The sequence below is a fragment of the Mus caroli genome, unplaced genomic scaffold (assembly GCF_978045245.1).
Source record: "Mus caroli unplaced genomic scaffold, Mus_caroli_1 scaffold_11, whole genome shotgun sequence".
NCBI lineage: Eukaryota > Metazoa > Chordata > Mammalia > Rodentia > Muridae > Mus > Mus caroli.
Window position 1 is genome coordinate 55,603,147 of NW_028227266.1, and position 71,524 is coordinate 55,674,670.

At 47.6% G+C, this 71,524-nt stretch overlaps 1 protein-coding gene and 1 long non-coding RNA gene across 4 annotated transcripts in view; both read right to left on the reverse strand.

Annotated features, from left to right (window-relative positions):
* The window catches only part of Prmt2ip (PRMT2 interacting protein), a 12,227-nt gene extending 3,142 nt beyond the window's left edge, over positions 1 to 9,085 (reverse strand). The window contains exons 1-2 of one of the 3 annotated variants that reach the window (XM_021172347.2): positions 9,016 to 9,085; positions 158 to 2,915 (exon numbers count right to left, since the gene is read on the reverse strand). In XM_021172347.2, the coding sequence (XP_021028006.1) occupies positions 158 to 2,864 (2,707 nt within the window). In that variant the 5' untranslated portion in view covers positions 2,865 to 2,915; positions 9,016 to 9,085. Of the gene's footprint in view, positions 1 to 157; positions 2,916 to 4,898; positions 5,769 to 6,107; positions 6,276 to 9,015 lie in introns of those variants that run through there. The other 2 variants (XM_021172348.2, XM_021172349.3) reach the window with 2 other exon arrangements.
* Positions 9,086 to 41,743: 32,658 nt separating this feature from the next.
* LOC147002031 (uncharacterized) lies at positions 41,744 to 52,843 on the reverse strand. Its single transcript, XR_015044536.1, has 3 exons — positions 52,605 to 52,843; positions 42,478 to 42,659; positions 41,744 to 42,254 (listed from the first exon to the last, which is right to left on the reverse strand). It is a non-coding gene; the product is annotated as an uncharacterized LOC147002031 (long non-coding RNA).
* Between the last annotated feature and the right edge of the window lie 18,681 nt (positions 52,844 to 71,524).

Sequence of the window (71,524 nt, forward strand, 5' to 3'; positions counted from 1 at the left end):
GAGCAAGGCAAACCTGAGAGCTCTAGAGTCCCTCCCGGTGCCCCACCAGAACCTCCTGGAACTATTCAGCCCCTCTGCCCACCGTCTATACAAGCAGTCCACACAGCGGCCACGTGTTCACACAGCTCCAGTGGCTACAGAGCTGCCCCATGCTCACCCAGCTGGCGGCGGACACAGTCATGCCACTGTAGGCCCAGCAGGTCAGGGTAGATGTCAGGCAGCTGACGCAGTGCCAGCAGCTTCAGCATGCGCGAGGTGCAGCCGTGTAGGGCACGTTCACGCAGCGCACGCTCCTCCGACAGAGTGGTTGGCCGTAGTTCCACTCGGTGGTCCTGCAGCACGTGGTCCACAGAGGCCGGTGGCAACTTTGGAAAGAGACGCTCCTTCACCAGATGGATGGGCACAAAGATGGCACCAGCCCGAACTACATGAGGGAAGGGGCACCGCTGTGTGCACACGAACTTCTGCAGCTGGGACAGCAGTTTGCCTAGTAGCCCCTGAACACCCTGGCAGTCCTGCCACGCAGCCTGGCCCCATGGCCCAGTTGTCTCAAGCCACTCCCGCAGTTTCTCTGGTGGAGAATGGGCCACAGAGCCCGAGATGGCATCGCAGAGGGATGTGTGCAGCCCTGTGAAGTGCTGTTCTGGGGAGTCCGCCGGGGCTGCAGTGGGAACTTGAGCAGATGCTAGACCAGGACCCGAGGCTGGAGCAGGAGCAGGAGCTGGTGATGGAGGTGGAGCAGAGGCTGGGGCCGGGGAGGCCACTATGGCTGGTGGGCTAGGCAGGGCCAGGTTGAAGCATGCCACCGGCAAAGGCTGAGTGAGGATCTGCAGTCCCACTGGCACAGACGGAGGGTTGGGTGCAGGCTGTGCAGGGGCAGGCGCAGGGACAGGAGCCGGGGTAGGGGGAGATGAGACAATAGCTGCAGGTACGGGCGCAGTACGGAGTATCTTGAATTTTCGGAACATGAAGGCCACAGAGCTATGGAAGTTGGTCCTTGGTGTGGCTTCTGCAGTTACTTCAGGGATTTCTGTGACCATCTTTTTTAGGCCAGGCAGACCTGACACTGTGTTTTCTATACCTGGCCCATCCACAGCTTCGGTGGGCTTTTCATGCACCTCAGGACTGGAGACCTTGACAGGGACACCCTCTGCCATCGTCTTTTTCACACTCAAGTCCAAAGCCACCTCCTCACGAAGAGAGCAGTGAGACCTGGAGGCTCCATCCTGAGCAGCCAGGTTCCCCTTGCAATCTTTGTCTTGGCTCTTACTGGTGGCTGGAGCCGAGTCCCGCTCAGCCCTGGGCTCTGGTGTCTGCACATCCAGGTAGTCACGGTAAGGGGCCAGACTAAAAACGTTGTCAATCACAGGCATTGGTGGGGAGCTGGGAGGCCTGGCATCCTTCTGTGGGAGAGACTGCCGCTCCTTGGCACAGGGGTGCAGTGCTGGTGAGGTGCGGGGAACTGGACTGTCCCGGATAACAATAGGCACTCCAGGACGCTCGTTTGGCCTGGGCTGAAGTTGTTCTTTCCTGCAGCTGGGCAGCCACATCTTCTCTTGAGCTTCTGGAGTTGGCTTCTCTGCAGGTCTCTCAGGCTCGGAGCAGGGTTGGCTGGCCGGCAAAGGCTGGTATGCTCGCTGGAAGGCACCGGGCTGTGGCACAGGCTGCACACTGTTCTGGGAATGGGAAGGCGGTGTTCCCCCAAGCCCTGGGGATGCCCCGTAGAGAGAGAGGTCATCCCTGGCATAAGGAAAACCCAGAGTTTGGGGAACAAAGTCCAGTGGGCACCTTGGAGCAAGAGGGGGCTCCAATTTGAGCCCTGGTGATGGTGCTGGGAGGGGTGCAGAGGAATAGGAATAACTGTCTATCCCAAGAGGGGGCATGTACGGAGCCTGGGGTGCCTGTTGCCTCAGGTAAGGGCTGCCCAGCCCCCCAGCTTGGTACGCAGCCCCCTTGTGGGCTCCTAGAGGTGGCAGTGGGAGCAACGAGCCATAGTTTCCCTGCTTTTCTGGATGACGACAAGATGGAGGGCAAGGCAGGGCCTGTGGCGGTGGGGGCAGCGGATAGTGGGCTGCCACTGCATCCTGGCAAGGTGGCCCTAGGGGCTGCGCAAGCTGAGTCCAAGGACTGGAGGGCCCCTCTGACATTGCTTGCTTGGCATCCCCAGGATAAGGACTGGTGTACTTGGAAGCCAGAAAACCTGTGCTTTGGATAGTTCGATACTTCTCCAAGAATGCCTGGCATGGGGAAAAAGGCAGGGAAGAGTCCTTGCCAGGTCCCCCAGATGGTAGCCCACGCAAGAAAGTCCCATCCAGGGGCTGGCCCTTGCCAGGAGCTGTAGCTAGAGGACAGGGTGGGTCAGCAGAAGGCAGCAGGGGCCCCGTCACCAGGGTCCAGTCACCGTCCAATGATCTCTTTGTTCCCCCATCTCCGAGGCAAGTGGAGAGTCCGTAACACAAAGGGTTGCGGTAGACAGGTTTTGGCGCGGCCAGGGGTGGGCCTGGGTACGCATGAGCCTGGGGACCGAAGGGCAGCAGCTCACTTGAGTCTTGTATCTTTTCAGAGCCTTCTGTCGGGGGACGGTAGAGCAGGCAGTTTGTCAGTAGATTGTCACCCCGGAGTGGGGATCCTGCCACACCAGTGGGGTACAAAGATGGATATGGGGTCCAGGATGCCAACCGCTCAGATCCTGCCTTGGAAGTACCCCCTATGGGGCAGGAGAAATATGCACCTTTGTAATTGCAGGAGTCCTGGCTGCCAGCAGAAAGGGGCAAGCCGTGTCCTGGCCCTGGGTCTGGCTCCAGGCGAGGCAGCTTGCCATACATCATAGGCCCCAGAGGCCCTAGTGGCCGCTTCTCTGCCATTTCTGTGAAGGTGTCAAGCTCTCCTGAACCCCTGCTACTTGACTTGCTGACCTGGAAGAGAGGAGAGGCCAAGATAGTTAGAACACAGGCCACTCTGACTTGTTGTCATCCGAGACCCTGGCTCTTAGTAACACTCAGCTGAGACTACGTGCAGAAGTCACACTTGCACAGGTTTCTGACCCTACTTTTTGTTTCTGGTTGTAGGTTTGTTGTTGTTGTTATTATTGTTGTTGTATAAGGCTGGCCTCAAAAACTCGCAAAAGATCCATCTGCCTCTGCTTCCGGAGTGCTGGGATTAAAGGCGTTCACCACCACCTAGTTCTAGCTGTAGTTTTTAAGGTATAGGACCCAAGTGAACAAGTATGTGTGCTGTGGCCGTACATACAAGTCTACACTCCACCATAAGAACCACGTACAGGGCCCTTGGGGTTCTGGGCAGTGCTGGAGTGTCAGCTGCCTTGGCTTTCCCAAGAAAGAGGAAGCTATCCCAAAGTCACTAATGAAAGGGATAGGACAAGAAGTTCCTGCTCCAAGATGTCACAGGTCTTTAAAAAAACAAAACTAAAAAATAAAGCTGCCAAGACATGAACTCCCAGCACTGCCTACAAATTCTAGTTTCTTCTAATACTTTATTGATCTGCTTGTCTTACCCAAATCCAGAACCTCAAAGCCAGGTCCCCAGAACCAAACTAGTCTTGATTGGACAGGGCAGTCCCTCTTAAGAGGTGTCTGGGTAACGCAAGTAAGGTCAGCTCAGCAGCCGGATCAAAGCTGACCACCAGATGGCGCTGAGATGCCAACAGGAAGGTCCTTGGCTCAAGGAAGGAGTGTCATCGCCAGGCCTTGTGAACATGATAAATGTATGTGTATACCAGGGGAGGTGGAAGGCAAGAATCCTAGCTGGCAACTACCTCCACAGTGCTTTAGTGATGGGCAGACTAAGTGCTGGGAGAAACACACACACACACACTCTCTCACTCTCTCTCTCTCCCTGGTGCCGTTCCCATTTCTTTCTTTTCTTTTCTTTCCTTCCCTTCCCCTTCCTCCCTCCCTTCCTTCCTTCCTTTCTCATGTTTCCTTAATAAATCTAGGTTCTATTTGAAAGAAAAGAATACAGCACAGAGGGAAGTGCAAAGAAGGGTAAGGACCAATGTCCAGTTATCACAGGCACTTTAAGAAACAGGCATCCCCAATGGCTTATGGGTAGCTCCCTCTGAGGTTTCTCATTTGGGGTTATCAATGGCCCTCCTCTCCCTCCCCCAGTGAGCACTCCTACCCCCTAAAACTCCCAGTGGCTTAGAAAAGGGTAAACGGGATCAATATTCCTATGAGTAGGTCACAGGTCAAGTGTCACACACTTCTGTCACCAGCAAGCAGGGACCACCTTTCTCCTCCTTTCTGAACAGTGGTCATGACCAGAGGGGCTCAGCTAGACCAGCAAGGTGACAAGAAAACATAAAGGGTGGTCTAGGGAAGGCCCCATCCTGCACTGCATATGGTTGGTTTTGCTTTATTTTATTTTCTCACTGGGTCTCCCTGTTTCTCTATCTGGAACCCACTATGCAGACCAAAATGGCCTTGAAAGAGATCTACCCGACTCTGCACCACAAAGACTCACATGGCTCAGAAGGTACCAAGCCCACTCTATCCTTGGGGAGGTCTGGGTTAATTAAGGGCTGGCTTTGGTCCTCACCTCCACCAATGCTCCTTGGGACCTGCTCTAACCACCCCTCTCAAGAGTCCATCTCTCCAGGGCTCAGCCCAACCCGTGCCCTTTGGCCCTGGAGACTTCCTGAGAACCAGCCCCCTGGGACCCTCAGGAGTCTTTGTAGGAGGAGTGAGGGCGCCAAAAAGCCAACCTAAGACTGAAAGGTGAGGCGGTGACGGTGACGTAATGCACGGCCAGTAGGATGGAAAGCTCCCTCCGTAGAGGCCACCCCCACCGAGAGAGTAGCCAAAAAGAAGGTGCCTTGTTTCCGGATACCAAAGTAGCCTCAGGCGCTTGGGGAAGGTAGGGCCAACAGGTGATCCTACCGTGAAGATGTCCAAGTTCTGCCAGTTCTTAGAGGAGTTCTAACCTCAGCCAGAACCCAGGGCAGGGTCAAGCGCCTACACTCCTGCTTTTCCACGAGGGAGACAGACAACTCCGTGGGTCCATTTCCACGTCATATCCTTGGGGCCTCATGAAGAGCGCGATCCCAGCCAAGTTGAGGCCCGCATCAGTATTCTCTCCGCTCTAACAGACAACGGTCTTCTAAAAACTTTGCCTACGGAGGTTCTGAGCACTCACTCAACGTGGAGCAGCCCACACTTCCCAGTTTGAGAGAAAGGGTCTCCCCGGATGCTCCGCTACTAATTTCCCTCTCCCGGCCCCGCCCGTGACCCTCGTGCCAGTGGCTCACAGCCAGCCGGCTTCAGTAGGGAACTGGCGCCCCACCGCCACACCAGGCTTCCGGGTGTCCCCAAGCCTCTCTCTCCGCGCCTCTGCAACACACGTGCACCCCAGCAGGCTGACACACAGACTGCCGTGGGCCACGCATGCAAAGCTGTTCCTGCACGTACGTGCATGGCCCGAATCTGCACACATGCCCCCCACCGCCCAACGGTGCCCTTCCTTAGCTCAGGCACACGTGTGAAAAAGCCAGGAGATTCGCACTGGGAACCCCACGGATCGACGCCCGCAGACTGCACTGAGGTCCAGAAGGCTGGGGGGCTGGGGGGGGGGGCAGCCGCAAAGTCCGGGCAGCCACCTCCTTCGGGGCGATCCCGCCAGCCTGGGCTGCGGCCAGAGAGTGAGTCAAGCAGTGGCTAGGAAACCGCAGGCGGTCCTGTTCCAACAGGGTTCGTCCACGGCCCCGCGACACCTCAGCGCCCTCCGCCACCAATCCCAACCCCCCACCGCCACCCCGAATCGGCGCCCGGCAATCCGCGTGAGCCTGGCCCCGCGAGAGGCCCGAGGGATCCGCCTGACTCTTCGCCAGCCCTTACGCCCAGGCAGTGCTGGGGCTCCGGAGCTCTACCAGGCCCAGGGAGCATCCAAGTCCTGGCAAAGTCTGGGCAGCGGTACGACTGGGCCCCGCAGTCTGACCGCCCGAAGCCTCAGCACCTGGGCCCGGGTCCCCGCGCTCCGTCCTGGGGCTGGCCGGTAGGGGCGCCCTGGGGCAGGGCCACCCGCCCCTTGCCCACGCGCCGCCCGCAAACTCGGCCCAAGTTTCCGCGCCCGCCGGGTAGGCGAGCTCCTACCTTCAGAGCACCAGGCTTCTAGCGGCCGCCACCAGGAGCAGCCGCGGCATCCTTCACCGCCGCCTAGGCTGCGGGTCCCTGTCCGGCCGGCCTTGCGCGGGAAGTCGCGGCAGGCAGCTAGCCCAGAGCGATGGTCCGCGCGGCCGTTCGCGCTGCCGCCGGGCGCCGTTTGTGGTCCCGAGCGGGGCGGGCCGGGGGCGGAGCGGGGGCGGGGCGGGCCGTTGGGTGAGGGCAGAACCCGGCTGTGCCTCTGGGAGCCTGCGCTCCCCTGGGCCCTCCCGTGCCGAAGGCCTGAGTGGAACCAACTTTCCCGCGACCCGGCCTCTGGCTTTGTGCACAGCCTTCGCTCGCCGCGCTCCTCAAACCTCTGCCCCGAGGGCGATCGTAAGCCCTCATTCATTCATTCCGTTAGATCATTCATTCCTTGCTACTTTCTAGCCATGTGACCTTGGACCTGCCACTTAACCTCTATGAGCTTCAGTTTCCTCATTTGTAAAAGTGATATTCTGCCTCTTAGAAATAGGGCCATCAGGCTTCGAAAAGATGTGTAGCACATAAATTGGGGTATGGGAGGCTGAGGCAGGGGAATTGCTGAGAGTTTGAGCTGAGCCTGGGCTATCTAGCAGTCCTTTTTTGGTTTTGCTTTTGCTTTGTTTTGTTTGAGACGGTCACACTATATAGCTGTGGCTGTCTGGGAACATACTATGTAGACCAGGCTGGCCTTGAACTCAACAGAGACACACCAGCCTCAGCCTTCTGAGTGCTGCAGTCAAAAGCATGGACCACCACACTCAGTTCCTAGCAAGACAATAAAAATGCTAACGGATATCTCAAGGTAGCCCCAACTTCCTCAACAAACAAGTTGCATTAGGAAATTAAGAAGGACTTATGAGGTAAAGTACAGACGAGTGTATATCAGCTCCTAGTGACCTGGAGTGGACCAGAAATGAGACTCTGGAGGTATTGCCAAGCAGCCTTGGTGGGCATCTTGAGCCTTTCTGGCAAATGTGTCCCACCAGAACTGGTCTGAGCATGAGCAACCTGGAAAGCTGATGGGATGAAGCATCCCTAGCCAAGTTGATGTGTTGCAGAAAGGGGCTGGGAAACCCGCTGCCTCTGTTCACTTGAACTCTAGCCCATCTGGTTGTGGGGCCTTGCCCAGCTCAGCGCTAGTACTTCTTTCTTGGAAGGAATCTGATCCTTGCAGTTCCAGGACTGCCCAAATGCCAAGGCAAGGTCGCACGGTGAAGAATAGTTGAACACCGTACAGATCAAAATGAGTTTATGGGGCAAAACCACTTGGGACACCCATCTTGACCCAAAGGTCAGGACTGCCTGAGTCAGAGCAGAGCTGAGGGCACAGGTGTGGGAGAAGCTGGAGCTGGGGAGGAGGGGCTCGGCTCCAGGTAGGACTAGGAAGAGGAAGTGAGGTCACTCAAGGAGAAGGGGAGGGTGTCTCTTGGATTAGAGCTGGAAGATTTTTTTTTACAAATAGAGGCTAGACAAATAGAGGAGAGACTCTGAGGTTTGGGGCTTTCCCAATCACGCTGCAGGCTGGGACAGAAGCCCAGGTTGCCTGGGTTTTGTATCTAACTAACGCGCTTTAACACTAGAAAGGTGCATCTGTGCCCTGCCAGCTCTGGGTCATGCCAAATCTGACAGGCTCAGCCTTCTCTCAAGGAGATATTGTTTCCTACTCTTACACACCACTAACTCTGCCCTCTCCTCCCTTGTGCGTAGCATCTGCTTCCACTCCTGATGTCAGGAGTGACTTGGGAGGAAGACAGTGAGTGACCTTGGCTCCTGTGGTCTAGAACTCTCAGGCTGTAGACCCAAGGAGGACCCCCCCCCCCCATTATGCCATGATGAACCTGCAAGACCCTAGGGCCCAGCTAAGACTACAGCTCCATTATTTTTTCTCAATTCATTAACATTTCATATAGACAGCTGTCCCTATAATCAGCTTATCTATTCCTTGTTGACATCATGTAAACACATAGATGAAAGGGCATAGAATAGAGGACTTGAGAGCCACTTTGCAACTCTCAGGGCTTTAACTTGCTCAGCACAAAAGAGAACCAGGTAGCCTCCTGCCTTATAGACTACAGTATCCGTACCCAGAATACTGCAGAGTGCCAGGCAACTATGAACTCCCGAAGTCTCTAGCCCTGGCCTTTCCTTCTCTGCCTTGAGGGTCCTGCGCAGGGTCTCAGGCAGATGAAGGTAGGCCTTTCGAGGTGACTTGGAGAGGCCCCATGAGTCTTTCTTAACACTGTGGCCTTGGAGAGATAGTGATGTTTTGTCTGGAAGGTGAACAATCACTGAGTGGGAGCAGAAAGGGGAAGAGTTTAACTGTGGGCACAGGATGGGGGTGGGTGGGTAGAAAAGTCGAGGTTCAGCACATGGAATCTGAACACTCAGAAGGCTAAAATTCAGGTGGGGATTTACTGAATAGAAGGTAGGTCTACACAGGGTTACACAGTGGGTTCCAAGCCAGTCTGGGCTACAGTGTTACAGTCTCTCTAAAACACACACACACACACACACACACACACACACACACACACACACATGCACACGTGCACACACACATATTCCAAGCCAGCCTGGGCTACAGTGTGACAGTCTCTCTAAAACACACGCACGCACGCACGCACGCACGCACACCAATGCAAAAATAGAAAAGTTGTAAGAGGGCTCCACTTTGCACCATCCCGGCTCTACACAGGCTTGAACCGGGCGCATGCTCTTCCCCCATACCTCCCCCCACTCCCCTCCAACTCCCAACACAGACTCCTCTGTAGAAAGGTGAGGTAAAAGGTCAGCTTCCTGAATGGCAGCATGTCATGTTATAGTTATTAATAGTGTCCCTCCCACTAATGAGGTCATGCCTGCTATTTACAAATACCTTTCCTTCCTTAGAGGAGAGGTAGTGATGGAAGCCACCCTACCAGGCAGCACCGAAAACACAGGCAATGCTTCCCGCCATCTTCTGAGTACCAGCTCTAGAAACGGTCTCCTCCAGGGAGGCCCTCTCATCTTCATCCCTCCTCCTTCCCCTGCCAAGAGAGGAAGATGTCAGCGTGGGTAGGTGGTGGAGCCAAGAGCTCCGGCACGGAGCAGGCTCTATGCCAGGCACTTAATAGTGTCTCACTTAAGCCTTCCAACCCAATAAAGTAAGAATCTGCGAAAGAAGTAAACTCACCAGGTATGACCATACATGGTGACAGATGGCTGTAATCCCAGCACTTGGGGGGCTCTTCCTTGATCAGGGGTTCAAGGAAGACCCCCTTCTCTCCCTCCACCCCTAAAAGTCAAGTGAACTGGGTTTGCCCTTCTGAATTGTGTGACTTAAGCAACACCTTCACTTGAGTTTGCACATCAGCCTAAGGGGTGGAATTATGACATGTCACTGCTCTGATGACTTCACTCCTGAGTTCACAGTGAGCCTGGAGCTGCTTGCCAACAAATGGGGGAGTAGGATCTCCCCTCTTAGAATCACTACAGTACTCCAAACCCTCATGAGAGAAGGCTCAGATGCATCTGGTGGCCCAAAACCCTCTGCGAAAAAAACAGCCTGAAGTTGTGTTGTGCTGGCACCATTAGCCTGAGCTCAGAGCACCTTGGGGAGGGCAGCAGCACAGAGCTTCGGAGGCTTAGGGCCAGGGGTTTCAACTGAGTGAGGTAAACTGTTTTCCAGAGGTGTGCTGGCAAACAGAGTCTTCCTCCTCCAGGAAGCAGGGGGGCAATCTCTTGTCAGTCTCAGTGTCTCCTGTGACCCCCCCCCCATCTCGATCTGCCTGTCCCCTCCATTGTTCCTCTCTGACTGCCTGACGCAGCAGACCCAGAGAGCCAACCGAAATTCATTGCAATCCTACATGCCTTCTTGTCAGTCTTTGTTAACCCGCTCCAGAATGCCTTCCCTGATCTCCAGGCTGATTTAGATTATCTTTCTTTTGGGGAGGGGGGCGGCTGGGTCCCTGTCCTCAAATGGCTTGGTTTCTAGCTCCCCCAGTGAAACAGGGAAGGGACCTCCTCCAGGACAAGTATGAGTCTGTCTGAGCGCTGGGATGCAGTTCGGGCACAGGATTAACCCGGGCCATGGCTATGGAGTCGCAATTTAATACAGAAGCGTTCTGCATGTCATCAAGCAAAGAAAGCCAGAAGAGCTCAGGCCTGTTCATTCCAGCACTTGGAGGACTGAAGGAGGGTCACTGTGAATTGAAAGCCAGCCTGGATATCTAATAAGTTCCAGGAGACCCTGGACTACAGAGCGAGCTCCTGTCTTACAGGAGAAAAACCCACCTGGTCACACTTTGCTGAAATCTGCACACCACCCCCTCCAGCCTCTAAGATACTAACAAGCTTCAGGCTAATACAGGGCAACTGAGACCCAGAGACCCAGTTCTGTGCCAGGGCATCAGGCAGGAGGGCTTACAACCCACATCTTCTGAGGCTAATGGTTTACACAAGTTTCCTTCCCGTTCTGACCCCCCACCCCTCTCTCCTTTCTGCCTAGACCCAGGATGACAAAAATAAAATAAAATAAAATAAAAATTGACTGTGAGTTCCACCTGCCTCCTGTGCCCTGCATTCCAAACCCCATGGAGAGGCTACACCCTTCCCCATTATTGTTGTGGGAGCTCTCCCTCTTCAGGTCCTACCCCTGCCCCCCACCCATCACTTTCTTTCCTGTCCCAAGTCTTTCTCCAGGGATCCTCTCTCCCAGCCCAGGTGCCCCTGGCAAGAACAGACAGCTATGTCCAGGATGGTGGTTTGGGCAGAAAGCTTTTCCCCACCTCCCAGTCCTGAGTGTAGCCCGGTGACTGCCCCCTCGATGTCAAGCTTCGTCTTTCTGAAGGGATCACCTTCTTCCCAGCACCCCAACCCCCAGTACAAAGGTTTGAAGGGGGCTGCCAACCCAGTTCCTTCTCAGCTCAACATGCACCTTGCCCCAGTGCTAACGCACCTCCCCTCCTACCATGGGCAAGCCAGGGGGACTGTCTTCCAAGTCTTCCTAAGGCTGGCTGCTGTCCCCTCATTAGTGGCCTGCTGGGGTTTCTGTCACTTAGGGCTGGTTACTAAGCAACCAGATCCAAGAAGAGCTCCGGACTGGCAGAACAGAGTGGCTGCTGAGGGGCGAGGGGTAACTGGGAGAGGTCAGCAGGCCCGTGACCTGGGTCATGGTCAAAAGGTTTCAGAATGGGGCCTCGGAAACGCCCTGTCAATACGTCAGCTTAGAAACTCACAACCCTGGACCAAGAAGATGGTCTCTGAGCCCTTAACCAAAACATCACACTCAGAATTTAAGGGGGCACTTCTCCCCACGTCTGGACTGTGTCTTTATGAACCACAACCCTGTGGCCTGAGCTAAGAGACACAAAGAATCTTGTCTCCCAGCATATCCACCTTGCTTTTTAAACACTTGTATGGTCTTAGCATGCCTTTGCTTAATTTGTTTTTTTTTGAGACAGGGTCTCACTATATAATCCGTGCTGGAACTTGGCAATCCTCCTGTCTCAGCCTGAGTGTTTGGATGACAGGCATGCACTGCTTTTCCTGGCTGATTTTAGAAATTCTGGTGGCCACTCAGCCCCATGGCCGCCTCCACTCATGGGTTGTTAGCCCTGTCCCAGTTTTCAGGCAGCATTGTTACACAGCTTGGTCCCTATTCATTGCTCAACACCGGTCTTCCACATCGTAGGGAGGAGGGGAGCAAGGCTGGTGACATCTAACCACGTGCCTTCCATGTGCCAGGTGACCAAGGAATGTGTCATCTGCATGCCCCTCTCCACTTCCTGACCGGGTTGTTTTGTTTTTCTAATTTGACAAGGAGATTGCCTTTCCTATGGGGTGGGGAGCTTGAGGGGTGGGGTGGGGGGAGTAGAGTTAATTTTCTAAAAAATAGTAACATGTTTATTTGATCTGATTAATGGATTAGGTCATTTAATCCATTTAATTAATCCATTTGCTAGATTAAACATAACAATTTTGAGGTGGTAGGACGGTGGACCAAACCACCCTTCCTACCTAGCACTTCAGCTGTGTCCCTAAAAGCAGCCTGGGTTGGTATAGCCACAGGCAGGTCAGAGTTTAGGAAGAGCAGTGACAGCTAATTAAAATTTTAGCTCAGGAAGGCCCCCTAGGGGCAGGGATTGCTTCAGTCGGCCTCCTTGGAGGAGTCCCCTAATTGGACCCCTGGGTCGAAGTAATGATGCAAACTCACCAGGCAGAAGATAACAGGCGGGGAGGGAGGGAACAAGGGGAAGGAAATGGGTTGACAAAAAAATAATAACAACCCCTCCCCACACCATTGTGAGTAGTGGCTTTGAAGTCCCCAGACTGTCACTTATGAGCTGTGTGACAAGAGATGCATTGCCTGGCCCTCTCAGAGTCTCTGTTTCCTTCCTGGGAAATGGAGATAAGAAAACTTCTAGCCCTAGAGGCATGCTGGGAAGAAGTACTCGTGGAAATGGCAAAGTGTGATGCCAGGCTCAGAATTAGGGACCCATAAAGCTTGAGCTGTTAGCATCACACAGTTACCAAACCCTGATTACCACTCAAGCCTTCCTACCCATAACGTCATTAGCCCTTAGTGCCTCTTCAAAGGAACGAGAAAGGAGCTGGCATTGGTGGAGTAGCTGCCCAGCTTCCTCTATGGTTGGTAGGCATGGCAGAACGTGGTTGCAGGGCTGCGGGAACTCAAGCAGGGAGCCAAACAATCTGAGATGCACACAAAGATCCACAGCCTGCAGAGTCTGACAGAAAGGGACCAAAGGACAGAGAGGCTGTTAAGAACGAGAAGAGTGCAGAGTGTGTGGTCAGGTACCCTGGAGAGTCAACAGGGCTACCAGAGCAGGGCAGGGGCCAATTGAATGGCAGCCCAGGCTGCTCTGCCTAGGAGCTGAAGCCTAGTCCAAGTAGCCAAGCGCCTCCCTCGGCCCAGAGCACTGTGACTTATTTGTGCCAAAATAGAGGGCTATGGGGCATCTGGGGGTGAGAGGAGGATACTAGCCCTACCCTTTCAAGCAGTAGGAAGATGACTTCAGAGTCCCCCACCTGTGTCTAGAGAGCAGCCAATCTAATCTTCCCAGCCTGAAGCCTCCATAGTCACAGCTCAGGTCCATGCCCCTGGTAGTCTTAAAGGAACAGGACCCAGCCCTGGCCAGGGTTAACATAGGCATCTCTGTCTCAGTCCCAGTCTCAGTCTGTCTGTCTGTCAGTCTCTCTCTTACACACACACACACACACACGCACGCACGCATGCACACCCGCACCAGAAACATCCCAGTTCAGTGGTGTCACCCATGGTGGTTCTGTTTTCACTGCTGTCTGTCAAATCTATTCTTTCAAATGTTGGAGGCTTAATCTCCAAATGTATGTATTGAAGAAAGGATCTTAAGGTTTGGGGTGGTTGGGTCTGGAAGGCTCTGCCCTCATGAGTGGATTGCTCGACTCACAGACAAATGGCTCTTGACAGAGAGCTGCTCTCAGGGCAGCAGCCTTGGACAAGCTTGCTTATGGCACCATGTGATGTCCTTCACGACTGGTACCCCAGGATGTAAGACTCTTCTATCCAGCGCCCAGCAGCTGCCTGCACCAGCTTGAACTTCCCACTTCCTAGAGCCACGAGCTAGCTAGAATAGAATAGACTGCAGTCCCAACCCAGCACTGTGCCTGCCTGGGCCTGGGCTCCATCCTTCTTCTTGGTTCCTTCCCTGTCCTGCAGCGTACTGTTCCCCCAAAGCTCCATGAATCCATTTCAATCAGCAGTGGCCACAGAACACAAATAACTTTCACAAAGAGAAAACCCGAGCCAGGACAGAGGTTTGGAATCTCAAAGAGACAAGGATGAATCTCAAAGTGGCTGGTCACCTCTAAACAACGTTCCCTGAACGAACAGTCCTGGGCTTGGCCCTCCTCCCTGTTTCCAGCAGCCTCATCCTGTCTCCTCGTGCAGCCCCCAGCTCCTGTGATCCAAGCCATCTGTAGTTCGGCTCTGGCTCCAATTAGCTCAGCAATTAGCACCTCCTCAAGGCCTGTCTGCCTCTGACAGCTCCCCTGGGAAGGGGCTTCAGGAGGTCTCTGTGACCTCCGGGCCCAGAGCCGTACAAGTCTAGGCCCGCATGGCCCCAGTCAGTCTCCCTGCCTCCTCAGGTGCCTCTTAGCATATAGCAAGGGACAGAAAATCTCCCTGAGGAAGTGGGACCAGGGCTAGGAGAGAGATGATCCCCACTCAAGCAGCCCTACCCCCAACCCCAAGACCCTGAAAAAGCACCCCAACGTTTTCCTCAGCCATTGCTGCTAATTTATCTGGGGACCCCAGATAGCTGGGGTGTCAAGAAGATGGCAGACTGGGGGTTAGCCTAAACGCAGTGGGGACAAATCACCAAGTGGTAGGCAGATACTCTTCAAAAGTCCCCAGGTCTATATACAGCTCAGGGTTTAGAAGTTAGTTTGGCCAGACAGGCAATAACTACTTGAGTCATTGCTCTCTGCCCTCGACTCTCTCACCCTTTTGGTGACCCCTCATTCCCTTGAATCACAGCCTTTCACCACACAGTCCCTTGAAGGAATGGGCTGAGTGCCCCCACCCCAGCTTTACAGTCAGGCTAAAGAGACACAAGGAATGGGGGGGCGGGGGCGGACAGGGTGCTCGCACAAGCAATTCCAGCAGACTTAGGAGGCTATGGCAGATGGTGGAGAGTTCCAGGCCTGCCAAGGCTGAAAGACTTTGCTGCCAGAGATAGTGTAGGCATGACACAGAGCATGGGTCTGAGGGAAAGGGCTGACTGAAACGTGTCCTTTCTAAGCCCAGTTTTCCTCTCTCAAACAGAGGAACACAAACAGTAACAGCTTTGGCCTGGGGATGTAGTTCATTTACTTAAGTGATCACCCTAACATACGCAAAGCCCTTGGTTCGATACCTAGCATTATATAAATCAGATGTGGTAACATGTGCCTAAAATCCCAGAATTTTGGAGATGGAGGCAGAGGGATTAAGAATTTCAGAATCATCTTTAGCTACACAGTGAACTCAAGGCTAGCCTGAGCTACATGAGACCCAGACTCAAAAAAAAAAAAAAAAAGAGGTAAAGCAATGGCCCTGTGCCCCATAGAGAGTCACAAAAGGAGGACAGGTGTCTGAGAGAAGCACCCGGCCCCTCCCTCTCTCCTTCCTCCTCCCTCCCTCCCTCTCTCTCCTCCCTCCCTCCCTCTCTCTCCTCCCTCCCCCTCTCTCTCTCTCTCTCTCTCTTAGATACAGGGCAGGTAGGGAGAGAAATCACATGGGGTAGTTGGGGAGCCACTGGGTATTGTTCAGATTCAAGGGATGATGGGCCATGCCAGGACTAAATGACCACTCTGAACCTCTCAGGAGGGCGAGAGGTACAGGGGACCCAGCTGAACAGGAAGTCACTCCCACCCCAGGCTAAGGCCCACGGACTGAGAGGCAGCCTTTGCTGACCCTGAGCCTAGAGCCCCAGTAGCAGGAGCCAGGCAGCTCTCCCACAGCTGCAAAGCTCAGTCAGGAAAGTCCCAGTGAATGGAAATTGCCACACTTGCCACCACTAGGAACCAAAGCCACTGGTGTTGCCCATGGGGAAGCAGGGGCCTTCTCAGGGATACCTGGGTACAAATGGGACTCCTGAGCCCAAACCAGGCTCAAATCCTAAGTCTCCACTCAGCTGTGAAATTTGGCGTTCCTTTTTTTTTTTTTTTTTTTAAATCTCAGAACCTGAGCACACCTGTTTGGTTTTTGTTTGTTATAGCACTAGCCAGCCTCACTGTGAACCAGGCTGGCCTCTTGCTATGGCACTGTCCTTGCCCCTGTTTCCAGAGCACTGGGCTCATGGGCATGTGCCGCCATCCTCAGCTCTAAAGAAGCCTTGACTTGGGAAAGTGTGTGGAGGGGAGCCCCGAGATCAGAATTCTGACCCACCCAGAATAATAGGGCAGACGCTAGAGCTAGTCATGTCCTGGGTTTTTCTTTCTGCTGGCATGCTACTAGGGGTGGCTAGATTCAGGAGGTGAGAATTGAAGTCTGCTTTCATTTCTCTGAGAAGAAGTTTTGAATCACAGCAGGAATGCCAGGAAGCCAAAACCACAGTCCCAAACCTTTGCTTTCCCTCCAGAGGCTCAGAACCAAAGGCAGTGGGTACTGATCATTCCAGTCCCTCTGCTTTAGAAACTTCTGCCCAACACCAGCTGAGCGGCCCATCACCCTCTCCATCAGTCAAGCTCATCCCACCTCTGGGTTCCAGCTTGGTCCTCATTCCTGTCTCAGTTCTAATGCACTGACCAGGATACATACTAATCCAATCACAGCAGGTACCAAAGGCCTTGAATTCTTTACCTTCAGTAGGCAGTCAATGCCCCCCCCATAGTCAAGGGTACCTTGGCACAATCCCCTTTGCCCATGCTATATCTTCTAAATGAACCTCCCCTAGAAAGCCACAAGGATTTCCTGTGACCTGCAGCCCTGGACCCTTCATGCTGACAGACTAACCACAACAGATGGGGAGCAGAAGTGTCAGACTCAGGTTAGCCGGACCCCGCCTGTGACTGTGATCCCACGATGGGGCAGGTGCGAAACTCTTGAGGGCAAAAGGCCAATGGAAACATTTGAGGCTGGGTAGATGTGTGCACTGCTCAGCCAAGCAGTGGGGCTATGGGCAGCGCTAGAAAGTGTTGATGAATACAGAAGGGTTTGGATGTGAGAACCTAAGGAGGGTTCTGGGTCCACGGTGCATGCCTTTCCTCAGGCAGACTCCCACCGAACCTTGAGTGTCCACCCTGTTGACTTCCCAGGATCCCTGGCTGTCTGGCCCTTGCATCAGGCTCAGTGGTGACAGAATGATTCCACTGTAGCCTCTAACAGAGCTCTGGCCTGGGGTGTGCTTCCTCAGAACTTGATGAGTCAAGACAAGGCTGCATGAAGCATGCAGGCTCTCCCTGAACTTGAAAACACCTGGAACTGAGCGGCAGGGAGAGGACAGGTTACTCACAATCTATGCTAAGGGGCTGTGAGCTAAGAATAGTGTCTGTCTTCCTGGGTTCGAATCCCACCTCTGCTTGTTATCTGCGCTGCTTGGGAGAGTCACTCCATCACTCAGAGGGTCAATTTACACAAGTATGAGGCTCAGCATGAAGCTGGTGGAAGCTCCCCGTGCTCATATGAAAGTCCCTCAGAACCAAAACAAGCCAAAAATACCTACCTAGCTACCTACCTATCTACCTACCTACCTACCTACCTAGGTGTATTATACCCGTAACCTCACAAATAATTAGGGGCCAGAAATGGGAGAATTGTTCCTAGTCAGCTTGGGTTACAATGTAAGACCCTGTCTCAAAGATACATAAATAAAATAAAAAAAAATCAGTTGATAGGATACCTACTGCTTCCATCATGGAATTGCTAAACAGATGGAGTGAGATCATACAGAGCACAGAGTGGCCACAGCTGTGTTTGGTGTTTTCTGCAGTAAGTGAACTTAGAGGGCAGGGAAGGAGGCCAGCTGGCCCGGCACAGCTTGTGTGCATGTGCATGTTAGGGACCCAGTGACCTAGGACATTCAAAAGAGCCTGTTGGGGAAATTTTCTGCCCCTCTCAAAGATCCCTGTGTGGCCTTCCCAGTCTTCCTGCCTACTCTCACTCCCACCTCCGTGGACCTATGTCTAGGGCTTTTAGATCACAATGAGGGACACATGTCCAAACAGGCCCTTCTTCCCTTTCTTCTCCCCCATCTTCCCTCCTTCCTCTTCTCTTCCCCTCCCCCATTCTGTCCTTTCTTTCCTTCTCCCCTCCCCCATCACAAGCCTCTGCAGGTGTATGAAACTTTTGTGGGTTGTCCACAGGACATATATTAGTTGCTCAAAGCAGAATAGTCCCTAGAAAGGCCCCAGCCCTTCTCCTGCATGAAAATAAGCAGACACTAGGAGAAAGGTGATTGGTGGGGCCGACCAATCAACATTGCCCATCCGCAAAAGTACTCCCCCAGCCTGTTCCTGGCACCCATCGCTTTAGGGGGTCATATTTAAAGCTAGTTTATCTAGTTTGCATTTTGCCTGCACCCCAACCAAGTTTGTGGTCTCAGAAAGCCCTGGATACAGCTGGCCCCAGTTTCTTCTCTACAGTGGAGACATCTTACCCTTTTATTTAGAGGGGGGAAAAACGTTCTTTTTCCAAGTTTTATTTATTTACGTGGGAGTTGGTGCTAGCTTTCCAAAGTCAGTTTCTCCTTCCATTGCACGTCCCAGAATCATATTCCACATGCTTAGATAGCAAGTGCCCCTACCCACTGAGCCATCTCACCAGCCTGCTTCATCTTTCTCATTAGGTATGGAGGGGGAAAGAGCTCCGAAAAACAACTAACTGAGCATATACCTGTCATCCCAGCACTCAGGAAGCAGAGGCAGGAGGATTAGAGTTCGAGGCTAGCCTTGGCTACATAAAAGATTTAGGCTAGCCTGGGCTATATATAAAAGTTTTACATAGACCTGGACTACTTGAGACCCTATCTTTATGATGGAGTGTGTGTGAGAGGATGGGGTGGAGGATCTGGAGGAAACTGACTTACTAGCTTGCTTGTTAGGCCTGGCCCTTGCCCGGGAATCCCCGTAGAGATGGGTGATTACTTAGCTCCCTCACTCTCCTCCACAGGAGAGGGAAGTGTACTGTAAATCAGTGTACTATCCAGCTAGTTCCATCACTTTCTGTGGGGACCCCAGGGTGATGCTGCTAGCCACCTGCCCACCTAGCCTCACCTACTCAGACTCTGGCTTCTGCAAAGCCTAAAGGACATCCTGTGTCCTTCCTATCCCACCCTTGTCCCCAGTTCCCTGCCTTCTCTCCCTCCAAGCTCCCCTCTCCTCTCCCTGAGTGGCTCTCCAGTGCACAGGCACTTCTGTTTACCCATCCCCTCTTCCACTTGAGCGTCCAAACTCAGGCAGCTCTTGTACCAGCCCCAAACTCAAGAACTTTGTCCAGTCTGCATTTATGCCCCAGTCACCCCTTGAGCCTCAGTTTCATCCCCTGTAATATAAAAAATAAAAATACGCCGGGCATGGTGGTGCATGCCTTTAATCCCAGCACTCGGGAGGCAGAGGCAGGCAGATTTCTGAGTTCGAGGCCAGCCTGGTCTACAGAGTGAGTTCCAGGACAGCCAGGGCTATACAGATACAGAGAAACCCTGTCTCAGAAAACAAAACAAAAATAAATAAATAAATATAAATAAATAAATAAATAAAATAAAAATACTTAGAGGTAGGGCTGGTAGAGAGATGGCTCAGAGGTTAAGAGGACATACTACACATGAGGAGAACCCAAATTCAGTTCCCAGCACCCACATCCAGTGGCAACTCCAGTTCAAGGCCACCTGCACCCTGTGCACAATCTCACACATACACATAATTCAAAATAGTAGGGGGCTGGAGAGATGGCTCAGTGCTTAAGAGCACTGGCTGCTCTTCTATAGCAGGTTCAATTCCCATCGCCCACATGGCAGCTCACAACTGTCTGTGCCTCCACACCTCACACAGATATACATGTAGGCAAAAGACCAGTGTAGATGAAAGTTAAAAATCATTTAAAAATTTACTTAAAAAAAAAGAAAGAGAGAGACAGAAAGAGAGAAAGAAAGAAAGGTATCCCCACACTTTTTGGGAGCTGGGGCAGAAGGACTGCTGAAAGTTCCAGGCCAACCTAGGCTTGAGGCTTTTGATCCTGTCTCAAAAACTCATAGAGAAAAGGAAGGTAGAATTTAAGAAATAATAAACAAATGACCCTGATTAGCAAAATCAAGTTCTGTGTGGAAAGTACATGGCCTGGCCCTGTCATGGGTCCATCCCTATGTCTCTGAAGTTCCAGGGACTACATATACAGGCTGAGACTGGCCACCCAGGAAGGATAGGTGTGGCTGGCCCTACCAAGTGGAAGTGAACTCCTGCTTGGAGTCAGGATGAGGCCTTGGGAGGCTGGAAGGGCCCTGACTCAGAGGGGCCTGGCACCACACATTGTATGGGACCCTAGTGCCTGCTGTTTGAGAGTGCAGGGCTTAGCTCTCAGCAAACTCCACCAGGAACCTGTGCCAGCCCACAGAGCTCTTGGCATTGGGTCCCCATCAGGTGCCTGGTGTGGGTGCTGAGCATGCACTGCATCTCAGGGACTGGATGCTACTGTGGTTGGACACACTTGGGCATTGCCCAGACTGTGTCTGGCAGAAGCCCATGTTCTCCCAGTAACTCTGAGGCTGGCAGGATCTCAGCTGTTTCTGCAAATAGCCAACAACTTGCCCTGTACCAATGGCCCACAAACCCACTCTTCTCCACCTGGATTCCCCTGCCAGGCCCTCAGCCCCTTCATCACTGGTACTATAAACCTGTCTTGTACAAAGTTTCATGGGTAGAGAAGGATGTAGCTTAGCACACACCACCCCTCTACTCCTCCTACTATGGTATATATATATATACACACACACATACACACACACACACACATATATATATATATTCCTTTATTCCTTTTATACTTTTTTACATTTTTACTTATTTTATGCATATGTATATGTTGCCTGCATGTATGTGTGTGCACCATGTGCATGTCTTGTACCTGTGGAGTCTGGGACTGGAGTTACAGATGGTTGTGAGCTGCCAAGTGGTGCTGGAAATCAAACTGGGGACCCTGGAAGAGCAGCCAGTGCCCTTAACAGCTGAAAAATCTCTTTAGCCTCCAAATGTGTATATTGCATGTGTGTGTGTGTGCATTTTTTAAAAATACAGGTCTACTATGTAGCCCCAGATAGCCTGCCTCTGTTCCCTACATGTTGAAATAACAAATATGTGCTGCTTCACCTGGAAATCTCCTTCCTCTTTCTTTTTTTCTTTCTCTCTTTTTTTCTCCTCTTCTTGACAGTCTTGAGTATCCTAAGCTGGCCTCCAACTCGCTATGTAGCCAAGGATGACTTTGAACTTTTTCTATTTGTATGTATGTATGAATGTGTGTGTGTGGTTACATGCAAATGTGTATATATGCATGTTTTGCACATGTGTGATTATGTGCATGTCTATGCACTTGGATGTAGAAGGTGGATATTGGGAGCCAGCCTCCATAGCTCTTCCACTTTCTTTATTGTAACCTGGGTCTTCAGTGAAACCCAGAGCTTGTTGATATCACTGGTCTTGCTAACTACCTCACTCTAGGGGTCCCCTGTCTCCACCTTCTGGGGCTGCCATGGCCACCTGGCATTTTCATGGGTCAGGGAGGTCAGAACTGTGATCCTCACACTTGCAGAGGAAGCACTTTACCCACTGAGCTGTCTCCCCAGCTCAGCCTTTTACCCCCTGAATCCTCAGTGCTGGGCTGGAAGACACCACCTGCTGCCCTCTCCTAAGCAAACAGTCTAACAACTGAGTGTCATCCCCAGCGGCCTGCAAGCTCATTTCTTAGGCAGGATTTCCTTGCCTGCCCACATAGACCTATGGATAAAGAATGGCAGAAGTAACACTTGTTTTTAAGATGTTTCTTCTTCCCATGGGTTTAGTCACTGCTATAAGTAACAATTGAAGGGAAGCTACTTATCTCAGCCATTTTGTTTTGCTACTAACAGAATATCTAGAGTGGATCAATTGGGAAGAAAGGGTTTATCTTCACTCATGGTTCTGACACAAGAAGGTGATGGCCTTCTTGTTTGGCAAGATCCAGAGGCAGCACAGGGCATTATATGGAGGGAGGGAGAAAGGAAGAGAGATGGGGGCCCTGGGGCAGAGGGAAAGAGGGGGAGGAGGGAGGGCAAGCTCAGCAAAACAGCTTTTATAGACCTTTTTGAGACAACCCAATGACCTATTTATCTAGTCATCCCAGGAATGGAGTCATACATCCATGAGGCTCTTGAAGGTCCATCTCTTATTGTTCTGTAATGGAGAGGACATTTCTATGCGTGCCTTGGAGAGACAAAACACATTCCGCCTGCAGCCTTATCCTGTGTAAAGAAAGACCCACCATCTGCTTCCTGTCCTGCTGTGCCCCACATCAGCCACAGCTTGCTGACGTCTTCCTGGGTTCCTCTGTCCCCAGACAGTTCTCTGTTTTCCTGTGTGAAGGGCATGCTCTTTCATTCTCACTTCTGGCAAGTCAGCCCACACCCTCCTCCCTCAGCAGCCCAGGTGTCTCCATCTCAGCGTCTGCTTAGGTGACTTGCTAGTCTATGGGTGCCAGTCAATGCCACCTTCTACTGAGGCTCATTTTCAGCAAGCTGCCCCCATGCTCTGCGCCCTGTGACTACCAGAACGGCCAGAGATACAGGATGTTGGTTGTTTTCCCTTCTTCTCTCATGAGTTTGGTCACTTTTGCACCTCATAAATTTTCCGTGTGTTTAGGTTAATCTCTGACACCTTTTGATTGTGAACACATGTCCCGGTTTATCATGAGCTTGTTAGTAAGGGAACAGTTAAGGGAATGAAGCAAAGTGGTTCCTCCAGCATTCCAAGAGCACAGACAGGCGCTGATGCCAGAAGGCTCGGGTTTCAATCTGTTTTACCTGTCTGGCTGTGAGACCTTGCCCAAGTTCAACCGACCTCTCTGTGCTTCAGTTTTGATTCCTTTGTGGACGGCAGTTAGTAATACCTCGTGGGGGTAGTTGTTGAACTGACACATGCCAATTGAATTCACACTAGCACAGTGCCTGGTACACGCCAAGCACACTAGGAGTCCGGGCTGTTTATTGTGAGCGAGTTTATATATGGGAGGAAGAAGGAATGCTAGATAGGGTTGTTTAAATAAGTGCAGCTCTGGCTAGCTTTTCAGGACCGTAAAGCTGTCACACATATCAGCTGCATGGGTTTAAACCCAGGTCAGACCAACCAGGCCCATCTCTCTTAGAAGCCAGGTGTGAGCTGTGAATCAGAAATACCAGCCACAGAAACTGTTGTCTTATTTGTTTTTGCTAGAGACTGAGATAGATTGCTTTCTTAGACCTCAGCCTGCATCTCTGGACGGTTATCAGAACATCTTTTAATCAAGCAGGGCCTGGGAAATATATGGTGACAGAGAGGATAGAGCCAGGGAACCCATTACCGCTCTGACAACCAGCAGTGCTGGCAGGGTTAGCCCGGGGTTTTGCTGCCACTAGGAATCAGCCAAGGAGGGGCTGGGCAGGGAGGCTTGAGTCTGTGTAGATGAAAGGCTCATTTGTAGACCTGGCCATGAAAATCGTTCTCAAGGACCAGTCAGAGTTCCTGGCCATTGGCCACAAGGTCTTCAGAATCCTTGGCCTACATAGAGTTTCTTCTTTCAGCTTCTCGCAGAGCTTTATCAGGCTCCACAGTCCTGCCCAGCCTTCTGTTGTCCTGACTGCCCTGTGAGGAAGGGAGGCCAGACAGCAGGTGGCCAAGAGCAGGGCTTAGCAGCAACCTGTGGATTGGCACCGAGCCTCTCCCTCCTTCACCTGCTGCCATCTAAGCTGCTCAGAACAGGACACAGGGCCCTCAGTTAATACAGACATGCTAACGCTCCTTGGCAAACTCAAGCCCAGAGATACAAGGTCACTTGACATTCAGCAGTTCTAGCCAATAAAAACATAACATGAACCCATATGTTAGTTGAGATTTTCTAGTAAAGACTAAGAGCTTTTCTTTTAAAATGGGAAACTAGCCTCAATAATATACTTAGCCCAATTTACTCAAAAGTTATTATTTCAACACTTATCAAAGTGTTACTGTTTCAATTTATAAAATATCAAAATAATTAGGGAGACATAAATTACATAGCTAACTCACATAGCAATGTGTAGCAGCTACTGTAGGAGAGGGAACCACTCTCCCTCCCCATCTGTGTACTTTGATTAAGACCTGCAAGTTTGGGGCTGGAAAGATGGCTCTGCGATAAAGAGCACTGACTCCTCATCCAGAGGTTCTGAGTTCAATTCCCAGCAGCCACATGGTGGCTCGAAACCATCTGTAATGAGATCTGATGCCCTCTTTTGGTGTGTCTGAAGAGAGTGACAGTGTACTCCTATACATAAATAAAATCTTAAAAAAAAAAAAAAAAGACCTGCAAGTTCAGTAGGCAAAGCAGATGAACAGGGAAATATGTCCTTAAGCACGCAGGGACCAACAAAGGGAATCATTATGTTGTCTTGAGACGGCAGCATGATTTCACTGTATAACTCAGGCTGGCCTCAAACCCATGACAATCCTCCTGCCTCAGATTCCGAGTGCTTGGATACACGTGTGTGTGCCACTTATCTGCTTGAAGCTAACTTTAGCTGTTTAAAGTTAAGGGCTTCTAGTAAAGGGTTGTATATTTGACGTAGTAAAGCGGGGAAGAGAAAAGGGCAACCAATAGGTAAACCACCTTTCTTTAGGATAAACAAATGAGAATGCAAGGGCAGATATCTGATAAGAGAGTTCATGACTACCTTAGATTAATATAAAGGAAGTACTGATCGTGCAGTTTTTGTTGTTGTTGTTGTTGTTGTTTTGGGAGAGAGGGGGCATCAACTGAATCTCAGCCATCTTCAGCATAATACGATTTATATGGACTTTAAGGTCCAGAGTGGGTCCCAGCACCTTTTGAGTGCTCGGCAGTCATACTTGGAAACTGGCTAGACGCCAGCAAGTGTCCCTTGGGGTAGTAGGTCATGCCTTGTTCAGCAGCCTTCGGGAGCCCACCATCTTCTCAGCAGCTTGCTCCCGCAGACAAGCTGATAGTGTGGATGGGAAAGCTCTGTCCAGGGTGTGCAAACCAATACCTCTCCAACTTAACCAATTGTCACAAAACAGCTAGAGGGTTGACGGCCAGAGCAAGTGAGAACAGGTGGATACTAAGACTTAAAGCTGGGGCTGGTGAGATGGCTCAGTGGGTAAGAGCACCCGACTGTTCTTCCGAAGGTCCAGAGTTCAAATCCCAGCAACCACATGGTGGCTCACAACCATCTGTAATGAGATCTGACTCCCTCTTCTGGTGTGTCTGAAGACAGCTACAGTGTACTTACATATAATAAATAAATAAATCTTAAAAAAAAAAAAAAGACTCAAAGCTGTGCTTCCTCTCTGGTGGCTGAGCTCTACACCCCAAGGAGCCTAAAAAGGGGTGCAGCGCCTGGGTACGTCCTAGGACACTTGGTTTTACAAGCACCCCCTCTAAACTGCTCAATAGACAGCACAAAGCTGGCCTCTGGCCACTAGTCACAGCCCATCTCAGCCCTCACCCTGGCTGCTTCCCCCATACTTCAGCTGGGAGACCCAGAAACCTACCATTGCCACCTAGTCTCACAGATGGAGAAACTGAGGTACAGTCCTTGTGCACTCCGGTCTTGGGTCTTCTAAACCTATGTTTCAACAAAGCCCTGAAAGCCTCAAGAGAAAAATTTGCAAAGCTTCGCATCCTGGCACCTTGCCAGCTGCCTGCCCCTCGGACATGGGCAAGCTTGGGCCACAGGGGACTGGCTGCCAGGGCGGCGCCCTCAGGGAACCGTGATGTAACTCCGCGCTCCGCTTGCAGGAGAAGCCCCCAGGCGCAGTGCGCCTTTGTTTACTCCAAGCGCAGCCTGAGCGCGGGCGGAGTCACCGTCGTGGTCCACAGGCTCAGCCTGGCATACACAGCCCAGAGGCCACAGCTGCGAGCTAAGCACCCACACCTAAACAGCTCTGTTTCAGCCTCTGATAACCCAGAGCAGTGACTCTGTGTCAAGATAGACTCTGCAATGTCCCTGAGTCCTGTCTCCCCAGCCCCCAACGCCCCCCTGCCCTCTGTTCTCTGTGGGAGCTGCAGAAGAGTTCAAAGTAACATTCAAACACAAAAGCCTGGAGCTTCCATCCCCAGCAGCCAAGACTAGAGAGCCCTGTGTTCAAACTTTACAATGGCTTACTGCATCATTGGCAAGGCCCCCCGTGGACCCCCCCACAACATGCTGGGTCTGTTTACTTGTGTGTCTAAGGAGCAAGGTTTCTGCAAAGAGACATGGTGGGAAGTCCATCTTTGGATGCCCAGAACCCTCCTTAGTTTGATAGTTGGGGGTAGGGGTTAGCATTTTCCAGGGGCACTTCAATTTCACAGATATGGGGTTTGCTCTAGATGGGGAGAATTTAACACTGGGGAGGGGTGCTGAAAGGCAAAGCTAGCATACTGCAGGTGATCTCCCAATACCCCTCTATGTTCAGTATCCAGGCCTGGAGAACTGCCGCCAGTGTAAGAGAACAAAGTTTACAGTACCCACTGCAGGGGGACTCTGGGGCTAAAGACAAGCTCTACCCTGGGGTGGGGAGAGCAAGAAAAAGCCAAGATGTGTCTAGATGACAATGTGTCTGGACAGATCCCAAGCTTGGACGATGCTGCTGGGCCCTAGCAGCTGTGCCCTGTGCTCAGTAGGACTTCAGTTCCCAGGTGACTGTAGAGGAGGGAACTAAGGCTCAGAGAGAGTAGGGGACCCACAAGTCACCGGGTGAGTTGGTGGCAGCAATAACTAGAAGCCATAATCCTTCCTCCTTCTGGTCCCTCATGCATTCTGAGAGGACAAGAGCCTTATGGATTGGGGTGGGGAGCTGTGCAAAAGAGGCTAGCCCCCCAGCTAGCAGGGGGATGCCCTTTGGAGGCATTATGGGCAGGGGGGCTTCCTGAGGTAGGAGCTGAGGAAGGCCGAGGCTCTTCTGTGAAGAATGACTCTGGGGACTATAAGACGAAAGCTCTGGAAAGACTGGTCACAGCTGGACTAGGGCCAAGGAGGAGCACCCTCTTCCAGGCCAGCCAGGATCAAGGAGAATGTCTACAAGAGTCCACTGGGAGTGGGTGCAGATTTCTACTCCTGCCTCCCCCTTCCTAGCTCTCTTGAGTGCCATTCCCTCTGGGAACTTGTTTCCTCCTCCCTGACCACAGGGAAAAAAATAAAGTGCTTTGTGATTGGCTCCTTCCTACTTGAGACCATGAGACATTTATGTAGCAGTGAGACAAAAAGACTGGGACCAGGGGAGACTCACGGGGCCCTCTCTCCTCCCTGGTCCCGAGAGCACAGCTGAGAGTGCTCTCTCAGCTTGGTGAGTACTTGTACCTCTGATCTACTTGGTGGCTGGCTGCAATATTCTGTCCTACTGTGTGCTCAGGTAGGCTTCTTTGGAAAGAAGATCAAGATGAAACGTTAAGACTTCTAAACCCCTGCCGGGGCCTAGCAAACACAGGAGTGGATGTTCACAGTCAGCTATTGGATGTATCACAGGGCTCCCAATGGAGAAGCTAGAGAAAGTACCCAAGGAGCTAAAGGGATCTGCAACCCTATTGTTGGAACAACATGATGTACTAACCAGAACCCCGGAGCTCTTGTCTCTAGCTGTATATGTATCGAAAGATGGCCTAGTCAGCCATCACTGGAAAGAGAGGCCCATTGGACTTGCAAACTTTATATGCCCCAATATAGGGGAATGCCAGGGCCAAAAGAATGGGAATGGGAGGGTAGGGAAGTGGGGGGCGCTATGGGGGACTTTTGGGATAGCATTGGAAATGTAATTGAGGAAAATATGTAATAAAAATATTAAAAATTAAAAAAAAAGAATTAATAATAAAGGATGCAGTTCAGCCTTTAAAAAAAAAAAAAAAAAAGACTTCTAAACCCCCTCTACCTGCCTACATGGACTGAAAGTTCGGAGCCCTGTGCTGGGCACTGTGCAAGAGACAGGGGATATGCAGCTCCAGTGAGCCCCTTCCTCTCCATACAGAGTGCTGCTGGGACTCCAGGTCCAAATGTCAGCTCAGTGGGCGTGGGTGTGTGGTCTTGGGTGAGCCCCGTTGCCTCTCTTAGCTTGCTTGCTCACCCCTGAGATGATGAAATGGCTGGATCAGTGCCTGTCACAGGCTTTGGAAACTGTTTTCTTCCTTGTCTTCTTTTTATTTCTCTTCCACTGCCCAACGTAAGCAATAAAAACAATTAACCAGTGAGCTCAGGGCTCAGGAGCACATCATGGGGGCGGGGCAGCCTGGGCTATTATGGAGACTGTGTTTCAAAAACTTCACAAACAAAGCAAGCAGACAAACAAACAAACAAACAAACAAAAGAACTGAACCGCAGAGGTAAGGAGCTTTCTCAGACCTGAGTGATCTCCTCGGTGGGAGGCTGGTAAATGATTAACGACCAGTTCCAAAAAACAGGGATTTACAGTGTTTGCTCAAAATCTGGGTTATTAATACAACCAGCGTGGCCATACCAGGCTATTAATGTGATAGCATTGATTGGGAGCCACCGAGAGCTGACTGGCCCCAGCACTGTGTGTGGGGTTAGCTTTATGATTTGCAAAGCCCAGAAAAAAAGAAAGAAAGAAAGAATAAAAGAATAAAAGAAATTAACTGTAGGCCCCTTTGTTTAAAAAGCAGAAAGTGGGCTCTTTCTTTAAGCCATGGGCTCTCTCATGGTGTGATGTAGGGTTTTGCTTTATAATAGCATTTCTCTCTTAGCCCAGGCTGTCCTGGAACTCCCAGTGCAGCTCAGGACTGTACCAAACTCTCACCAATTCTTCTGCCTCAGCTTCCCAAATGTAGGGATTACAGGACATGCATGTTGGGAGTTTTGTTGTCTTGTTTTTAATACTCCATTTTAGCATAGATAAAATGAACACTAGTTATTGGAGCATCTTAAAAGATTCAAGCCCTTAAATACGAGAAAAGAGATATTACATATTTACTCTTTGCTGATTTCCTGAGCTCTTTCAGATGTCGCCTTGTTTGCTTTCGTATCTCTAGTGCCAAGATAAGGCCCAGAATTATGAAGGGCACTCAGAAGAGATATACTGAATAAATACACAAATGGTTTTAAAAAGAAAGCTTCTAGCCGGGCAGTGGTGGCACATGCCTTTAATCTCAGCACTTGGCGTGGGGGGGCAGAGGCAAGCAGATTTCTGAGTTCGAGGACAGCCTGGTCTACAGAGTGAGTTCCAGGATAGTCTCGAAAAACAAACAAGGGCTGGTGAGATGGCTCAGTGGGTAAGAGCACCCGACTGCTCTTCCGAAGGTTTGGAGTTCAAATCCCAGCAACCACATGGTGGCTCACAACCATCTGTTACGAGATCTGACGCCCTCTTCTGGAGTGTCTGAAGACAGCTACAGTGTACTTACATATAATAAATAAATAAATAAATAAATAAATAAATAAATAAATAAATACATCTTTAAAAAAAAGAAAGAAAAACAAACAACCCCCCCCCCAAAAAAAAACAAAAAGAAAGAAAGCTTCTATTTACTGTCTTACTGTCCCTAACTCAGGAATGTCCTGTGGGCACTCACAGGTAGGGGCCCACTCATGTGGGGTCCACCTACTATCAGGATTCGTCCCATCAGCCTTCTGGCAGATGCCCAGAAAACAGGCAGACATCTTCCCTTCTTAAGGGTTTGCATTCTCAATATTTAAGCCAAGATGCATCGGGTGCCTGGGTGGGAACTGGGGACAAGCTTGCCTTGCCTAGACCATCCCATTGAGCACGCCACTCTGCAGCCAGCACAAAGCAAGTCAGCCATCACCTATTCCAATCTAATGCTGTGCAGTCAAGACATTCAACCCTAAGAGCTAAAACTTGATAGTGCTGGAGAGCAGCAGAGCAGGATAGTGAAGAGAGCAGGACCAGAGAATGAGGTAACAGGTTGTCAAAAACTCACCCCAGGGAAGCAGAGATGTGGACAAAACAGAAAATAGAGCATACATACATACATACATACACACACACACTCACACCAGCATGCTCCATGACCCCCTTGCACTTACAAAATATGTTTTTATATTAAGATATAAAATTATTAAGAATTTCCAGGTGACCATTCTAATGCATTTAATGCACCAGGGACCCTTCTGAGTGCAAGACCCTCTCTGGAGTCTGAGTTAGTTACACATCTGTGGTGATTTAAATAGGTATGGCCACCATAGACTCATGTGTGTGAATGCATGGCCCTTAGGAAGTGACACTATTAGGAGGTGTGGCCTTGGAGTGGGTGTGGCCTTGTTGGAGGAAGTATGTCACTGTGAAGGGAATCTTGAGGTCATTTATAAGAGTTGCTTTGGTCATAGTGTTTGTTGACTGCAGCAATGGAAACTAAGATAGTTGGTGAACATGTAATTGGATGGGGGCGGAGTGGGGACAGGGTGGCATGTTCCAGTCCCAGCAAGCAGCAGAACATGGCCATGTGGCTCTGGCTTTAGAGTCAAGACTAGAAAACAGGGGTTATAGAATCCCCTTCTGTGACTAAGGAAAGCCGCTGTGGCCACAGGTGTGTCAGGGTGTCCCTGCATGGAGGCCCAGAGAGACCCCTGTGTGACGCTGTGAAGGTGGAGCCTGGACTGCCTTGGAGACCTCAACATTTTGAGCACAGCAGACTCAGATACCTGCCAGAAGAGCTTCTAAGAGGGAGTGGAACCAGCCCAAGAGAGAGCTGTGTTGCAGTCAACAAAGCTGAAAGGAGTTGGAAATCTTTAGAGCGCTTTGACCATCAGACATGGAGATGCAGAATTTGGAGTTTACCCAGCCTGTTTTGGGTCTGTCTTTGGTCCAGTGTTTCCTCTTTATCCCCTCTTTGCTGCCTTTTGGAATGGTGACATATATCCTGTGCCATTGTATGTTGAAAGTGTGTGATGTGCTTTTTGGCTATGGGGACTTTTGAAGTTGGACTGAATGCACTTATACATTATGATATGAATACAAAGAAGCCTATGGGACCAGGGAGTGGAATGTGGTGGTTTGAATAGGAATGCCCCCCCCCCCATAGGCTCATGTGTGTGAATGCTTGGCCCATAGGGAGTGCCACTGTTAGGAGGTGTGGCCTTGTTGGAGAAAGTGTGTTACTGTGGAGGCTAACTTTGAGGTCTCATATGCTCAACTACACCCACTGTGGCACACAGTAGTCTCCTTCTACGGCCCACAGATCAAGATGCAGTTCCAACACCATAGCTGCCTGCAAACCGCCATGTTTCCTGCCATGACAATAATGGACTGAACCTCTGAACTGTAAGCCAGCTCCAATTAAAGGTTCTTCTTTATAAGAGTTGCCTGGTCATGGTGTCTCTTCACAGCAATGAAACCCTAAGACAGCATCCATGAATGTGGCTCTGTGCACCATGCCAAGTCAATGATATTCAGTATCTCCTCTCCCCACCCCCAACCCCAAGGAACTGTACTGCCCATAACAGAGATATCCTTGGGTTCTTGGAACAGTAAAGGCCACGGGTTTCACAAATCCACCCTCTTCAGAGAGAAATCACTAGTATTTGCTGAGTACTGTAATTTGACAAACACATGGTACACGAATAAATATAGCCTCTGGGCTTGGGGTTTGCTCAGAGGTAGAGCATTTGCTTAGCAAGCATGAGACTGGGTTGGGGAGGGACAAGGGACTATCACACATATATCCTTTTAACATACACAACTGTAATTTTACTTGGGAAATAGAGTCAGAAGGATCACATAGCTAAACTCTGTCTAAATTTAACAAACAAACAAACAAACGGTGCTGAGGCTCAGTGGTAGAGTACTTGCCTAGCACATATGTGTAAGGCACTAGATTTGATCTCCAGCACCATAAACACGCATGCGTGCAACACGCATGTGTGCAAACTCAAACCAAAAACCTGGCGCCAGTAATCTAGCACTTAGAGAGTTGAGGCAAGATTATCAGAAGTTAGAGCCAACTAGGATCACATAGTGAGGCCTTGTCTCAATAACCACCATCACCATCACCACCACCACCATCACCACCACCACAACAATAGTGCCTGAGAAATGACTCAACAAGTAATACTTTTGGTGCCAAGCCTAACAAAATGGACTCCTGTAAATTGTCCTCTCTCTCTCTCTCTCTCTCTCTCTCTCACACACACACACACACACACACACACACACACCACGGCACATACTGCACAGACATTTAATTAACTAGTTTATTAATTTATTAAAATTTAAAAATTACAAACCAAACCATCTTGATTTCAAAGAACATTTCCAAACATCCACCCGGGGGCCCAGATGTCTACCATAGAACTGGTCTCACTCACTGGTCTACAGAGCACCCGTGCGGCACGAGCTTTCTCCATATTGACATTTCTCCGGGGCATAGAAACCAAATATTGATCCAGTTTCAGCAAACTTAGAGCAGTAGCCCTTTGACTTCAAAAACATGTCCACTCATCATGAGTAATTGTTGGCTCCCTAGAGGAGAATGGCTAGGATGCTCCAGGCACTGGCTTCCTGGTGGGAATTTAGAAGGGGCTCTTGTATCGTGCTTATCCTAGACCAGAGGATATAGGTTCCATTTCTCCAGAGTGGCCAGATGCTCTGAACCAGCTGCTGGCAGCAGTCTGAGCACAAACGACATGATGACCTCACAGCCCATTAATAGAAATCCAGGTTGGGACCCACTCTGACTCTGAGCTCTGTTTACTACTGTGAGCCCAGCCTCAGTCTGTGGTTCAGAGGAACCTTAATATTCCAGGGAAGCACTCAACATGAACACACAGAGATAGGAAGCTGCACAAGTAGGTGTTGGTAAACTACACACGGTAGGACGGCAAGCGTATAAAGTCCTCCTGATCAAGGATCAATGGCCTCCTCTAGCCTGTTCTTCAGTAGGTAGTTTTATACATATTCAAACATAGAATCTAAACCAGATCCTCTTGTGTTAGGGTCCTCTAGAGTAACAGAACTTACAGAATGAATCTTGCCCCCTCCCCCTCGTACACACATTGAATTAGAATGACTCACAGGCTGCAGTCCATCTATCCAACAAGGCTTGCTGTGAATGAAACAAATCCAGTAGTTGTTCAGTCCACAAGGCTGTTCCAGATGAGTCTTGTCTTCCTTCATGCATGCTGGCATCCTGAAGAAGTAGGCTCTAATGCCAGTGAAAAAATAGACTTGCTAGCTAGGTGAGAGCAAGTAGGCAAAGAACAAAGGCTTCCTTCTTCCACGTCCTTATATAGGCTGCCAGCAGAAGGTATGGCCCAGATTAAAGGTGTGTCTCCCCGCTTCTAGATCCTGAATAAAAGCATGTCTTTCCCCAAGTCAAACTATCTGAATTAAAGATAGTTTATCTGATTAAAGTGTTTTCTTCCTCAAGAGGTGCGTGTCTTCCTCACCTCCAAGGGCCAAGATTAGATATGGATCTACCTACTTCAAACTAAGCTAAAATTCCCCCACAGGCATGCCTTCTTTTTATCTATTTTGGTTAATCCCAGATGTAATCAGGTTGACAACCAACAATAGCTGTCACACCTTTATATTCTGTGGCCTTGGGGAAGTGCCCGACCATCTCTGACCTCAGTTTCTCCATAAAGTGGAGGCCAGGATATATAACTGAAGATTGTGGTGAGGATTCGAAAAGGTGTATGTGTTTATGCATATAAATTGGACACATAGATAAAAACTGGATGTGGTGGTGCATAAACCAGACACATACATGTTCTAAAAGGTGCATGTGGTGGTGCACACCTTCAGTCCCAGTTCCTGGAGGCTGAGACTGGAGTATCACTACAAGTTCTAGGCTGGCTGGTAGCTCTGTTCATTGACAGCAGCAATGGAAACTCAGACCAAGAGAGCTGGTGAAGATGTAACTGGATGGGGGCAGAGTGGGGACAGGGTGGCATGTTCCAGTCCCAGCAAGCAGCAGAACATGGCAGCTTCTGCCATGTGGCTCTGGCTTTAGAGTCAAGACTAGAAAACAGGGGTCATGGAATCCCCTTCTGTGACTAAGGAAAGCCGCTGTGGCCAGATGTGTGTCAGGGTGTCCCTACATGGAGGCCCAGAGAGACCACTGTGTGACGCTGTGAAGGTGAAGCCTGGACTGCTTTGGAGACCTCAACATTTTGAGCACAGCAGAGTCATGGGTGCCTACCAGAGGAGCTGCTAAGAGGGAGCGTGTTCTACCCAGAGCTTAAAGCAGGGTAGTAGAAACTACACACTACAGGTAAGAGTGCTTGTCACTTGTGTGTGTTCTAAGATTATATGGATTGAGGGTGCACCTCAGTAGCAGAGCATTTGCTTAGCTTTTTTTTTTTTTTTAACCATACACGTTGACATGTTGAGTTATCTTTCTGGCCCATAAGTAATCGGGTTTTTTTTTGGGTTTTGTTTTGTTTTAATTTCTTTATTATTATATCCAAGTACACTGTAGCTGTCTTCAGATGCACCAGGAGAGGGCATCAGATCTCATTACGGATGGTTGTGAGCCACCATGTAGTTGCTGGGATTTGAACTCAGGACCTTCAGAAGAGCAGTCGGTACTCTTAACCACTGAGCCATCTCACCAGCCCCATTGCTTAGCAGCATTCTTGAGGCTCTAGGTCCAATTACATTAGGAAAAAAGAAGGAAAAAAAAAAAAAAAGGAAGGAAGGAATAAAGGTGTTGGGACCTAGGTAAAACATTAAGGCCTAAGTGGAATGTTAAGGCTTATATAAAATGTTAAGGCCTAGGTAACTGTTACCTGGCTAGCCTGTCATTAAGGAAACTTTCTCCTATGGTTGTGCTGTTACTAGAAAACTTTCTAATGCCAAGGTCGATTATGTTCTTTGCCCTTGGGAGCCAATCACGAAAGAAGTCGGTAGAAGTGCTTTTGTATAGTTACCTACAATAAGCTTGGACCTGAACCAGCCACCCAACACAACCTATACCTATGTATAAGCTTTTATGGTATTTGCCTTTATAACCTCTCTTAAGATGGACCCCAACTTAAGAGAGACACCTGCACCAATATAAGAAACCATTTGGAATAAGACTTCCATTTTGAGTAGTGGTCCAATAAAATTTAAGTTCTCAAGACCTTCCTGGGAACTGAGAGACATGTACATGGGCTACTGATACCCTGGTTGGCAAGTTAAGACATGAATATTAGACAAGTCCCATCCTGGTAGACAAGTTAGGACATGAATAGACAAGGTAAGTCCCCTGCCACAATTGAATTCCCCAACCAATGGGAGCAGGAAAAATGTTGCTAATGAAATCCCCTACCCCTACATCATGACTGGTGGAATAACTTGGCACAGATGTTTGTGGATTTGGGGCTTAAAAACACTCTAAGATTTTTTTTTTTAACTTTTGCCTTTATTTATTTATTTATTTATTATATGTAAGTACACTGTAGCTGTCTTCAAACACTCTATCTTTTTTTTAAATTTGCCTTTATTTATTTATTTATTATATGTTAGTACACTGTAGCTGTCTTCAAACACTCTAAGACCTTTTTTTTTTAATTTTTGCCTTTATTTATTTATCTATTTATTTATTTATTATATGTAAGTACACTGTAGCTGTCTTCAGACACTCCAGAAGAGGGAGTCAGATCTCGTTATGGATGGTTGTGAGCCACCTGGTTGCTGGGATTTGAACTCCAGACCCTCGGAAGAGCAGTCGGGTGCTCTTATCCACTGAGCCATCTCACCAGCCTAACACTCTAAGATCTTAACTCAATATCATGGTTCAGTTCCTGAATCTGGACTGTGGCCCTGGTTGACCAGTCCTGGGGCGTATGATCAATAAACTATCCCTGTCTGAGATGAGTGTTTGTGTGGTTTGTGAGGGGATTCCTGGACCCCAACAAAATGAAAGAAAGAATGAAGGAAAGAAGAAAAGAAGCCCAATCGCCATTCTGAGTGGTGGTCAAATATGATATTCCTGTGTCCCTGATGCTCAGAAATGGACAGCGGTGGAGTCTGCTATAGGCAGGAGAAGGCATGTATGTTACCGGCATGAGATCTATGCTGGGTCCTTGCTGACCTTCCTCCCCGAGTCAGAAGTTTGTTTGAAGTCAGGCATATTGACTCACACTTGGAAAGACAAGACAGGAGGATTACCGTGAATTCAAGCCTAGGCTCAATTGTCCACCATGACTGACATCCTGCCTCAGAAATAAGTGGAGCCAGCAAGATGTCTCAGTAGGTAAAAGCACTTGTTGCCAAGTCTTAAGACCTGAGCTTGATCCTCAGAACCCATGTGGTGGAAGAAAAGGACCATCCTAAAGGTTGTCCTCTGACCTCCATGTATGAGTTTACACACACACACACACACACACACACAAGTTTAAAAATGATAAAGCCGGGCGTGGTGGCGCACGACTTTAATCCCAGCACTCGGGGGGCAGAGGCAGGCGGATTTCTGAGTTCGAGGCCAGCCTGGTCTACAAAGTGAGAGCCAGGACAGCCAGGGCTACACAGAGAAACCCTGTCTCGAAAAACCAAAAAAAAAAAAAAAAAAGATAAATAGACCTGGAGTAAAATAATGTCCTCTGGGCATTAACAGGACCACTGAGGTCACAGAGCAGTGGTTGTCTGCACAGGACTACGTCAGTGAACATCGCAGCGTGGTTATGTGAACCCTCAGCACTACCAGGGGCCCTGTGGACAGCGATGGCTGCTAAGGAAGGAAGAGTCAATTTTTCTCTAGGGCTTATGGTCACGAGTGGCCTCACGCACATACATATATGACCCTCACAAATTGGTCCTAGTGCTTGGTTTCATTTTGTTTTTAAGGAAAAACCCAGAAATGGAGGGTATGCCTTTGGTCTGGATCTTGAGGCAGGAAGACACAGGCTTTTGATCCAGATCAACTCTAGATCTCCAGGCTCTCCTTAAATCTGGGCCATACCTTCTGCTGGAGGCCTACAAAGGACAGGGGTAGAAGGAGATTAAAGGTGTGTACCACTACCAGCTGGCAGGAAGATTGTAAATCCTAATTTTGTCTCAGAAAACAACAGAAACAAAAAAGATGCCAGCTACAAATAGGTTTGGTTACCCATATTTATGTTTTTTAAGACTTTATTTATTTACTTCTGGGGGGAGGTATGTAACCTTGGCTCTCCTGGAGTTTGCTATATATCCCAGGCTGGCCTGGAACTCACAGAGAAATATCTGCCTTTGCCTCCTGAGTGCTGGAATTAAAGACTTATGCCACCATGTCTAGCTGGTAAATTTATTTAATTTTATGTGTTTGCCTATATGCATTTATGTTAAAATATCTCTTATTTGCTTGAGGTAATTGTCATATTGGAGGCTTACTGCTTCTGTCTGCTAGCCAAGGCCTAGTCCTGGAAGCTTCTAGTCTCCATACAGTCAATTTTATCTAAGCCTAGAATGTTGTCAGCCTCTGAGACTTACTACTGAATAAGCTTCACCTTCTCTAGCTCTTTTTGGTCTTTAGCTGGCTAGTCAACTAAGCTGTCCTGGCTCAAACTCCTCTCCAAGCTGATTGATTCAATATGGCTTCTTTCTCAGCCTCTGACTGAATTGCTCTGTTTGACCTCAAACTAACACTGGCAATCTGTTCTAATCCTCATTCTCTGGCTCATTCTGTCTTAACCTGTGTCTGGCTTGTTCTCTCTTCAACCTGTGTGATGGTCTGCATATGCTTGGCCCAGGAAGTGGCACTATTAAGTGGTGTGGCCTTGTTAGAGTAGGTGTGTCACTGTGGGTGTGGGCCTTAAAACCCTCATCCTAGATGCCTGGAAGCTAGTGTAATATCCAAAATAAATTCAAGATCACCCAGTACCTTCCCCCTTCAAAAAGGATTTTCCAAACTGTACTAGTCGGCCCAGTGCAGAGCCAGATAAGGAAGCTGGCTGACTAAACAAATGTAAAAACATAGTTTTAGCAGTCAAAATGATTAAGCCTGCAGCTGCCAAAATAATATTAGCTGTTCTCAGAGAAATGACCATAGCAAAAATAACAGTTCTCAGAAGAATTCTCCTAACCCCGCCCCACACAATTCTGAAAAAGACCACAAACTGTCCTGACCTTGCTAGAATTCCCTGTGACGTTAATAACTGTGACGTTAATAGCTGACCCATAAGTTCAAAATGTACTATTGCTTTGCTGACCAAATCATAATAACCCGCCATGGGGGCAGGCAAAGTGAGTCACTAGGCCAGAGGAGTCACTATGCAAACCAATCAATGCCTAAAAGGTTACTCGCTACACTAATGAAAATAAGCCAGCTACCCTGTTGCTCAAATCTGTCCCTTACAAGGTATAAAAAGTGTGTTCTTTCTTTGTTCTGGGTCTCCCTCTGGCCTGTGAGCTGAGATGGGGGTCCCCAACATGTTGGATCAATAAAAATCATCATGCGGTTTGCAGTGATGACCGTCTCTGTGGTCTTTGTGAGTGAGGGTCTTTTGACCAACTCCAACATTAGTCTTCTCTTGTTTGCCTTCCAAACAAGATATAGAACTTTCAGCTCTTCCATGGATGCTGCCATGCTCCTGCCTTGATGATTGCGGACTGAAACTCTGAACCTGCAAGCCAGCCCCAATTAAATGTTGTCATTATAAGAGTTGCCTTGGTGATGGTGTCTGTTCACAGCAGTAAAACTAAGACAACCTGTCTCTAGAAAACTCTCCCAGTAAAAATGCCTCCTCTCTCCACTGTTCTCTCTTAAGTAGCTTCCTTTTCCTCTCTCTTCTTTTCTTATATTCTACTCTGTCATATCCTACTCTGTCAAATCTTTCTCTGATTCATCATTTTGTCTTCTACTCAATTAGACATGACTTTTAAATATAGGTGCTTCCTTCTATGACATAACTTTGCCTTCATTGTTTGTATTAAAGGTGTGTTCTGAGGGCATGTCTGCATTCCAGTCAGAGGGATTAAAGTTCTGTGCTAAGGGGCTGAGCCACACTACAACTAGAAATAAGTGTTTTGTTTCCAGGAAGTAACACAATCCTGTGATCAAATACCCTGCAACACATCTGTGTGTACCACATGTATGCCATGCCTTCAGAGGCCAGAAAAGGGGTACCAGAATTTTTGGAACTTGAGTTAAAGATCATTGTGAGCTACATAGGGGTGCTGGAAATTGAACCTGGTTCTTCTAGAAAGTGCTTTTAACTGCTAAGCCAATTCTCCAGCAAGTGCTACCATGTTTTGTTTTAGGATATGGTCTAGATTTGTACCCTAGGCCGGTCTTGAACTAGTGGTCAAGCCTCATGTTTCAGCCTCCTGAATACTGGGATATAAGAGTATGCCACCTTTGGTTTACCCATATTTATACTCTGTCACCTATACATTGAAGATTTCCAAAACGTCCTCCTCAGATCCAGTAAATATACTACAACAACTCAGAATTTATATACACTTTCCTGACACCTACCAGTACATGGATATCAATGATATACAAATGTATAGCCAAGTGGAACAGATAGTTAGGGTGTAGCCTCCCCTCCCTCAGCCTTAAGGGTTCCACTGTTTACGCCTGGATGGAGCTTGCCGGCTCAATCGTTCTGCCACTCCCACTGCTGGAACCTGCCGCTTTGCTGTTCGGAGCCATACACGTGGTCACCCTGCTACTGGTCTCCAGGACTATTTGGCGGGAATTGGCCGCCCCCCTTCTCTTCCTTCATAACTGCGTGCTGATATAGTAAAATTGAGCTTTAATCAGAGTTGGTTTTGACTTGGCTCCGTTCTTTCTTCCGTCTGTTTAGTTCCTCTCTTTCAGCCCAAGCTGCCATCTCAGTTGAACCATTCATTGCGAGCTGCTGGTTGGCCTACAACAGTTTGGCGCCCGAACAGGGACCTGAAGAATGGCAGAAGGATGCTAAGAAAACGCTGTCCATATGGAGCTCCATGGGAAAGGCAAAGGGTCTTCATATCGGGCACCGGAACAACGAACAGGTACATATGCTAGCGCTAGCTTAAAATTTCGTTTTTGTAAGGTGTTGCTGAGGGTGCGGTAGGATACGAACTAAGCTTGAATCGATGCTATCCCAATGCTGGTTCTGCTTTGGTCAGCAGCGTGTTAATTCAGAACTAGAAACTGGAATCAGGTGGTCGTCCACAGCTTTTAGGAAGATGTTTCAGGCGGGAGAAGGTAGGGTTTAAAGTTATGGATCAGGCGGTTGTCCTTAGTTTTCAGGAGCTGTTTTAGGCCAGAGGAGTAAGGCTTGAAGTACAATTGGTAAGAAATTTTTTAGGTAAGATAGATAGCTGTTGCCCATGGTTCAAGGAAGAAGAAATAGTAGATTGTGAAACCTGGGAGAAAGTTGGTGAGGCCTTAAAAATCGTTCAGGCAGATAATTTTACCTTAGGCCTCTGGGCACTCGTAAATGATGCTATAAAAGATGCCACTTCTCCAGGGTTAAATCCCAGGCAGAGCTTGTGGAATCTCAGGAGGAGGGCCTATCGGAGAGGACCTCCTCAGAAAAAGATCTTCTTAACTCAAAAATTGATAAATGTGGAAACTCTGATGATGAACTGATTTCTAACAAAAATCACTCAGATAGAGGAGCTGCCCATTATTTTAATGAGAATTGGTTCTCTTGTGAATCTCCCGCTCCACCTATGGTATCCACCTCGGGAGGTGCTACTCATAGGGACACACGACTAAGCAAATTAGAGTTTGAAGTTAAGCTTCAGAGGCTGACAAATAAGCTTCGGGAACTAAAAAAGGTGTCAGAGGCGGAGAGGATTAACTCTTCTGTAGTTCACCAGGTGCCGCTAGAAAGAGCTGTGAGTCAGGCTCGTGGGAGAGGACAGAATTCGTCTAATACGCTAGCCTTTCCTGTGGTCGAGGTAGTTGATCAGCAAGATACTAGGGCCAGACATTACCAGACTTTAGATTTCAAGTTGATAAAAGAGTTAAAAACAGCCGTTGTGCAATATGACCCTTCAGCCCCATTCACTCAAGCATTATTGGACACAGTTGTGGAGTCACACTTAACTCCCTTAGATTGAAAGACTCTTTGTAAGGCTACCTACCCTGTCAGGAGGAGATTTTTTGCTTTGAGATTCTGAATGGCGAGATGCCAGTAAGAAAACTGCCGCTTTAAATGCTCAGGCTGGTAATTTAGACTGGGATAGCAACATGCTTTTAGGAGAGGGTCCATATGAGGGACAGACAAATCAGATTGATTTTCCCGTTGCAGTGTACATGCAAATTACGACAGCTGCACGCCGTGCTTGGGGACGGTTGCCAGTCAAAGGAGATATTGGTGGAAGTTTAGCTAGCATTCAGCAGAACCATATCAGAACTTTGTGGACAAACTATTGATTTCAGCTAGTAGAATCCTTGGAAGTTCAGACACGGAAAGTCCTTTCGTTATGCAATTGGCTTATGAGAATGCTAACGCAATGTGCCGAGCTGCGATTCAACCGCATAAAGGACAGACAGATTTGGCGAGGTATGTCTGTCTTTGCGCAGACATTGGGCCTTCCTGCGAGATCTCGCAGGGAACCCATGTGCAAGCAATGTTCTTGCGAAAACAAGAGAATAATGCATGCTTTTGAAAGACCCACAACGTGAGGACTCCCTCACGTTCTGACTCAGGAGAGGCGACACCCCAAAATCACCCACAAGAAACGATCTTGCTGCAACTGCAAGAGGATTTTTATTCGAGAGCGTTCTCGGGCCCATGGTCATACACCACGCAGGGGTAGAGGACCATGGCGTCCCGAGTAGCTGAGTAAGGGGGTATTTAAAGGAAGAAACCACAATTCATGGAGGTGGGGAGGGTGTTGTTGGAAAATACCAAAAATACCAGTTAAGAGTCACAAGGAAGTATAAAGTCACAAGTGTCAGGTTATCTCTCAAGACAGTTTCTAAGAGCCCCTAACAATCTAAGAGCCCCTAAAGATAGCACATTTGCATTGCAGGTTCCAGTAATGGTCAGGGTGCCATTCTTTGAATTGAACCCAGGAAGCGGGTAGGTGGAGGAATGTCGCTATCTGTTTTATGACCAGCACCTGGAGCACTAAGCCACAAAGGCTACACTCCCAAGCCTGGGCCCAAAAGCCTTGAATTTTGTTTTTACTTTGCTATACTTTTTTAATACTTCTTCATTCCCCACTTCTACTTGTTAATAGTTCTAATCTTAGAACTAGACACTATCTTTTCCCTGACATAGTTGATCCTTTAGGGCATGGTACTGTTATCTCAAAACTAAAAGCCACACTGCATTAATTCTTGTTTTAATAAAGGTGACTTGCCTATTTAACACACATGGACCTATAATTAAAAGCAGAAGCAAAATCAAAAGGGGTCTCATAAAGGTAGAAAGTAGGGTGGTCAAGAGTACAAGATAAGGGCCTTTCCACCCGAGTCTCAAGGTTTTCTGCGTGGAGACGTCTAGCAGGTCTTCTGGAGCAGGCCTTCTGGAGCTGCTTTTTCACTCGCTGTCTCACTCACTGGAGCACCTTGAGCCTAGAGAACAAAGGCTGGGAAAGCAGCATGTCAGCACTATGTACAGAGGCTATTTTTACCAGTGGAGGGGGCCCCCTATAGAGTAATTCATAAGGGGGTCAGTCTAAACTGTTCAGGGGTGTTTCTAACTCTGAAGAACAAAGGGTAGGAGAGGAGAGCTATCCAATCATTAGCGCCAGTCTCTGCTGTCAATTTGGTAGACCAGAGCCTGGCATTAGATTTTCAAGCTCTCCTTACCTTCAGCCATGTCGCAGTCGCAACTGGGGCGAGTCAAAAGGAATCCCATGTCAATCTCATTTTGTAGCTGTGTAGACCGCCGTTGGCTTCCGGGCCATTTTTCTAGCCTCTAACAGAATTCTCTTTTGCTCTTCGGTTGTTAAGAGCATCTGCAACAGCTGTTGACAATCATCTCAAGTAGGCTGATGAGAGAACATAAGGAACTCTACAAACCCTGTGAGGCGTTGGGGATCCTGAGAAAGGGGGTGGTTAGTTCTCCAGTTATAAATACCAGCAGAGGAAAATGACCAGTACTGAAGGGTTAAAGTTTGGGCGGGTCCACCAGAGTCCACCTGGACTCTGTGCTCTGCAGTTCCATGTACCCGCAGCGGTCAGCCTCTTGACACCCCGAGGGGTTTAGGGTTCCCTCAGCAGCTGGGGTTGAGGCTGTGGATAAGGGGAAGGTTGTGGACTAGGCCACTCAGGAGGCTTCATACAACCACAATTTTGAGAAGCAAAACCAAATTTTAAACAATCTATTTTTTCTTTAAAAATGAACTCCAAAAACATTACTTGCTACAAATTTTGGTGGCCTGTTCCTGCACACAAACACAAGAAGGTGTAGCTGCCAATATTTCAAAAAGACACTACCCTAAATCTTATCTTTTATAAATTGGATTTCTAGGATAAGAATTACATAGAATATTACTCAATTTAGGCGTATCTTTAGAGACCTGTTCCCATGGGTTGTCTCATGCTGCATGTTGTAGTTCTAAATTACTCTAACCCAGAGTTAACAGTTTTAAGTCAACTTTTTGTTGCCAATGTTACAAATTTTTAATCATAACTAATAACTTATGAGCCACTAATCTATAACCAAGACATATAAAACATATTTATACTTTTGAAACTGTACAAAAATGAAATGGCTGCATACATTTGCTCATTTAAACCAAACAAAATTCTTAATTTTTCTAGCTTTAATTTCAAGAGAGGAGCACCTTGTCACCTGATGAATCTAATTATCACAAGCACAGAGATTTCTGTAGAACTTGAGAAGCTGCTGGTCCCTATAAGAGCAGCATTTATAATCAGCTCCTAGCAGGACTTCTCTAGCCACACTAGATTCCTAACTACAGGTGCAGGGCTCCAAAGACCAATTAATACTGTTTATTTTATTTTATTTTATTTTATTCTATTTTATTTTTTTACCAAATTATCCCCAGATAGTCGGAGATTACTGCTTTTTTCAAAACCCATTCTCTCACATCTCAGGTGTAAACTATCTCTAGTCAGGGTATAAAGCACCTATGAGAATTACCTTTGCTTTTCTAGATTTTCACATAGCTCTAAACACATACACAAAAACACATAAAACAGAAACCAACAGATCCAGACACATTCGACCCTTTTTTGTCCTCCACAAGCAGGCAAAAGAATTAGACGATTTTGGAGGGGGAAGCTTCCGCTTCAACAGAACTCGGTCCCTCTGACCGATCCGGAGACGGCCAGGCGTCCCTGGCTCTCCTTACCTCCCAGGGCGTCCCCCGGGGCCACAGCCTGTGGTCCTCCTAGCACGTCTGCCGACCACAGTCCTCCAGTCCTTACGGCCCAAAAGGACAGCTGCAAATACCGACCGCGCGCGCATTTCAGACCCCATCACCCCATCGTCTACAAACACCAGCATCCATTTCTACCTAGACGACCAAAACCAGAGAAGCACACTTGTTCCTCACTCTGCCAGGTGTAAAACCAAGGCACGAGGTGGGACTCGAGTTTAGATCATTTTAAAAGTAATTGTCCTAAGAACAAGGGTGCCGAGGTTAGACAAACAGGCCGTGCCCCAAGAATTTGTCCTCGGTGCGGGAAGGGCCGCCACTGGGCAAGAAAATATAAGTCTAAACCAGGAGTTTTGAGCCTCCCGGTGCCGGGAAATAAGGAAAGGGGTCAGTCCCAGGCCCCGAGTTACTCAAAGAAGACAGCTTATGGGGCTATAAATCTGCTACCCAGCCAACAAGATCAGTTCTTGATCTTGTCAGGTCAAACCCAGAAAATCCAAGACTGGACCTCTATTCCACCATCCACGCAGTATTAACCCCAGAAGTGGGAGTCCAAACTCTGCCTACCAGATCTTTGAACCGCTACCTGTAGAAACCTATGGCTTTCTCTTAGGACGAAGCAGTTCTATTGTAAAAGGCCTGCAGATTTATCCAGGTGTTATAAATAATGATTATGAGGGAGAAATTAAAAGCATAGCCACTTCCCCTCATGGTGTTATAACTATATCCACTAATCAAAAAATTGCTCAACTTACTTTGATCCCTTTACGCCAGTCACTGTATAAATTCTTTAAAAATGAGAGAGGACAAAATAACTTTGACTCCTCTGGCGTAAATTGGGTGCAATCTATCACTAATCAGAGACCTAACCTTAAATTGACGCTTGATGGAAAAAGCTTTAAAGGATTAATAGATACCGGGGCGATGTAATGATTATAAGAGGGCAGGACTGGCCCTCAAACTGGCCCTTGACTGATTCCTTAACTCACCTTCAAAGAATTGGGTATGCTAGTAACCCAAAACATAGTTCCAAATTGCTAATCTGGAGAGATGGGGATGGGAAATCAGAAAAAATTCAGCCGTATGTTATGTCAAATTTGCCTGTAACTCTGTGGGGAAGAGATCTGTTGTCACAGATGGGCGTTATTATGTACAGTTCTAAAGAGATGGTGACTGAGCAGACATTCAGGCAGGGACTCCTGCCTGGTCATGGACTAATAAAGAAGGGACAGGGAATTAAGACTTTTGAAGATCTTAAACCTCACTCTAACACTAGAGGTTTAAAGTATTTTCAGTAGCGGCCACTATCTTGCCTGCATCCCATGCCGAAAAAAATTCAATGGCGTAATGATATTCCGGTGTGGGTAGATCAGTGGTCTTTACCTAAAGAGAAAATAGAGGCCATTTCTTTGCTAGTGCAGGAGCAGTTAGAAGCAAGACATTTGGTGGAACCTCATTCTCCCTGGAATACACCCATTTTCATTATCAGGAAAAAATCGGGTAAATGGAGACTGTTAAAAGATTTAAGAAAAGTTAATGAAACCATGGTACTTATGGGAACTTTACAACCGGGGCTCCCCTCCCCAGTAGCCATTCCTAAGGGATATTATAAGATTGTTATAGATTTGAAAGATTGTTTCTTTACCATCCCTTTGCATCCAAAGGACTGTGAAAGATTTGCTTTTAGTGTTCCTTCTGTAAATTTCAAGGAACTCATGAAAAGATATCAATGGACAGTTCTCCCCCAGGGGATGGCTAATAGACCCACCTTATGCCAAAGGTTTGTGGCACAAGCCATTCAGCCTGTTAGGCAACAATGGCCAAATATTTACATCATTCATTTCACAGATGATGTCTTGATGGCAGAAAAGGACCCCCAAAATTTGCTTTTGTGTTACAAAGTCTTACAAAAAGCCTTAGCTGATAAGGGATTGCAAATTGCTTCTAAAAAGATACAAACTCAGGATCCTTATAATTATTTGGGTTTTAGACTCACTGATCAAGCTGTTTTTCCTCAGAAGATTGTTATTCATAGAGATAACTTGAGGACCTTAAATGATTTTCAAAAATTGTTAGGTGATATTAATTGGCTTCGCCCCTATTTAAAGCTTACTACAGGGGAGTTGAAACCCTTATTTGATATTCTTAAAGGGAGTTCTGATCCCCCTTCCCCTAGATCCCTAACCTCAGAAGGATTGCTGGCCTTACAGCTAGTAGAAAAAGCTATTAAAGAGCAATTTGTCACTTATATAGATTACTCCTTGTAAGGAGCCGCCTTCACATTTGCCATTACAAGATGGCGCTGATGGCACTGACACCCGTGTTCTAAGTAGTAAACAAGCAAGCTGCGCATGTGCCGGGGTAGCTTTCCACGCCATGTGCTCTGCCTTTCCCGTGACGACAACTCTGCCTGATGGGCTGCAGCCAATCAGGGAGTGACACGTCCGAGGCGGAGGACAGTCCTCCATAAAAGGGAGGGGGCTCCGCCATCTCTCTCTGGAGCTCTCTCTCTGGCTCTCTTCTCCACTGGCTCCTGATGGGGTAAGCAATAAAGTTTGTGCTGCAGAAGATTCCGGTTGCCCTGAGTGTGTTCTTACCAGGGGAACAAAAGCGCGGGCAATAAATGGTGCCGGAACCCGCGAGCTACTGCATCACGGGGAAGGAGCGGTTAATGAAGTGTTCCCGGAAACAGACTGTTGAGAAGGATCCAGTGTGGATTCAGAACTCATCAGCTGGAGAACTGTGGTTAATGAAGTGTTCCCGGAAACAGACTGTTGAGAAGGATCCAGTGTGGATTCAGAACTCATCAGCTGGGGAACTGTGGTTAATGAAGTGTTCCCGGAAACAGACTGTTGAGAAGGATCCGGCGTAGATTCAGAACTCTTCAGCTGGGGGACGGATGCGCATTCGTTACAGCTTTACAAGGTATGTCTGGTCTTGAACTTTCTCTAGTGTTAAAAGCCCTTTTATTTCTTTTCACATGTCAACAAGTGGTTAAGGCAGGGTGGAGAATTCTGGACAAAGTTCAAGACAGTCTATCAGAAGTAAAGCGGGGAGAGAGAGCAGGAAAAAAGAGAAAGCATGGCGCGCGAAATAAGTATACAGGCCTTTCCACGGGTCTTGAACCCGAGGAAAAGTTAATGTCAGGGAAGAATACCTGGGGAGAGACTAGAAGGAAAGAGGAGAAAAAACAAAGGAAAAAAGAAAAGTTAATGTCAGGGAAAAATACCTGGGGAGAGATTAGAAGGAAAGAGGAGAAAAGAGATGAGTTTAAAGAGCCAGTTCTTAGTAGCTGTGAATCAGATGAAAAAATTAGCCCTTCTGAGAAAACAGACTTGGAGGAGGGAGCAGCTCGTTATGAGAGAGAAATTCGAGCTTTTAAGTCAAGAAAAAAGCCAAAAGCGGCTGGCAAAGGCCAGCTTGCTGCTTGGCCTCAGGGCAGTCGGCTTCAGGGTCATAGTGCACCTCCGCCCTATGCGGAGCCCCCGCCCTGCGTAGTACATCAGCCCTGCGCAGAGAGGCAGTGCGCAGACTCGTTCATTCCAAGAGAGGAACAAAGGAAGATGCAACAGGCATTTCTGGTCTTTGAAGGAGCCGAGGGTGGGCGTGTTCACGCTCCGGTTAAAGAGCTTGCCGAATCGGTCCGTAAATATGGAGCCAATGCTAATTTTACTTTGGTGCAGTTAGATAGACTTGCCGGCATGGCACTAACTCCTGCCGACTGGCAAATGATTGCAAAAGCCGCTCTCCCCAATGCGGGCAAATATACGGAATGGAGAGCTCTATGGCAAGAGGCTGCACAAACGCAGGCCCGAGCAAACGCTGCTGCTTTGACTCCAGAGCAGAGAGATTGGACTTTTGACAGGTTCAAACCTTGGCAGCCACATCCAATGATTGGGCAGTTTTAGTTACCTCCTTTTCAGGACAAATAGATAACCATTATCCAAAACATCCAATTTTACAGTTCGCCCAAAATCAATCTGTTGTGTTTCCACAAATAACAGTAAGAAACCCACTTAAAAATGGGGTTGTGGTATATACTGATGGATCAAAAACTGGCATAGGTGTCTATGTGGCTAATGGTAAAGTAGTATCCAAACAATATAATGAAAATTCACCTCAAGTGGTAGAATGTTTAGTGGTTTTAGAAGTTTTAAAAACCTTTTTAGAACCCCTCAATTTTTTAGAAATGGCTGGAGTGATTAAGCCTTCCAGTAAAGTTGCCAATATTTTTCAGTAGATACAATTAGTTTTGTTTGCCTCTCCTTTAACTGGAGAAAAGGCCTCACATGTGCTTCAACATTGCCTTAAGGCATGGAGTGCTTGGGGAAAACCCAAACTACTTAAGACTGATAATGGACCAGCTTATACATCTCAAAAATTCCAACAGTTCTGCCGTCAGATGGACGTGACCCACCTGACTGGACTTCCATCTAATAAAACAGAAAGGGGGAGTCGAGGAGGCTCTACCCCGAGTACCAAGAGTGTCTGTGTCTACAGCACTTTTTACACTCAATTTTTTAAATCTTGATTCTCATGGCCATACCGCGGCTGAACGACATTGTTCAGAGCCAGATAGGCCCAAAGAGATGGTTAAATGGAAAGATGTTTTAAATAACAAATGGAAAGGCCCGGATCCTATTTTGATAAGATCCAGGGGAGCTGTTTGTGTTTTTCCACAGAATGAAGACAACCCATTTTGGATACTAGAAAGACTCACCCGAAAAATCCAGACTGACCAAGGGAATACTGATGTCCCTCGTCTTGGTGATGTCCAGTGCGACAACAACAAAGGGAGAGCAGTGTTGGGAGATACAGAATTGGACGGCTAAATTTGAACAGACCCTTTGAAAATTGAGACTTGCCCCACGCACTTGGACCTGTCCCTGACCTAAGGACTATCTTTTCAACATTTTCCTTCTTTAAAGAATGGGTGGGGGTGGAATTATTTGGAGCTGTTCTTTGCTGTGGATTAGTGTTGCTTTTCTGATTGGTCTGTAAGCTTAAGGCCCAAACTAGGAGAGACATGGTGATTATTTCCCAGGCGCTTGCAGCACTAGAACATGGTGCTTCCCCTGATATATGGTTATCTATGCTTAAGCAATAGGTCGCTGGCCACTCAGCTCTTGCACCCCACGAGGCTAGTCTCATTGCACGGGATAGAGTGAGTGTGCTTCAGCAGCCTGAGAGAGTTGCACGGCTAAGCACTGCAGTAGAAGGGCTCTGTGGCATATATGAGCCTATTCTAGGGAGACATGTCATCTTTCAAGAAGGTTGAGTGTCCAAGTGTCCTTCCCCCAGGAAAAACGACACGGGAGCGGACCAAGACCCCTTTGGGTGATGAGCCTGGGAGGAGGTTTTGTGTAAAGCCCCTATTTTACACACTGGGGATTTGACCTCTATCTCCACTCTCATTAGAATGGGTGGCCTATTGCTCTTAAATAAAAGAAAAGGGGGAGATGTAAGGAGCCGCCTTCACATTTGCCATTACAAGATGGCGCTGATGGCACTGACACCCGTGTTCTAAGTAGTAAACAAGCAAGCTGCGCATGTGCCGGGGTAGCTTTCCACGCCATGTGCTCTGCCTTTCCCGTGACGACAACTCTGCCTGATGGGCTGCAGCCAATCAGGGAGTGACACGTCCGAGGCGGAGGACAGTCCTCCATAAAAGGGAGGGGGCTCCGCCATCTCTCTCTGGAGCTCTCTCTCTGGCTCTCTTCTCCACTGGCTCCTGATGGGGTAAGCAATAAAGTTTGTGCTGCAGAAGATTCCGGTTGCCCTGAGTGTGTTCTTACCAGGGGAACAAAAGCGCGGGCAATAACTCCTTGCCGCTGCATCTGTTAATTTTTAATACGACTCATGTGCCTACGGGACTGCTATGGCAAAAATTTCCTATAATGTGGATACATTCGAGGATTTCTCCCAAATGTAATATCTTGCCATATCACGAAGCAGTGGCACAGATGATTATCACTGGAAGAAGGCAGGCATTAACTTATTTTGGAAAAGAGCCAGATATCATTGTTCAGCCTTACAGCGTAAGTCAGGACACTTGGCTGAAACAACATAGTACAGATTGATTGCTTGCACAAATAGGGTTTAACGGAACTATAGACAGCCACTACCCCCAAGATAGGTTGATAAAATTTTTAAATGTACATGATGTGATATTTCCTAAAATGACTTCCTTACAGCCTTTATATAATGCTCTATTGATTTTTACTGATAGCTCCTCTAAAGGGCGAGCTGGATATCTTATTAATAATCAACAAGTTATCATAGAGACTCCTGACCTTTCGGCTCAGTTAGCCGAATTAACAGCAGTACTAAAGGCTTTTCAGTCTGTACATGAGGCTTTTAATATCTTTACTGACAGTTTATATGTTACACAATCAGTACCCTTATTGGAGACCTGTGGTACGTTTAACTTCAATACACCGTCAGGATCTTTATTTTCAAAATTGCAAAACATCATTCTCACCCAGAAAAATCCGTTTTATATCGGCCACATACGGTCTCACTCTGGTCTTCCTGGGCCTCTGGCCGAGGGTAATGATCGCATTGACAGAGCTCTAATAGGAGAAGCCTTAGTTCCAGATCCTGTTGCTTTGGCCCAACATGATCATGAAAGGTTTCATTTCTCTAGCCATACCCTAAGGCTCCGACATAAGATCACTAAGGAACAAGCGAGAATGATTGTAAAACAATGTCCTAAATGTATTACATTATCTCCAGTGCCACATTTAAGAGTCAATCCTAGAGGCCTTATGCCTAATCATATTTGACAAATGGATATAACCCATTAGTTTGGAAAACTAAAATATATACATGTTTGTATCAATACCTGTTCAGGATTTCTTTTTGCTTCTCTGCATACAGGAGAGGCTTCTAAAAACATAATTGATCATTGCCTACAAGCCTTTAATGCCATGAGATTGCCTAAACTTATTAAGATAGATAACGGGCCATCTTATTCTAGTAAAAATTTGGGGAGGAAATGTGAAGCTTCACTGGACACACCCCACCCCATCACCCATCTCTTCATGTTTTCAGCAACTTAGAAGGCCTGAGAGACTCATGGTTCAAGAGTCCGATCTAGTGGTTACCACTGTCTAGATGGTCTCTGAAGCCTTGCATTATGTGTGTGAGCCACGGTTCTTGGTCAAGTTTTTAAAACCCAATCCCTGGGTTCCTCCTTTTTCCAGGTTTTAATCATGGATTTGGTCTTCCTGGTAATCAGCCCAATCCTGATGCTATCTTTGGAACCCACCCAAGCTGCCTCCTCAGCATAAACTTAGATATCTTGGAAAGGAGATCATTGTAAGTAAAAGACACAGCTCTGGAAAGTCTAAGATTTTTGGAGCTGTGTCCCAGGAATCCAGGACAAACACATGTGTGTATGTGTGATATCAAATATATGAAATATGTATTTATATAATATTTTAATTATACCACAGATCCCATAGTTTCACTGCTCTTTTTTCCTTTACCATAACTGCTTATAGAAAAATGACTAAACTGTAGGTAGCAATAGGATTAATACAGGTGTTGCTACATAGCTCCTTAAATCTGGTTCTAAGTTGGATAAATATGCAGATCAGGCAACCATCCCACCGGAAGGCTGATAAGATACTGTGGTCACCACATCATAATTTCATATTGTCACATGCTCATACTTCTCCTCTACACCGACAGAATAAGGACCAGGAGGATGACAGAGAAAGGCCAGGAGATTCAGAAAGGGTTAAGCAACTGCCTCAGAGTTACACAGCAATACAGAGTTGGAGGCGGGTAGAATACACAAGTCTAAGCTTGCAGTCCAGCTCCCCCTACAGCAGATCGTTTCTTCCTGTGGTATCATATGCTTTATGTTGACCATATACACAGGTCCCACTCAATCCATTGTCCTCCCTGATGGCACTTCAGTCTTGGGGTTGAGCCTGAGAGAGTTCTAGCCACATTAAAGACAGAATCTGAGACCAAGGTTACATGCCCCTGGAGACAGAGCTAGAATTAAGACTCCCAGAAGTTTTAACCCAAACTCATATATTGAGCTCTGGGTCAATAGGCTTGAGGCTCTCTCCCTGCTCCTCATCCCTGGTTACTTCACTTCTCTAAGCCTTCTTTCTTGCAAAAGCTAGCGCTCACAGGCATGACTCAAAGAAGCTAGAACATGAGACATAAACACAACCACCTTATAAAGGCAGAAATAGCCCTCAGGAGAATATATGGGTGCTATGATAGCTTTGTTGTGCCAGTTTAGGTGCTTGCTTATCTTGGCGGATTATTTCTTTAACAGTCTCATGACAGAAATTAATCTTCCTTGGTTGGGAAACTCCCATGCCCCTGAGGAGTTTAGATTCATAACATCCAAGTTCGTTTGGGAGGCTCTGCTTTTAGAGGGGTCGGGAGAAAGTCTTCATTTATTAGCTTTCAAATGTCTTCAGTTCAAATAATCCTTATGCCATGGTGGCACATTTTGTACTTTCCTATCACTATGGGGAAAGAGAGCGGTAGGAAAGAAGGGAGCTGGTCAGGCTAGATGCTGGATACCTGTCTGTTTCCCATCCACTGCCCAGTATATCCTACCTGGAAGAAGTCCATCACTAGGGCATCTGCTTCTTATCAGAGCATGCTCCGGACAGAGAGCCATTCCATCTCTACCATAGGAGAACTCGTCCATTGAGCTGAGGGGTTCTGCTGGGCTGGGAAGCCCACAATTAAAGATCTAGCCAGGCCACTCTTCTGTCACTTTCCAAATCTTCATGGTAGAGTTAAGGTCGCCCAGAATGGGGAACTGGTTGTGTCTTCTTCTGTAGTGTTGTACTAGCCAGTTGTACACCCAACCTATGTGACTCTCATGAGTCATTATTTAAACATCTCTCTTCTACATGGTTACACTGTAAAGATCACGAAACTAAACAAACAGATTTCATAATCGCCGTGGCCTGAATGTAGGCGTGTCCTCACAGATCCATGTGTTGAAACCCAATTCCCAATGGGATAATGCTAAGAGATAGTGTGAGAAACTCCTTTTATTTATCAAAAGGTAGCTAGCTCACCAACAGCCAGTATTCCAATAATCTCCCTCACCTTTTAAATTTTTCATGCCAATATTTTAATCTCCCACTAAGTCAGGCTTATTTATTTACTTAATGGCCCTGTTGCATCTCAGGACCCGATGGCCCAGAGCAGTTAACCCCTTCATCCTTCCTTTCATTTCCTCTCCTCCAATTTCCAAATAGCTCATCAGTATACTGTGAAGTTGAACTTTATCCATCTAATGACAACATCTAAGCTCCTCTTGTCTTAGGGATAAGAGGTAGAGGCCACTGTGGCCATGAGTGCTGCCTGCCAGCACAATTTGGGTTATGGTGCACGCTTTTTTACAAAAAGAAATCGCCTTGCCAGGGTATGTTTACTCTGAGCACTCTTTGTGCAACACCAAGAATATTCTTTCCCAACAACAGGCATTAGAGAGGCGACTGGGTCATGACAGCTCGGCTCTCTTTGTTAGGTTTCAAAGAAACCTTGGACAAGTATCACCCAGTAGCTGTAGCTACTTCCAGCCTTCCTCACCCCGCCCCCTACTCTAAGCCTCTTCCTTCCAGGGGCGGGGCTTCTGCTTCCCTTCCCCTTAGCCAGACCCCTATATAAGTCAGTCATTTTGGTGACATTGGTCTCTTGGCCTCTTGAACCAGGCTGCCTCTTGTTTGGCAGCTTCTCTCTTGCTTTCTCTCCTCCTCGATCCTCTCATGGTCCCATTTAGTCTGTCCGCCATGTTCAGTCTGGAATCTTCCGCCTTCCTGCTTCTTCCTTGTCGCCACAATATAAACTGTCTCTATACTTTAGGAAGAATCGTGTCTGCCTCCTTTTATTTCGTTTTGTTCCGTCTTCTGGTGCTGAAACCTGTGATTGGCATACGTGAGTTCTTTTCCAACCTTCTCGGCCTCTCTGAACCAAGCTCCTGATTTGATTCTTTTAAGGTGTGTACGATCATTGGTTTCTGCTGGCTTCTGCCACTCACCAGGCTTGATTCCAAGTTCTACAGTCTGTGTCTTCTACCGCTTCTCCCCTCTATCTGCTGTAACTATCGGTCTCTCCTTGTCTACTTAGTAAGCATCCGTCCTCTCTTGCTCTTGGAGCCTGCTTCACCCTTTGGGACACCCACCACGTGGGCAGCTCTCTTCTTAAGACACTCCTCCCTCCCTTACCCACCGTCTCCCAGTCCACCCCTTCAGCTGCTCTTTTCCCCTCTACCTGCTTCAGTCATTCGTCTCTCCTCTACTAGGTACGAGTCACCATGGAACTGCCTGCTTTGTCTACTTTTGCTACAAAAGCCACAGGACTGTGCTAGGATGTCCCTTGTGCCCTACTGGGCACCTATCTTGTGGAAAGGGATGGCTCTCCATGACTTTGGACATTTTTCTCTCTGAGTTCACTTGAGGATGCCCCAGATTAAAATGGTTGACACTTATCCCCTCCGCTCCCTTGTGGCCTTTCCTAACTACTTCCTGGAACTTCCTCACCTCCTGCTAGGGGCTGCCTGCTAAATTCCACAGCTTCTCTCTGTGCTCCTGGGCCCATACTGCAACCCTTTTCTCCGTCCTCCCAGACATGTTCCAAGCTCCCTCCTGGAGTTTCCTTCCTCCCCTCCAGAGCTGTCTGGCCTGTCTCTTCCTTATTAGAATCCTCCCTTGAGCAGAGTTCCATTACTTTGTGACCCTGTTCCCTCTCAGCTAAATATAGAAATAGAATATAGGAACAATATATATAAATACAACCCAGGCATGGTGGTGTGTGCCTATTATCTTGGTGGCATTTTGGGAGGTGGAGTCTGGATCAGAAGCAAAGCACACCTACTCGGATATACTATAGTATATAGTTCCTGGGCTACAAGAGCACTTATCTCAAAAAAAAAAAAAAGATGGGGAGATAGCAACTAACATGAAAGAGAGACCATTAGGAATTCCAAATTACAAGTATGTGCATGCAGCTCAGGCGACAGGTGTATAACAGAAAATTCCAAATTACTTCAATATAAAGAAAAAATTCTAAATTACTTTCATGTCAAATGCATTTTCTGCCGCATAATAAGCACTGAAGATGCCAATCTGAAGCTTATTCTGTGTATGATTAATGTTTATCAGTAATTACAGCGCCACAGACAAGGCATTCAGACAAGCCTTGCTATAAAACAGGGCTCCCTGGGAGGGTGGCAGGGGGCAGGTTCTCAGTTTTGAACACTATCTATGCCCACCACAAGTCCGGGCCAATAATCACTTACCTGAGCCCAGAAGGCCAAAGCAAGATGAAGCTCCACTCTGAGGAGCCTAGGAGAAATGCAGAATGCTCCAGACTGATGGCGTGAGGCTGCCTTAGCCAGGCACAGTAAGCTACAACCTCAGCTCTGCTTTTACCTAACTGGGAAAACGAGCCAAGTGATGTGCAGCAGACAGAGGGCTGTCTGACAAGACAGGGAAGAGGCCTGCTCCTAAAAGGATGGGAGTGAATGCACAGAGGCTCCTCTTCCCCATCCCACCTGCCCCAGTCCTTACAGCCCTGCCAGGAAAGATTTAGGAAGAGGCACCCATCTACCTAGTATCCTCCCTGAGCAGGGCCCTCCCTATCCCTACAGCTAAGGTTTTCTGGAAGCATCCACATCCTTGACAGATTCCAGTGGCAAGGAACTCATCCGTGCCCACAAAGCTCTTAGGAGGAAGTCCTTCACCTAGAACCTGCCTCCCCGAAACACATCTTGTTAGCTGGCAGGAGCCTAAAAACTGTCACAGCTCTTTGACTAATGGCATGGTGTCTGCCCGACCAGTTCCAGCTTACTCTCAGATCCCAGTGTCATTCCTAGGCCACTATCTCTTAAACCTGTATCCAAAGCCTGTTCTGCTTAATTGTTTCATAGTTCAGGAAGGGGCAGTGAACTTCCTCTCATGGGAGGGATGAGAGGAAAGTCTAGAAGGCCTGCCTCTCAGAGTTCTCCAACATGTTAGGTGGAAGCTGGGTTTTGCTCCTCTGAGTCAGATGGGGACAGGGAGAGGGCATCCCCCAGTCCTGAGGGAAACAGAGAGGGTGATGAGATAGTGTCAGCCAGCTATGTTGTCCTTTTTTGGTTGGTTGATTAGTTTCTTTCTCAAAGAAAAATGAAGAAAGTGAGAGTCCTCCTGACCCACCCTCCCAAAAACCTTGCCAGCCTGCTGCCTGCCAGCAGCCCCAGAGGGGTCTGTCCAATGCTAGGCCTCCTGGACACCAGGACTAGACTGAAGCAGGCCCAGACTAGAAGGTTCAGAGTCCCTACCATCCCCACCAGTTCATAAGCTGTCATGCAAGCTTATGTTCCTGGCTCACAGCACTTAACTTACCCCATCCCTTGTGCATGTACCTGGGGATTGCCCCAGCCTCTTCCAGCTACTAAAACTGCCCAGAGCAGAGCCATTGTCTGTTTACCCTGCAGTAGTAAATCTTCTAGCACTGCTTCTCTGTCAGTCTGAGCCTGGCCATTTGGGGTGAGGCGCCAGGGCCGTTAGACCTTAGGCATCACAAATCACTCCGTCAGGCGCCAATTCATTAGGGTCTGTCTGCTAGAGAGTAGGGGGTTCTCTGTTTCAGTTTTGGATTCTTTTCTTTCTTTGCTTCTTCTTCCTCCTCCTCCTCTTCTTCCGTCTCTAGAGATAACACTTCCCTGAGGAGCATAGAGGCCCAGCTACATCCTCAGAGTGGTCCATCCAGATATCCCCCTTATATAACTTCTTCCTTATATAACATCTTCAAGATGCAAACCAAGGGACCCGCCCTGCTGACCTCATACCCTGCATGGACTGCACAGATAAGCAGGTGACTCCTCTCAGTGACATTGTGACCCCACATGATTCAGCTGTGCAGATAAGCAGGTGACTCCTCGCTGTGACACCATGACCCTACATGATTCAGCTGTCTGCTGCAAACTCTCCAATTACAGCTCAAGAAAACGTGCTTGGGTAACACCCTGGACCTCCCCCACCCCCACCCCAAGCCCCTTTGCTCACTGGTACCCTCTCCCCAATGGCCCTTTAGCATCTTGCTGCCTTTGAATGTGCTGCTTCGTGTTTGTCAGCCTAAGTTAGAGTCCTCCAGGAAGAAACCCTCAACTGGCCCAAACGCAGTCTGTGCAGCATTTCCTTAATTAATGATTGATGTGGGAGAGCCCAGCCCACTGTGGGCGGTGCTGTCCCTTGGCTTGTGGTCTTGGGTTGTAAGAGAAAAAGCAAGCTGAGAGGCTGGAGAAATAGCTCAATGACTAAGAGGACTCTTCCAGAGGGCCCAGGTTTGGTTCCCAGGACGCAGGCGGTGGCTGACAACTGTTAACTCTAACATCATGAGATTCAGTGTGGTACACAGACCAAACACACCCATACATATATAACAATTATTAACAACAATAAATTAATCTGAGTGAGCCATTGAGAGCAAGCCAGTGAGCAGTGTTTCTCCACGGTCTCTGCTTCAGTTCTCCATTCCAGGTTCCTGCCTTGGCTTCCCTTCATCACGAGCTGTGATTGGGAAGTGTAAGCCGAATAAACCCTGTCCTTGTAAATCGTTATTATGGCAATGGAAAGCAAACCATTGCATCCCCCCAAGGCACCCCTCTTCCCTTCTGGAGCTGCCCAGCTGCCTCTTCTGTGTCAGGCCTGATCCACTACCAGACCCCCAGCCTTCTTGTGATGGGGACTTCCTGGAGAGAGGACAAAACTGAGCTTATTACACTACAAACTCCAAGATCAAATTAGAAATATAAATCACAAGGAGGCTCAGAATGAAGAGAACAGGAAGGGTGCGCAAGGAGTCAGGTGAGGTAAAGCCAACTGCTCTTGTTGCCCTGTGAAGAGAGACAAGCAGAAATGAGCCAAAGGCCCAGAAAGGATGGTGCAATAGTTTGGATATGTTCGGCCCAGGAAGTGGCACTATTTGCAGGCGTGGCCTTGGTGAAATAGGTGTGTGGGTGTGGGCTTTAAAACCTTCATCCTAGCTGCCTGGAAGCCAGTATTCTGCTAGCAGCCTTCAGATGAAGATGTAGAACTCTCAGCTCCTCCTGTACCATACCTGCCTGGATGTTGGCATGTTCCCGCCTTGATGATAATGGACTGAACCTCTAACCTGTAGCCAGCCCCAATTAAATGTGGTCCTTATAAGAGTTGCCTTGGTCGTGGTGTCTGTTCACAGCAGTAATATCCTGACTAAGACAGAAGTTGGTACCAGGAACTGGGTATTTTTGTGATAGGCCTTACCATGCTTTTGTTTGGAAGAATGTGAATTTGGAGAGACACTAGGATAAAATGTCTAAGCTCACTTGTGGATTTGAAAAACCCATCAGTCCCTGAGCTCAAAATCCTACCAGTTCCCTCTGATGCGTCCTTTGACCTCAGCCTCATCCACCCAAACCTAGTGCTTTCTTCTAGCTTCCAATCGCAACATGTACCTGTGTCTGAGCAGGGTCTAGAGGGGACAGCAACCTATCTACTCAGGCCAGTCTGGAAATACAATTTTACTTTTGTTTGTTTGTTAAGATAGATTCTCTCTTGATAGCCTTGGTTGCCCTGGAATTTGCTGTGTAGTCTAGGTTGGCCTCAAACTCACAAAGATCTGTCTGCCTTTTCCTCCAGAGGCTGGGATAAAAGACATACGCTACTATGTCTGGTCACCAAGCAGATTTTCAATGGGGTGGGGCCAATGGTACAGCAATGGCTATGATACGGGAAGTATCTGGGCACGGCTTCTACAGAAACTTTCTTAAAACACTTAAGAGGGTACCTAAAGGGTGTGTGTGTGTGTGTGTAGGGGGGGAACTTTGGAATTCAGCTCAAGACACCCCAAGGACAAGTTTTCAGCACAAAGATTTATTTGTCCCAGAGGGACAAAGGTCAGGGAATAAGAGACAGAGACAAGAATAGAAGATGAGGGAAAAGGGGAAGGGAACAAGGGAGAGGGTTCGAGAGGAGATAGATATGCCCATAATAAAAAGTTGTTTTATAAAAGTAAAGGGGGAAACCCTATGTCAGAATGCCAATGTTAATTTTAATTGGGTGACCAAAGAGGGGTTTTGATTGCTGGACTTTGATATCTGGACCGATGCAGTCAGCCTCAGAAGGAAGAGGAAGTGGCCAATAGGGAATAATAGACTTGGTGGCTAGTTTAGGAATGTAATCTAACAGTTTTTGTTGTTGTTGTTTTTAGCAAGAATGGGGAGAAGAGCAAGGCCTGCCAGAGCCATGCTTGCCACACTTGGGCTAGCTAGAGTCCTTTTGGGGTGTGTGTGTTTGTGCATGAGTGCTTGCAAACACCCTTGCTTGCCTCAGGATAGGATACTCTCCCACCCAGACCTTAAGGGGCCTACGAGAGAACCTCACTGTTGTCCAATGTCCAAACTTGTCTTACTGCCTTCAAAGACGTGCTGAGCTCCTTGAAGGCAGAATCCAGGGGAGGCGGGGCAAACAGCTAAAATGAGGAGACCTCAGGCAAACACAGGCAAAATGCTGTGCAAATTGGCCTGTTTGGGTTTTGCATGGGGTGGGAGAAGGGAGGCAAGCAAAGGGAGGAGCTGTAGCCAGATTTCAGGAGGGGAGACTCACTCTGATGGGAAGGAGACAGGTGGAGATAGGTGTCCAAAGGAAAGAGAGGGCCAGGGCAGGCAGAACCGGAATCCTCAGAGCAAGGGAATTCTGCTTACTGCTCCAACCAAAGTGCCTTCTCTGCCTTCTGCCAAGCCAAGCCACTGTCCCCAAAGAAGCTTGTAGTGTTTTACCAGGGATGCATAGGCAACTCAGAAACTCAACTGATAATTCTGGGCAGACATAGAGGTGAAGGAGTGGGCTGCTCTGCTAACTTCAGTAAGGGGTCTCTGTAAGGGAGCAGTTTCAGGAGACAGCCACTGAAGAAGGTTGATGCTTTTCTGTACACTGTTAACATCCACACTCTCCTGGGGCTGAGGTATTGGGGTCCTTCACTTGGCTTCTTTCAGGACTTGGTCCACTCCCAGACACATACTGGGTTTGTTTGTTTGTTTGTTGGTTTGTTTGTTTTTTCTTTCGAGACACACTCTCCCTTGGTAGCCTAGGCTAGCCTGAAGCTAGCCTGAGACTCATGGTAATAATACCTCAGCTTTTCAAGTTCTAAGACTGAAGGTGTGTGCCACGTTGCCCAGCCAGTTTCCCTAATTTAAGAGTGGTTACCCACTTCAGACTTAGGTTCTGTCACCAGAGACTTTGGACCAGAGCCTGGGCCCTAGAAGCTGTAATAAACTAGGCTCAGCCATCAATCCTCAACAAGGGTACTTAAGTAGAAAAAAAAAAAAAAAAAAGAAAAGAAAAAGAAAAAAAGAAAAGAAAAGAAAAAACAGAACAGGGATTTATTCAGGGTAACCATATTAGGAAGAGGAGCAAAGTGGTCTAGTGACATATGCCCCAGTCCCACCCCAGCCTCCTGCTCATCTTCAGAGTCCTGACAATCCATTCAAGTGTAAGACAAGAGGGATGCATAACTGCTCTAGGAATAGCCCTAACCATTACTGACTCATTGTCTTGGCACCAGCCTCTATTGCAAGGTGGCCTGACAATGTAAGAACTGTAGACTTTCTTAAGGAAGCCAAGTTCCCTCTCTGGCCGGTTCCAGGGCCACCAACCAGCCTTGTTCTTCTCATAGAAGATAACTAACTCCTGGAAAAAATTCCAACTTGAGAGTGTCTTTTTAGAATCTCTTCATTTCCTCCAGGATGGTGGCAAGGCCTTCCCCTTGATATATATTCCTGGAAGATCCAAGAACTCTTAGCCAGGCAGCCAGGGATTTGACAAGTTCTAGGAGCTGGGACCAGCTATGTATCTGTTTACCCTGAATTGAAACATTCCTTCCTTAGTCTCTTGAAACTCACAAGATATGTGGGAGACTGAGGAGATCTGCTAGCAAGGCCCCTCCTTGAGGTTAAGTTACCTAAGCAGTAAACAGCTGCTGGTCAGAAGAGAGTTGTCCATTGGCTTAGCTGACTATAAAATGCTCATGCAACGCCAACGCCACAATTTTCCTGGGTCCACCATGCTAGGATTGGACATTTGGTGATGCAACTGTCTAAGTAGCTAGCTCTTCTATAAAACAAACATACAAAACCACTAAACTCAGGGAAGGAGATGAAGGAGATTAGAAGAACAACAGTATCAACTAACTGGACCCCCCTGATCTCCCAGGGACTAAACTACCAACCAAAAAGATACATGGGCAGGTCCATGGCTCTTGCTACATATGTAGCCGAGGACTTGGTCATGGTGTCTGTTCACAGCAGTAAAACCCTAACTAAGACAGTTGGCTACTGCCTTCTTTAGCTGAGGTGAATAGATAGAAATGGTCTTCCCAGCCAAAGGAGCACAGCTGGGTGGTGGGCACACAGGAGCGGCAGGATGGAAGGGAAGATGGTCAAGAAACGTGGCCCAAACTTTCCAAATCTGTGCCTGCAGGGCAAGACTCAGCCCAGGCTGAGGGTCTGTCTTGGGTTCATTGGGGGAGATAATAGGAGACAGAGAAACCAAAGGCTCCTTTGATAACCCTACTAGAAGTCAGCCCAGAAAACAACAGGCAGATAAGGAGCTAGTTGCTCCCTCAAGGTCAAGGGATCTGCAGAGACTGTGGTGTGGACCATTGGGGACTGGGTAACTGATAAAGAGCTCCCCTGCAGGGGAACTGAGGAAATAAATGAAGCTCTGGTCTGGTTTGATGACCTCCAATGGCCCCTGCCCAGATGGAAGATGGATATCTCTCATCCCTCAGTGCCACAGCCAGACCCACCATGCTCTCTATGTAGTTTGAAGGCACTATGGATTTCACCTTTATTCTTTTGTTTTATTATTAGGGGTTGGTTTTGTTAAAACAGCATTGTACTTTGTAGACAATGCTGGCCTCAAATTTATGATCTGTGACTGGTGAAATAGCTCAGAAAGAAGATAACTTTCAGGGATCCTCAAGTTCAAACCCCAGAACCTGAGGTAGGAGGAGGGAAGTGACTCTTGCACATTGTTCTCTGATCTCCAGATGATTGCTGTAGCTTGTTCATGCACGGGTACACATTTGCCACATACTTATACAACAATAATAACTCTTTTAAAATTTATGATCCTCCTGCCTTAGTCTCCCAAATGTGTCGAGTCTAGCAGTTTTTTTAAAAAATTGATTTATTTATTATACACACAGAGTTCTGCCTGTACATCAGAAGAGGGCACCAGATCTCATTATAGATGGTTGTTAGCCAGCAAGTGGGTGCTGGGAAATGAACTCAGGACCTCTGGAAGAGCAATCAGTGCTCTCAACCTCTGAGCCATCTCTCCAGCCCAAGTCTAGCAGTTTTGATACTTACTATTTTCTAAATATTTTTGAGACACAGTTTTCCGTAGCTGGGCTGGACTTGAATTCATCAGTAGCCAAAGATGACCTTGAACTTCTGATCTTCCTGAGTACTGAGATTGCCCATGAACATCACCACAGCCAGTTGTGGGGGATCAAACCCACGATTTCCTGAATGCTACGCAAACATTCTACTAACTGAGCTTTTGACCAATGGTGGTTTTTTGTGCAATAGAACCTTGGAAAATATAGAAAGCTCAGGTAGATGTTCTGGAATAGCTACACAGGAGGGCCTCTCAAAGTAAGTGTGTAACCTGTAAATGTTTTAGTTACCACTATGTAACAGAGCACTCCAAAATATAGGCTGTAAAGTGATGGTGGTTATCTCATAGTTCTGAGGCTGTGGAGCAGGCTCAGATCACGATCCTTTTTTGTAGCCTTGCATGTGGTTTTGGTCCGAAATCTTGCTTCTCTTCCCATCCCCACTTTCTTCCAAACATTTTTGTTTGTTTTTGTTTTTTGAAACAGGGTTTCTCTGTGTAGCCCTGGCTGTTCTGGAACTTACTCTGTAGACTAGGCTGGCCTCGAAGTCAGAAACCCGACTGCCTCTGCCTCCCAAGTACTGGGATTAAAGGCATGCGCCACCGTGCCTGGCTCCAAACTTTTGGTTAAGATTTTACATTGTAGCCCAGACTTACCCAGAACTCACTGTATGGCCTAACCTAGCCCCAATCTCCTGCCTTCTCCTTTCAAGAGTTGAGATTACAAGCATGAGTCACCATGCCTGCCTGTGTATCTTCTCATGTGCCACAACACAGGGCAGAATTTTCTCTTTGTGAAGTTGTGCCAGTATACTGTAATGGAAGAGTGGTAGAGAAAGCACATAAAAGGTCTTACTAAAGTGGCCCTTGTCTTCCATCCATTCCCCCATATACTTCCTATGTACTTCCCCAGAAATTATCACCCTTGAACCCAAAGCCCTTCTCTTTGTTAAAATGGTCTATAAGTCCCCAAATCCAATCACATGCATAAAACACTCTTTCAAAGCTTGGACAGACAGTGGGTCCAGCTTGGGTTGGCTTGTTTGCAACCTGCAGATAGCCCAGAGCCTGACACAAGCAAGGCAAGCTCTCTACCACTGAAGCATATCTCAGCCGACGGACAATAGGTGCTGTTTATTTGGCTTTTAAGCAGCCTTGCTCTGCAGCCCAGGATGCCCTTGAATTTGTGATCTCCCTCCCCGAGGCCTTCAGAAGATACGGTTTTAATCTAAAGGTATGAATTTCTGCTCCTTCAGACTACATTGTAGCCAATCCTTAAGAAACAGCCTCTCATTCAGCTTTGCTATACTATCAAAGAATTTCCACAAAGACAACAAAACAAAACACAGCTCTTTTCTCCTGCCATATCTATAAAGTGACATTGGTTGGTTGGTTGGTTGGTTTTGTTTTTTGACATACTTCAACCAAAAGAATAGAGTCTGTTGGGCCTGGTGGTGCAGGTCTATCATACCAGCACTTGAGGTCCTGAAACAGGAAGATTGACTTTAAATTCAGGCCAATTTGGGCTACAAACTGGGATCCTGTCTTTTAAAATAAATAAATAAATAAATAAATAAATAGCCACAACAACCAAAAATCAGTGTGACAGATTGAATGCAGAAGATGATATGAAAATCAAGATGTGTTCTGTTCTCAAACCACATAAACAGGAAAGCACAGCTATTTTGGAAAAGTATATTATAGAAGTATAGAAGACTATATTATTTATTTGTTTGTTAATTTCTTTATTTGTGTATTGTTTTGTTTTCTTTTTTTTAAGATTTATTTATTATTATATCTAAGTACCCTGTAGCTGACTTCAGATATACCAGATCTCATTACGGATGGTTGTGAGCCACCATGTGGTTGCTGGGATTTGAACTCAGGACCTTCGGAAGAGCAGTCGGTGCTCTTAACAACTAAGCCACCTCCCCAGCCCATTGTTTTGTTTTCTTTTGTTTTCTATGTCACTCTGACTGGTCTAAAATTTTCTATGTGAGTCAGGCTATGTGGGGCTGAAAGAGACTAGACAGCGAGAAAAGAACGAGGCCAAGACAATTTTTTTCTCTGATCAAAGCCTGTGAGTTTACTAAGAGACTGTGCTTATAAAGAGGGGAGCCCTCCCACACACACCCCAATCCATTATTGGTGCCTGGAGCCAGCCTGTAGGTGTGCAGGATAGGATGTGTCTTTGGAAAGTCTCAAGGGCCTCTCAGCAGGTAGCAGAGTCTCAGAGAAGAGCAGGGTAGTTGACATAACAATAGAGCCATCTAAGTCAGAAGGCTACACCCCAGGTGATCTCAAATTCAGTGGTGGCAAAGTCTGAATCAGCCTGCTTCAAGGCTGAGGGAGGCTACAAGGCTGGCCTCAAACACAGAAATCTACCTATCTCTGCCTCCCAAGTGCTAGGATTAAAGATATACATCACCATATCATGCCTAGCTGTATCCTTATTAATATATACTTGGTTCATGATTTTTTTTTTTTGAGACAGTCTTTCACTATGGAGCCCTGGCTTCTTGTGAGCGCCCAACTCCTCAGCAAGAACAACGCTACAACAGGATCCTTCCGCACACGTTTATTGGGAGAGCTTGATTGCAGAGCTGAAAAGACCCGAGCCCAGAACTGGTGCTGCTTATATAGGCCTAGGAGAGGCATGTCTCACACCCGGATTGGTTATGCATTCTACCTTATTTGCATGTCTCACATTTGATTGGTTATACTCTCAGTATCATACCTCATTTACATATCTCTCATCCGATTGGTTATACTCTCAGTACCTCACAAAATCTCATTAACATGCCTGGGCCAGGCAGTGACTTGGCAAAAACTTTACTGCATATGTACACATTGGTTGTTTACCCAAACTTATGCATGGTGGCCAGCAGTAGCCAGTGCCACCTTGTAATGGAATATGTGGCTTCCCACACTGGCTAGACTAAACGCACTATGTAGACCAGGCTGGCCTGAAACTCACAGAGATTCACCTGCCTTTGCCTCTGATGTGCTAGGATTAAAGGCATGTATCACCATCATGTTGAACTAATGTTATTTTTAAATAAATTAATCTATATTCATTTTTTTCTTAACTTTCTTAATTTTTTTTTTGCATTTTTATCTGTTTACATGTGTGGGAACACGCATGCTATTGTGCACATAAGGAGAACAGAGGTTAACTTGAGGAAGCTGTGTTTCTCCTTCTACCATATGGGTTGTGCTCCTGAGACTAAACATAGGTCACTAGGCTTGGTGGCAAGGGCCTTTGGCTGATGGGCCCTCTCACCAGCCCCTGGCTTTAATTTCTAATAAACTTGATTTTATTAACACTTAGGTCCCTGCCACCACTTCAAAATCCATATCCTCCTCTCTTTGATTGACGACACATTCTTAAACTGTAAGCCAAAATAAACCCTTCCTGAGTTGGGTGTGATGGCACTGCCTATAATCCCATCACTCAGGAGGCAGAGGGAAGATTAACTAGGCATGCTAAGTTTTAGCTACAGAGAGAATTTGAGGTCAACCTGAGCTTCAATAGACCAAACTTAAAAAAAAAAAAAAAGACAGCAAAAGTCCCCCCTTGCTTAACTGTTTGTGTCTGGTACCTTGCCACAGGAGTGAGAAAGGCATCACCCTGTGTCCAGTGTGTTATATGTTCTCTGTACTTGACACTATACCAGTGGGGGAAGAGAGTGGACAGGGGAAACCAGTTCATATCAGTATAAATAGCTGTTGTAAGTGTTCTCCCCGCACCTCTGAGATAGTCTCTCTAGGTAGTCCAGATTGGCCTTGAACTCATAATCCTCCTGCCTCAGACTCCTCATTCCCAGCCCTCCAAGACTACTAGCATGTGCCGCCTGCATTCTCTTCAGGAGGAGCACCTGTGCCCATTGTATGAATACAATGTAATAATCTCTTTTTTTTTTTCTAGATTTTTCTTTTTAATATGGGTACACAGCAGCTGTCTTCAGAAACACCAGAAGAGGGCATCGGATCTCATTAAAGATGGTTGTGAGCCACAATGTGGGGGCTGGGAACTGAACTCAGGGCCTCTGGAAGAGCAGTCAGTGCTCTTAACCACTGAGCCATCTCTCCAGCCCTCTAATAATATCTTAAGCCATTCCTCTACTAATGAACATTTGTGTTGTTTCTAATTCAACCAATGATGCAATAGACATCCTTGGGAAAGTTCAAGTGGATATGTGACGTGACCTTGTCTGTTTGTTCAAGGGTCACTCTGAACACTTGCAGTGCTGAAATTTGAACAAGCCAGTGATCACTGTCACTTTCCTAAGTATGGACACAGTACAATTGCAGGATGTTTCCATCTCAGGGAACAAGAAGGAAACAGGCAAAAGGTGCCAGAGCCTCTCTAAGTATTTTCTTGTTGGTGATAGGATCAATCTGTAGTTATCACAAAATTAAAAGGTGGAATTTTTTAAAAGTAACACCCAAGGGCTGGTGAGATGGCTTATCAAGTAAAAGTGGTTATTATGCAACCCGGGTTCATTGTGCAGAATGAACTGTCTGAGAGAACCAACCCCGAGAGTTGTTCTCTGACCTCCACACATGCACTGTGGCATTTCACGCACATACAAACACACACCGTATATGCATACTAATAATAAATTAATAAAATCTGGAACACTAACACCCCAGCCACGTGTGACAGTGTACACCTGCAATCCAAGCACTCAGGAGGCACAAAGAGAAATCTCTGTTGTCACAAGTTCCAGGCCCAGTCTGATTTATACAGTAACTTCTAGACTAGCCTGGTTATATAGCAACTTCCAGATTAGCCTATGTTCTGTTCCATAGTGAGACATTGTTTCAAGAAAAGGAAGGAAGGAAGGAAGGAAGGAAGGAAGGAAGGAAGGAAGGAAGGAAGGAAGGAAGTTGAAAGAGAAAAGAAGAGAAAGTCAGAATAAACAAAACACCCGTCATTATCAAAACAACAGAAAATAGCAACTGCTGTTACCAAGTAAAGCTAGCTGTCCTGTCCTGAACTCCTAGTGGGCTGTTAGCTTCTCAGCTGCTGTGGAAACGAAGTGTAAATTCTTCCAAATCTACATGCAAACCTGGCTGTTGGGTCGCATGCCTGCCATCCCAGCAGTCAAAAGTCGGAGGCAGAAAGATCTCAGTTCTAGACCAGCCTGGGCTACATAGTGAGACCTGACTGAAAACCAGTATTCGCTAAACATTTAAATGCTAAAGCCAGAACGAGCATATGGCCTAGCCATCTCATTTCTGGATCTATAGCTGACAGAACTGAACACAGGGTCCCTGGCAGATCCTGTTCACACCATGTTCCCAGCAGTGCTGCCCACAATAGCCAGGAGGCAGAACATAATCCAAATGTCCATCAAGGGATAAGTGAATAAACAAATGGGCCACAGTCACACAATGGGATATTCAGTGTCAGAAAGGAAAAAGTTGACAAATGCTCTAACATATGACCTTTGGAGACATTTTCCTAAGTGAAATAAGCTAGTCACAAAAAGACAAATAATATATGATTCCATTAATGGTAAAGTAAACGCCTGGAAACAGAAAGTAGGACAGGGGTTGCTGGGGGTGGAGAGGAGGATCAGGCTGTTCAGTGTGGGTAGGGTTTCTGCTTGGCAAGGTGAACAAGTTCTGGAGAGCCGTTGTGCAACAGTATGAGTAGTCCTAACAGTAATGAGCTGTGCACTTAGAAGTAGCTCAGGTCAGGGCTAGGGAGAGGGCTCAGCACAGGAGACTGCACACTGGGCAAGCCCGAGGACCTGAGTTTGAATGCCCAGAACCTGTGTTAAAAACTGTGTGTGCAGCCAGGCATGGTAGCACATGCCTTTAATCCCAGCATTTGGGAGGCAGAGGCAGGTGGATTTCGAGTTCAAGGCCAGCCTGGTCTACAATGAGTTCCATCCAGGACAGCCAGGGCTATACAGAGAAACCCTGTCTCAAAAAAACAAAAAAAAACAAAAACAAAACAAAACAAAAAAGCTGTGTGTGCTGTGTATGTCTGTAACCCCAGCACTGGGGCACACAGACAAACACACACATCCAACACACACACACACACACACACACACACACACACACTCCTGAGATGGTTGAGGGAGGAAGGGCACTTGCCCCTAAGCCTGATGACCTGAGATCCACAGGATAAAAGGAGAGACCTGACTCCTGCAAGTTGTCGTCTACCTACACCACTCATACAAACACACAGGTACAATTAATTAATTTACTAATAGTTTCCACAAGCCAGGAGTGGTGATGCATGTCTATAATCTTAGCACATAGGAGGATGGAGCTTTCAAGGTTGGCTTGCGCTACCTTCCTATGGCCTTTGTGACTTCATTGAGATTCAGAGGGATGAATTAGACATAGAGAGGTCTTCTAGCAGGACACTCCTACTGTCCTGGCAAGAAATGTTGGAGTTTACAAAGATGCAGTGTCATGAGCCCGAAAGGGCTGTGACAAACTGAGGTCCTCACCTAGATCTCCGCTCCTCTGTAGGCAAAGAATCCGTCCACACTGTCACCTCCGTAGGCAGAGACAACTTTCTTACCTTACCTTTAAAAAAAAAAAAAAAAACCAACCTCTTATGTGTATGAGAGTTTGCCTGCACTTATGTCTGCACCACATGCATGCCTGGTGACCACAGAGGGCAAAAGAGAGAGTCAGATATCCTGGAACTGGAGTTACAGGGGGTTGTGAGCCATCATGTGGGTGCTGGGAGCCACACTCAGGTTCTCTGCAACAATTTATCTACTGAGTCATTTCCCCAGGCTCTTAGGCTCTTACAACAACAATAAGATTGTTGTTTTAAACTCTCTTTTGCGGCAAAGTGTCACTCTGGTCCAGGCTGGCCTCAAAGTCAACAGTCTACTCAGTCCTGCCTCGCACATGCGGAGACTACAGGAGCGAGCTACTGTGTAGACTAGCTTTATGTCAACTTGACACTAACTAGAGCTATCTGAGAGGAGGAAACCTCAGCTGAGAAGATGACTTCCTAAGAACAGGCTGTAAGTAAGCCTGTAAGGCATTTTCTTAATTAGCAATTGGTGGGGGAGGGCCCAGCCCATTGTGGGTGGTGCCTCCCCTGGCCAGGTGGTCCTGAGTTTTTTAAGAAAGCAGACTGAGCAAGTCAGGAGGAGCAAGCCAGTAAGCAGCATCCCCCATGGCCTCTGCATCAGCTCCTGCCTTCAGGTTCCTGCCCTGCTTGAATTCCTGTCTTGATTTCCTTTGATCGATGGTCTGTGATATGGAAATGTAAGCCAAATAAATCCTTTCCTCTCCAACTTGGTTTTGGTCATAGTGTTTCATCGAAGCAAAATAAACTAATTTAGGCAGCCACTGTGCCTAGATATTATTTTAAACTTTTGAATTGTTACTGTTCTTGTAAATCCTTACTTTATGATGTTGTCTATGAGCCTTTTTAATGCTCTGGCCATCATGTGGCTGATAGCAGGCTGGTGATGAAATGATCTTAAACCCAGAATACATTGCAAAAGCAAGCTGGAGTGTGCTAAGGAGGTTCAAGCTTAATAGACTGCAAGTTGTCCTTTGACAACACACCTCTCCCTGACCCCAAATGAATGCAATAAAAAAAAAAAAAATGAAAAAGCAGCCAGGTAGCGGTGGCACAGGCCTTTCATCCCAGCACTTGGGAGGCAGAGGCAGGTGGAGCTCTGTGAGTTTAAGACCAGCCTAGTCTACACAGTGAGTTCCAGGACAGCCAATGCTTCACAGAGAAACCCTGTCCGCACTACCCCCAGACCCCCGAATCTTCAGCTACAGTTTCAAGCTTTCACCTAAGGAGATGGCTAGCAATGTTACCAACATGACAAAATGTACTGGGTAAACTCAAGTGTATCATTGAGATTCTCAACTCTCCCGTGGTCAAGAACCTGACAGGGAAGCAATCTTCTTGAAACACGGCAAAGTTGTGGGTTGCTCTGTGCATAAGCTGTGTTCAGTGTTAATATGTTAATATGGCGTTCCGTATGTTAAGAAAGGAAATGCCGGGCAGGAAAGGGTGACAGAATAAAGCTGGACGGGCTTCAGATACTAATCTGACTACAGGTGCAAAGCAAAGGAGGTTGGTCCTTTCACCTGCCAGGTTCTTGCCCACCCTACTCCAAGATCAGAACAGGCAGATGTTCAGGCTGCAAACTGGAGGTATTTTATTGTTAATTCCTGAGTAGCCCAAGAACCTGTACAGCTCTGAGAAGTGTTAGTTCAAAGCTCCTAAAACCATCAGGAGCCATCAAAAGCCATCCTTGGCAGAGCAGGTCTGCAGGTCTGAGAAGGGTTACAGTTTTCCAAGCTCCTGGAACAGACCTCTGAAGTGAAGTGATGAGTGGTCTACATCTGCCGGCTGGAAAGTGCATCAGGAAGGGATTCCTGTCATCGACCAAGGCGTGGAGCCTTGGAGGCTGGGGAAGGAAAAGATCCCCTCTGGGAATCCTGTGGCCAATGATCATTCCTCCACTGAATTCTCAGGCGCTGTGTGTGTCCTCCACTACCAAAGCTCAGATTTACAGGATGCCATCTGGGGCAAGATGGGTCCATTGGACCCAGATTAGCCTAATGTGGACATTCAAATAGGGTGAAGAACTGGACCAATCAGCAAAGAGCAGTCAAACCTGGCAGGGGCTGAGAAGAATTTTGAGCCCAGCAAAATATCTATAGATTTATAATCATGTCCTCAGGTTTGTCTCTTTAAAGACTTCATTTATTAAACTGTTTCAGCAATTCCCTGGAAGCTCCCTGCCACTCCCCTGCATCATTCTTTGTTTGTGTGTCAGCGTGGGTGCTTTCGGTGTTTGAGGCTGCCAGGGGGTGGAAAGCTCTATATCGAGGAAGGAAATTGCAGTTCCTCATTTGATTTGGACCAGCTTTCCTGGGACAGGACATATCGTTCTCCAGCGCACATCCCTCCTCCCGTTGATGCCGAGACTCCCACTGAATGCCAGCATGTAACAGGAAACACCTCCGGAAGGGACAAAAGTGGCTTCAGTCCTAGGAGGGGATAACCAGCCATGACCTTCGGGACACTAAGGAGGAGCTGACTCAGATAAAATTAAAAAGCAGATTCTCTGTTGAACACGCTGG